This window comes from Sarcophilus harrisii, chromosome 2 (assembly GCF_902635505.1).
Source record: "Sarcophilus harrisii chromosome 2, mSarHar1.11, whole genome shotgun sequence".
NCBI lineage: Eukaryota > Metazoa > Chordata > Mammalia > Dasyuromorphia > Dasyuridae > Sarcophilus > Sarcophilus harrisii.
The window spans coordinates 492818453-492890541 of record NC_045427.1 but is presented as its reverse complement, the minus strand read 5'-3'; the positions used below and the strand labels follow the sequence as shown (position 1 = coordinate 492890541).

The 72089-nt window shown below is 34.6% G+C and overlaps 2 gene segments (V, D, J or C); both read right to left on the bottom strand.

Annotated features, from left to right (window-relative positions):
- Positions 1-20339: 20339 nt before the first annotated feature.
- LOC116421018 lies at positions 20340-41189 on the bottom strand. The segment is given in 5 exon segments: positions 20340-20461; positions 24364-24386; positions 37592-37706; positions 40709-41023; positions 41144-41189. Coding segments are annotated over 5 exon segments (621 nt in total).
- Positions 36955-38056, bottom strand: LOC116421806. The segment is given in 2 exon segments: positions 36955-37706; positions 37802-38056. Coding segments are annotated over 2 exon segments (411 nt in total).
- Positions 41190-72089: the final 30900 nt, after the last annotated feature.

Here is a 72089-nt window from a genome sequence, read left to right as displayed (position 1 = left end):
AGAAAACACCATCCTTTTTTCTTGGTTGCTTGCAGCTAGGTACAACAGTGGAGTGCTAGACTCTAAATCTGAAAAAAACTTCAGGATGACACTGCCTCAGACATACACTGGCTCTGCTTGACTCTGGATAAATCATTTAAATCTGTCTCAGTTTTCTCATCAATAAAGTGAGGACGTTGACTCTATATTATCCATTCTAATTCTAAATATATAATCCTGTAAACCAACGGGTGTAAAAGGAGTTCTCTGACCATAAATATGAGTTTAAAATAATAGTCAGGCAGAAGATAATCTCACCTAAGCATTTAAAGAGAATTCCCAGTTCAGCAATCTCTTCATTTCCCACTCATCTGGCCTCTTCCATTATGTTCCTGAGTCAGTAACTTCTACATCCTTCATTACTTCAGCTTCCTTTTTTATGCTTTTTCCCCATTAGAATGCAAGCCACTTGAAGGCAAGAATTGTCTTTCCTTTTGCTAGTGACACTAATACTACCACATAGTGGTGCTTAATAAATTCTTATTTTATAGTTTTCTTTAATGAATGGCTTTTGTTTTTAACCAATGTGTCCTAAAGTGGAATAAACACATTTGAGAAGCTTAGATGCTATGGGCATGACATCTCACCTCTGGGATTCCTTTCAAGTAATCCAAATGTCAAGGAGACCCGAGTGTTACATTCTTATCAAACTGAATTATTGGTAATAACACTTATTCAATATGATTTGATTCAATTAAAAAAGAATTTTAAGGCTCTAGATATGATGTTAGGTGCTAAGAATAAAGATGCCTCCAAGAAGCTTACAATTCCACTAAGGGAAAACACATTATCTTCACATAGTTGAATACAAAATATAAATATAGTAAATACCTAAATATTAGGAAGGACAAAAACTAGATACTAATGGGAAAGGAAATGTATATTATAGATATATAATATACAGACACAAACATATTACATATATATATACACATAATCTATATATTATATATATAACATACATATGTATATGTATGTGTATATATGTAGATAGATATATTGAGAAAGACAGACACACAAAGAAAGACAGAAAAAGAGACAGAGAGAAAGAGACAAAGAGAGAGACAAAAAAGACAGAAATAGAGAGAGACAGACAGACAGACAGAGGGAGGGAGGGAGGGAAAAAGGAGGCAGGGAGGGAAAAGAAGAGGGAGAAAGAGAATAGTTTTGTTTTAGAGCTACAATCCAGGTTCATTTGAAAAAAAATTGGGAATTTTTAAGGCCAAAATGAGGAAAAAGAGCATTTCAGGAATGTGGGACAATCAAAGCAAAGGCAAAAGGACACAGGACTGAATATTATGTACATGGGAATCAATATTAAATAAGCCAGTTTATCTGTAATGGGGAGTAATTGAGGAGGAGTAATGAAAAATCATTCAGGAAATACATGTTAGACCAGATTGTGAAGAGCTTCAAATGTCTGACAGAGAAGTTTGTATTTTATCCTTATAGTAATAGGGAGTTACTGAAGCTTCTTGAACAAGGCAGTGGCAAGATTAGAACTATACTTTAGGAATATCTGTTCAGCATCTTTGTGGAGACTTGATTGAAGAGGGAAGGGGTGGGAAGTAAGGAATCCAATTAGGAGGCAATGAATGAGGACCTGAAAAATGAGGACTGAGTCAGTGAAATCAAAGGGAAAGACATGACTGATGATGGTAAATGACTTGAAATGGGAGAGGGATGAGGAGGAACAAAGAATTGCTGATGACTTTGAGGCTTCGTGTATAGATGATGAGACATGGTAGTAGGCTGGACAAAAATAAGGAAGTTAGAAGTATTGATTTGAGGGTCCTGAGAGGTATAGGAGAAGAGATAGTAAATTGTATTTTGGACATATTTAGTTTCAGATTCTTAGGACACATACAGGTATAGATATCAAGTTGACAGTTGGTGATGAAGAGTTAGAGTAGGGAGAAAAATGAGGACTGGAGAGGTAGTTAGGGGAGTCATTTGTTTAGAGATACTAATAACACGTATGGGGATTGATGAAAGGGCAAGATACTGAGAAGGAATGATCAGATACTGCCAAAGGGCATCTTTGTAGGTTATGGCTATAATACATTTCTTAGCATCTGTACTTTTCAGAAACATTCTCTTCCTTCAAAGTCAGTCAGACTTTGTCTCCTCTGTGAAGTTTTCCTTGATGCTCTGACTAAAATTGTTTTCTTTATGATATAATGAAGAATATAAAGGGAAAGGAGGGGAGTGGGGATGTCCACTGAGCCCCATCCTAATGGTACATTCAGAGTACTTCTGATGTAATTACCCATAAAAGACCCTGGAAGAGACAGGAGAGGCTGTTTTAGGATAGTCATGATGATGTACTATGGAAATGCCTTGTAAGAACTTTATAGTATGCATAAATACTTCTCTAATCAGTGGTGATAGGCCAGCCACAGGGTGAGAAGGAGCCTTCTTGATGGTTTGACCGCATTCCTCATCTCTTGGTTTTATGCCTTATCTTCATGTGATTCCTTTCTTGCTGACAGAGTTTGAATAAGAGACAATGCCATGAGAGAGGTCTCAGACCCAGATGCTTGTGGTCCATGAATAGGTCTTGGTTCTTTGCCTTGGTATTTCCTCTTTCATTTTAACTTCCTCTAAAAAGGAAGTTAAAAGTACAAACTTGTCAGTTTCAAAAGGACAAGAGAGTGAGTGGGCCACCTGAGAACCAGGAGTCCAGGAGTTGGGTCCATTTCAGGTTTGTAGCCAAATCAACATCAATGCCCTGAGTGAGGATTTGACCTAGTCGTGTGGAAAATGGGATGAAAATGCCCTGAAAAGCAGTGCCATATTTGGACATGAAGCTGTTGGGACCAATGTTATGTAGAAACACTATTAAGTACTAGCACACTCTCCCCAGAGACCATGGGTAATATAAAGGAGAATATGACTCCTGGGTGTATGTAGGATATTTGTGCTTTTTTCTTGCTTTATATTCAAAGTAAATATCCCTTTGTAAAAACTAATTGATGTTAATTGTCTAAATGGAACTAGAATTGTTAATTGTAGCTAGCAGTCAGGGGAAAACACTGAAATGAGGATAGAATCAATATCATTACAGAAGAGATATACCAAACCCTTTCTGGTACTACTAGAAATAAATGTGAAGATGTAGCTTGGAAGACTGTGAGAGAGAGAGCCTGGAATATATTTGCCTCACTTAGTATGGTAGACTTGGTAATCAGGAGGACCTAGATTCAAATCTTAGCTTGGGTACTTAGCAATAACATGAACATGGCCAATTCACTTAGCTCCACGTGTAAAAAATGAGGGAATTGGAGATGACTTAGAAGGTTCTTTCTACTTTGGATGATCTGATTTTTCCTATATTTCCTCAGAAAAATTTGCCAGGAATTTTATCTTACTCCATTCTAACATGTAGTATACCTATCTGTGTGTCTAGTGTGATTGTTGTAAACCCTTTGAATAGGATATGAATGTTTCTAGAATAGATGTTGTGACTTTTGGTTTTTACTTTTGTATTCCTAACTAGCTGACAATAATAGAGCTTTGCTGATTAGAACAGCATGAGTTACAAATAGGAAGAGGGCATTCCTCTGCCAGAAGAAGACAATAATGAGTCCGCCAAATAGGAGACATGAAGAGGGTCAGGGCAGATAACTTCTCTTTAAGGTCTTTGCATGTTTCTTGGATGTCACATTCTGCTTTCACTACTGAAGACTGGCCTCTAGAGAGAGTGCCTGAAACTCATATAGAGTGCTAGTGATGTGACCTCAAATCTGCCTTTTAAACACATATTAGTAATATGACTTTGAAAATCACTTAATCTCTGTCTGTCTCAGTTTTCTCATCTATAAAATGAGGAGCATAACAGTAACTTTCTCGCAGCATTGTTGTAAGGATCAAATGAGATAATGTTTGTAAAGAGCTTACTGTAGTGCCTTGTACTTAGTAAGCACTTAATAAATATTTGTTCCCTTTCCCTTCTCTTTCTATTCTTTCCTATTATTATTATTTTTTATTTAATTAATTTATATATTTTAGTATATATTGCTTTAGAATCATGTTGTGAGAGAAAAAGGATAAGATAATTGACAGGAAAAGATAATGATATATGTTGGAGGGGATGTGAGAAAACTGGGACACTAATTCATTGTTGGTGTTGTGAAATGACTCAACCATTCTGCAGAGCAATCTAGAATTATACCCAAAGGATTATAAAATGTGCATATTCTTTGACCCAGGAGTGGCATTCCTGGGTCTGTATCCCAAGAAAATAAAAGAAGAGTAAAAGACCCACATGTGCAAAAATGTTGGTAGCAGCTTTTTTGTTGTAATAACAAATTGGAAAATGAGTAGATGTCCATAAATTAGGGAATGACTGAATTAACTGTGATATATAAAGACTATGGAATATTATTGTTCTATAAAAAATGATGAACAAGTTGATTTTAGAAAGCACTGGAAAGATTTGCATGAATTGATGCTGAGCTAATCAAGCAGAACCAGGAATATATTGTACACAATAACAAGAATGTGCAATGATCAACTATAAAGGATTTGGTTCTTAGTGGTTCAGTGGTCCAAAACAATCTCAATGGATTTTGGACCAAAAATTCCATCTGCATCCAGAAAAAGAACTTTGAAAATTGAATATAAATCAACATATTATTTGGTTTCACCCCTGATCTTATTGGGAATGTGTCCAGCTTCTCTCCATTACAAAAAATGCTTGCTGTAGGTTTTAGATAGTTAGCACTTATTATTTTAAGCTCCCTTTATCCCTGTGCTCTCTAGCGTTTTTAATAGGAATGGGTGCTATATTTTGTCAAAAGCTTTTTCTGCATCAGTTGAGATTATCACATGATTTCTGTTTGTTTTCTTATTGATATGATTGATTAGTTAATAGTTTTCCTGAGACTGAGCCAGTTCTGCATTCCTGGTATAAATCCCACTTGGTCATAGTGTATTATCCTGTTGATAAGTTACTGTAATCTCTTTGCTAATATTTTATTTAAAATTTTTGCATCAATATTTCTTAGGGAGATTGGTCTGTAATTTTCTTTCTCTTTTTTGGTTCTTCCTGGTTTAGGCATCATTACCATATTTATGTCATAGAAGGAATTTGGCAGGACTTCTTTATCTATTTTTCTAAATAGCTTACATAGTACTGGAATTATTTTTTCTTTAAATGTTTGCTGGAATTCAATTGTGAATCTGTCTGGCTCTGGAGATTTTTTTTAGGGAGTTTATTAATGGCTTATTCAATTTCTTTTTCTATAATAGGACTATTTGAGTAATTTATTTCCTCTTCTGTTAATATGGGCAATTTATATTTTTGTAAATATTCATCCACTTTTGTGAGATTATCAGATCTGCCACCATACAGTTGGGCAAATTAGTTCCTAACTATTGCTTTATTTTCTTTGTAATTGGTCATAAATTCACCCTTTTCATCTTTGATGCTAGTGATTTGGTTTTTTCTTTCCTTTTTCTAATAAAATTAAAGATTTAACTATTTCATTGAGTTTTTTATTATAAAACCAACTCTTAATTTTATTAGTTAGTCCTATAGTTTTTTTAGTTTCAATTTTATTAATCTCTCCTTTGAATTTCAGAATTTCTAATTTGGTATTTAATTGGGAGGGTTTAATTTTTTTTTCTACCTTTTTTAGTTGCATGCCCTGTTTACTAATCTCCTCTTTCTCTATTTTACTCATGTAATTATTTAGAGATATAAAACTTCCCCTAAGAACTGCTTTGGCTGCATCACATAGTATTTTGTTACATTATTGTTATACTCTTGGATGACATGGATTGCTTCTGTGATTTGTTGTTTGACCCATTCATTTTTTAGAATTAGATTAATTTCCAATTGGTTTTTAACCTATCTTCTCCTGGCTCTTTATTGAATATAATTTTTATTGCATTGTGATCTGAAAAGGAAGCATTTACTATTTCTGCCTTTCTGCATTTGATTGTGAGGTTTTTATGCCCTTATACATGCTCAGTTTTTATGTAGGTGCCATGTACTACCAAGAAAAGGGTGCATTCTTTTCTGTCTCTACTGAATTTTCTCCAGAGGTTTATCATATCTAGGTTTTCTAGGATCCTATTAACATTCCTACTTTCTTTTTTTATTTTGTGGTTCAATTTGTCTGATTCTGAGAGGGGAAGATTGTAATCCCCCACTAATATAGTTTTGTTTTCTATTTCTTCCTGTAACTGGCTTAAAATCTTTTCTAAGAATTTGTATGCTCCACTATTTGGTACATATACATTTAATGTTGTTATTTCATTGTTTATGTTACCCTTTATCAAGATACACTTTCTTTTCTTATTTCTTTTAATTAGATAGATATTTTACTTTTGCTTTATCTGAGATCAGAATTGCTATCTCTGCCTCTTTTTTTTTTAACTTCAGCTGAAGCATAATAAATTCTGTTCCAGCCTTTTACCTTTACCTTATGTGTTTCTCTGGGACAATTGTGTTTCTTGTAAACAATATATTGTAGGATTCTATTTTTTAATACCTTCTGATATTTGCTTCCTTTTTATGAGTTCATCCCATTCACATTCACAGCTATGATTACCAGCTCTGAATTTCCCTGCATTCTATTTTCTCCCCTTTTTGTATCTCCTTCCACCCTGTTTTTAGTAGTACCTCCATCCACTACCTTGTTTTCTATCATCCTCCCCACTTCTCTTACCTTTTTTCCCTAGTGTTTCTGCCATTCCTTCCATCAAGCCCTTCCTTTTTCTTTCCTTTCTTCTACTTTTTAAAAATAAGGTTAGATTAAAAAGTCTATACACAATTGAATGATTAAAATATTCCCTCTTACAGTCAAAACTGATGAGAGCAAGCTTCAGACAATGCTCTTCCCCATCCTTCTTTGATGGATTGTAATGGGTCTTTTGTGCCTCTTCATGTGATTTAATTTGTTCCATTATACCTCCTCTTTCCTCTTTTTTAAGTACAGATTTTTCCCCATTCCTAAATGTCTTTTTCTTTGATATCATCATGTCAGAATCCATTCACAACCACACCTTCCATCCATGAGATGGGCATCTATCCCTCTCTCTGTCCCAGTAACAGATACAAGTTTTCAAGATTTACAGATGTCATTTTCCCATCTACGGAGGTAAACAGTTTAACTTTTAAATAATATATATTTTCCCGTTTACCTTTCTATGCATCTTTTTATGTCCTGTGTTTGTATATTAAACTTTCTGTTTAGTTTTATTTTGTTTTCAATAGAAATGATTGAAAATCTCTTACTTCATTGAAGATTCATCATCTCCCCTGAAAGATGATGTTCAGTCTTGCTGGATAGTTAATTCTTGATTATAACCCCAAGTTGTTTGCCTTCCAGAATATGATATTCCAGGTCCTTTATTATAGAAGCTGCTAGATACTGGGTAATCCTGATTATTGCTCCTTAATATTTGAATTGTTTTTTTTCTGGCAGCTTGCAATATTTTTTCGTTGAGATTTTGAAGTTTTGCAACAGTGTTCCTTGGGGTTTTCCTTGTGGGGTCTCTTTCTGAAGGTGATCAGTGGATTCTTTCAACGAGTATTTCCCACTCTGTTTCTAGAATATGGGACAGTTTTCCTTAATGATCTCTTGAAGAATGCTATCCAGGCTCTTTTTTTGGTCATGGCCTTCAGATAGGCCAAAATTTTTTAAATTGTCTTTTCTGGATCTATATTCCTGGATGGCTGTTTTCCTAATGAGGTATTTCACATTTTCTTCCATTCTTTTTAGTTTGTTTGACTAATTCTTCATGTCTCATAGAGTAACTAGCTTCCATTTGCCCCATTCTTGTTTTTAATGTATAATTTTCTTCAGTTAGCTTTTGTATCTCTTTTTCCCCAATTGGTTAATTCTACTTTTGAAGGTGTTGTTTTCTTCATTGAATTTTTTTTAAGGAATTGCCTTTCTTTTTCAAGCTGTTGATTCTTTCTTGCATACCTCTCTCTTTTTTTCTCATTTTTTCTTCTATCTCTCTTATTTGCTTTTTAAAGTCTTTTATGAGCACTTTCAAGAAGCATCTTTGTGTTTGAGACCAATTCGAATCATTCTTTGAGATTTCCTTTGTGGACATTTTGTCCTCATCTGAGTTGGTGTTTTGATCTTCTCTGCCACATTAGTAGCTTTTTTGGTCAGAGTTCTTTTCTGTTTCTTGCTCATTTTTTTTTCCTTTTCTTTTGGTACATCTTATTTCTTTCCTTTTTTTCTTACTTTAATGGTCTAGCTTTGCTCCTGGGATAGAGTCCTATCCCAAGCTTCCTGCACAGCTCAGATTCTTGGTTTTGAGTACAGAGATTCCTTGTTTTTGCAGGGGTTACTTTATCTGTGCTTTCCAAGAAACAGCCTGGTTTCCCAGAATTTGCCTTTTGAGCTGAGGCTGGAAATTGTTTCACTGATCTACTCCTTTACTGAGAGCCAAGATTGAGGTCTCAGTTGTTGATTTGTTGTAATTAAGATCCTCTCACTGGCTTTCCAAGCTGGGATGAATACCCTTTTCACCCAATGAGACTGACCTTTCTTGAAGTTTTTCCAATTTATTTTGAACTGAAAAGTGGTTCATTCTGTCAGACTCTGTTTGGAGGCTTGATTTCACGTGGTTTTCATGGGAAACCAGGAAAGCTCCAACAGCTTTCTGGCTTCACTTTGCTATCTTGTTCTACCCTCAGAACTCTTCCTATTATTTTTTTTTAAGAAATTGTTTTTTGGTCTTTTAGATATTATAGTCCCTGAACTCAACTCATTACCAAACCTATAGCCCTGCAGGATCTAGTAAGGCCCAGAAAGTTACTGATTCCCAATTAGAAACACTTTGATTAAAGGAAAGAAGCTATGATTCTTGAATGCAAGTAAGTATGGTCATTCTTTATTTCATTTTTTAAAAAAACAATTATTTTATATGCAGAGAGGTGGCACTATGTATTAAACTCCAAGAAGACCTGGAGTTCAAATCTTGCCTCAGACACTTCCTAACTATCTGGCTCTCTGTCTCAGAATCTGTTAAGATATCTTCACACTCATCTCCAGTAGTACCAAAGAGGTTTTAATGTGTCTCTCTTGTAATGATCTTGGCTCTGTCCTCATTTCAGTGTTACCCCCAGCTACAATTAACTAGTACTTCAGATCCATTTAGATAATTAACATCAATTAGTTTTTACAAAAGGATATTTGCTTTGAATATATAGCAAGAAAAAAGTACAAATACCATACATACACCCAGTAGTCACATTCTCTTTTATGTTGCCATGATCTCTGGGGAGAGTATTCTAGTATTCTTTTTTTTTCTTTTTACCTAATTATAAAATGGATTATTGGGTTATTGTTGGTATTATTGTGAGGATGCAGCAAAATGACATTTAAAGGGATAAAAACACTATAAATATAGCTATTGGTTTATTTTATTTTTATATAACATTGATTTTTAACATATCCTTTTCTACTCTTCTACCAAGTAATCTTTCCCTCAATCAGGAAAGATTGAATAATAAAGAGAATAAAAGCAATAATACATGAACTGTCTTATATGTACAATCTTCCATACCCATATTTTCCTACTTTTATAATGAAGATAGAAAAATGTATTTTCTCAACTGCTCTTGGGCCCAGGCTTGATCATTATAAGTATATAAAGTTCAATGTAAAGATTTTTTTTCTACTTTCTGTTTACATTGTTTTAGTTATTGCTTGTTTCATTTTGCAGCCATATCTAATGATTTAATAATAATTTATAAAAACAAATAATAATCTAATAATTTGTATCTAATCTCTAATCAGTCACTTGCTTTCCCAAACTTGTCTTTCCTTTGGTTCAGCAATATTTCTCACTACACTTTTCTTCAATCAATGGGCATCTACTTTGTTTCCAATTTTTTTGTCAGTACAAAATGTTCTAAGAATATTTTCTTTCATATAGGACTTCCTATTTTTGATCTGCTTTGGACATGTCTTGCATTGCTATCTCTGATTCAAAGGATAAATGTAATTTAGACCCTTTAAGAAAACCTCCCAACAATTATGGTTTGAGTTTAAATATCTTTTTGAGTTTCCTTCTTCCCTCTAAAAAGCCCCAAGCTTTTGATCCATTCATCTATCTTCCTGCCTGTTCTACCCCCGAGTCTCTAGATGATTGTCTGCTCTTTTGGGGGGCTATCATTGCTAAGGCAGTTTTAAATGGTTCTTGTCCATAGCAGTCTAGGGAATGACAAGTTGGCAGCTTTCTCTTATATATTTTAATATATAATAATATATAATGTTCCTTTGCTTTGAAGCCCAGGGCTCTTTGTGTCTGACAGGACCCATGAAGAAGCACTGGTGCTATTTCAGAAGAATAAAACAGCATTTCCATGCCATTAATTCATACTCCAATTCATAGAGACTAAAGCTGACCAACAGACACATTTATGATAGTATCACTCTGACACAACAGATATAACTCAGTTATTGTATGAGGTCCTTTTTTAGTTAAGAGATTTCATATTGGATGATGCTTGTTGGATGGCCCCAGTGGTTCTTTATAGAGAGCTCTCATCTAGATAATTGCTCTTGCTTTAAATTTATCATTTTGTTAGATTCCCTAAAATAGACTATCTATAAAATTCTCTTTCAGCTTTTGATGCTAATGTATCCAAAAAAGGATCCCCTATTTCAAGTGTCTCCCCAATTCGCTCCCTGATTCTTTCTCCTTTCAGTGACTAAGTGATTTTCTAAGGTACAGGTCTGATCATGTCATCCCTTCCCCTTATATTCAATTAATCTTTCTCGTTGTTCAGTCATTTCAGTCATATCCAACTCTTCATGATTCGATTTGGGGTTTTCCTGGCAAAGATACTGGAATGGTTTGCCATTTCTTTCTCCAGATCATTTTTATAGATAAGGAAACTGAAGTAAATAGGGCTAAGTGACTTGCCCAGGTCACATAGCTAGTAAGTGTCTAAGATCAGATTTAAACTCACAAAATGAGTTTTAACTCTGAGCCCAGTATTCTACTCATTGAACCACCCAGCTGCCTCTTCATTTAATTCCAGTGGCTCCCTATTACATCTCAGATAATATATGAAGTTCTTTGTATTTGAAGTGCCTCACAACAGGGTTTCTTTCTATCTTTTCAATATTTAACCTACATGTTCCTCCTTATATACTTCATTCCAGCTCTACTGACTTGCAGTTCTTCAAACAATACTACATTTATTGACACTGTTTCCTGACTCCTAAAGGGCCTGAGTTTACATTTATCTTTTGAATCAGAAATAGCAGTGCAAGACATGTCCCCCATGCCTGGAATTCTCTCTTCTCTGCCTTCTGCCTATGTCTTCAGGTTTCAAGTAAAATCTCATCTTCTCCAGAAGCCTTTCCTGATCCCCCTTGATACTAGTGCTTTCTCTCTATTGGTTATCTCCAGTTATCTCACATATATAGTTTACTGTGTTTATTTGCATGTTGTCCCTCTCATCAGACAGTGAGATCCTTTAGAACAAGGATTGTCTTTTGCTTTTCTTTGTATCCCTAGCACTTAGAACAGTGCCAGGCTCATTATTATTGCTCATTCATGTCTGACTCTACATGTTTTTTGGGCAAAGACACTGCTTTAGTTTCCTATTTCTGTTTCCAGTGGTATTGTTTGGTTTATTGGTTATTGTTTTAGTTGTGTCCTATTCTTTATGATTCTATTATTGACAAAGGAAATTGTCATTTCCTTCTCCAGCTCATTTTTACAGATGAGGAAACTGAGGCAAACAGAGTTAAGTGACACCCAAAATCACACAGCTAGCACATATCTAAGGTCAGATTTCAACTCAGAAAGATGAGGCTTCCTAGTTGCAGGTCCAGCATTCTATTCACTGTGGCCCCTAGTTAAATTGAGGTAGGCAGAGGTTAAAATACTTGTCCAACATCATATAGCTAATAGGTATCTGAGGCTAAATCTGAACTTGGGTCTTCCCTGACTCTAAATCTAGTGTTCCATCCGATGCAACATTTAGCTGCCCTCTGATATGGAGGCAGGAAACCTGGAGAGGAAAGAGTCTAGGGAAGGTTGATAAATCCCAAGAATCAACCCAATACAAAGATTTGGAGGAGCCTGCTGTGTTTGTAAGTGTCTTCTGCCAAACCAAACTCTTTGGACCCAACCACCACAAGCAGTGAACATTCAGCTTCTTTTAGCTTTACTAAATGTCTTTATCTATTAAATGATCATTGTTAGGTTAGCCAGGGGACTGTGGGAGTGTTTTTCCTAGAATACTGTCAACAGTTTTCTTTTCACACTCCATCACTGTGGCCACCTAAAGCCTCATCTTCCCTATCTACTTCCACTTTGGGGCTTAATTATGGCTCTTCTCTGAGTCGCTTTAATAGGGGTGCAGCTGAGGGGAAATGAATCATGTTGAGCTTTGGGGTTTTTGTACAGTTTTTTATGTGAATTAAATCATTGTGGACTTGCTGAGGCCACAGAAATACATCCCTGAGTCTTTCAGCCGTGAGGACAAGATAGTGAAGTTGACAGATTTGGCTTCTTTGTGGAAGGTCAGAGAATATCGACCTTTATATTTTACATCACTGGATAGAGAATTCTGATGAAGGATGTAAATAACCTCCCCATTGGGAGATTGTTTGTACCAGTAAATGTCATAATTTTTTGCACCAATAGTATACACACACTGCAGGGTCACAGCTCCTATCTCTTGAATGGAAACTGCTGGTGGGCTCTGAGTGATTATTTGGGCTGTGCTCCATCCTGTGTAAGAAAAGAAAGAACAGGGCTTCATCGCTTTGAATTGTCTCATGGAGGATGATTAAACCAGGATTGGTTTAGGACACTGGAAATGAGCAGAAGGAGCCATAATCCCTGCTTTTCCAGCTGCTTAGTGATCCAAAGCTTCTGACCCACCCAAACAGTTATCTCCCTCCCTGGTTGCTGGATCCTTGTGAGGTGACTTGGTTCCCATGTTTTAGTCCTTACCCAGAAAGATAAAGGCTGTGAGAGGCCAGAGGAGACTGGGGAGCAGCATACCGGCAGCTGTCCTCCTGTAGGACTCTCCTGGTCTTCTCTGAAGCTTGGGGTTAAACTGTGCTGCACGATGTGACAAGTTCTGATGCAGACTTACTGGAGATGAATGATGTGGCTGGCCCAGAACAGGATATGTGTGGTTTCTGTGGGAGACAGATTGTCAACTGTTCATGTTCCACTATTGCAAGGCTTTTCTAGTGCTGACTTTGATCTTTGCTGCTCTCCATTCCCATTCTGGAAAAAATTAATTACCTTACAGATGCCAGGTTAGCGTACAAATGTTTTCTGGGACAGAAAGAGACTGGGTCTTTGTCCAGGAAGAAGGGGGATAGTGATGTGGTTGTGGCTGTGCTGCCTTTTCACATCAAATTGGCTGTAAATTTCTTCTGAATTTTCAATTACTTAATCCTGATTTATGTCATTCAAAGAATGGATTGTTTTTGCAGACTCCTGCCTGTCTATTATAAGCTGGTCTTATTGTTTGACAAGCTTTGGACCATTGGGAAGATACCCTCACAGAATAAAGCCTCTGTTTCTTAAGAGATTGCGTGGTTCTCCTTTTGAGGAAGACAATAGAAGAAGACATAACAGAATCTCAACCTCAGAGTGATGATTGATTTTCTCATTGTTTCTTTCTATTGAATCTTCCTCATCATCATAAAACATCTTCAAAAGTTATTGCCTAGCCTTTGGCGCATAGGTGGGATTCTCAGTGAGCAGAACAAAAGATGGTATGGCAACTGCTCTTTGTGAATGAGTATCCCTGTCAGACTGCTTGTTATTAAATCAGGAAACTCCCAAATTTATAAGTCATATTCATTCAAAGCATCATCAGAGAAGTCCCCAGGCACATCTCCTGGTAGCACCTGGGTGAACTTCCCTTTGAGGAAAATTCTCAGTCCAATTACACTTCCTAAGATGACTTGGACTAGCCTCCTCACCATCTCTCTAAACAAAGTAGTAACTAGACTTTGGTAATTATTAATTCCAATTGATTTTTTAAAAAAATTACAAACACTTATTTACAAACTCAAAAATATTTAGCAAATGTTTGTTTTCTTTAGCTTTCTTCAGTTTTCACCCAATAATTTTATTTTCCTCTCATCTGTGTATGTTGGAAGTATCAGGTAGATATTACATGGCTTGTGATTTAGTTGAAACAGAGAATTCTTGCCCTTTTGACAAGGATGAATTTGCTTACTTTGGCTGGGCATGTTGAGGAAAATGAAAAGGTCAGGTTTTTTAATTCTCATTTTTAACAGCTCATGGAGATCTTAATCCTCTGATTAAGAACTCTGGCCTGCCATTCACCCTCTTCTTATAACTTTTACATACATACAGTCAAATATTATGGTTAGCCTTTCATTCAACATTTGCAATCAGAAGATGAGGCAGATGAACATGGATACAATTAAAATAATTCATTTGATTTCAAAAATTATAAATTTATGATGAATTAAATATGGTGTGTTTTTGTGTATATGTTATCTAGGTAGCTGATTTCAAGTTCAATTTAATTCAACAAACATTTAAAAGCCACTCCCCTTGTTAAGTAGTGGTGGACATCAAATATTTAGATAAGATGTTTTTTCTCTGTTCTGATAGAGTTTAGAGGCAAGCAATTGGATATATATAGCTCATATACAAACTGTTGTAATACAGACTAGAAAGCTTGTGTAAGATTTTCTTGAACAGATATCATTGAGTCAGAATTTAAAGGACAAGCAGGAATTCATTAGGTGAAATAAATGAGAAGAAGGGAAAAGGTAACAGTATAGTGAGAGGTACCAAGGAGAATGAGGGTTAGGAGAAGGAAATAGGAGTGTAGAATAAATGGACGACATTGCTTTGAGACAAATTTTAAAACACCATATAGTGGCAAATTATGCTAGCCTTTTAGTACCATGAAAAGGAGTTAAAATTTTACTTGATAGGCAAAAGGAAATAACTGAATGATTTTAAGCAGGACTGACAACACCACCAGATAATCAAAATTGTTTGGACATCAGTGTGAAGGAGGGAGGAAAAAGTGGAGATTCAAGGCACTTGGAAGCTATTGCACTACTCCAAAAAGCATGTAACTAGAGATATTTTAAGGCTGTACCTAGAGAAGTAGGAGAGATATTAAAGAAGCAGAATTGGTAGAACTATTTTAGGTTAAGGATAACTAGACAATACAATAGATAGAGTGCCAGTTTTGGAATCAGGAGGACCTAAGTTCAAATCCAGATTCATATTCTTACTAGCTGAGTGACCCTGAACAAGTCACTTCACACTTTTTGCCTCAGTTTCTTCATCTGGAAAAATGACTTGGAGAGGGAAATGGCAAACCACTCTGGCATCCTCACTAAGGAAACTCCAAATGGGATTGTGAAGAATTGGATGCAACTAATGGACAAAAAAATTAGGGTTAAGTTTTATTTTTTCCAGAGACGGGGTAAGAGTGTGTGGAGAGGAAGTTTGGGGAGTAAGGAGTCATATTTCTGTTCTTTCTGTAACTTAAAAGTAAATGCCCCTTTCTAAAACCTAATTGATTTTAGGTGGTTAAATGCAGCTAAAGTGATGGTCATTTAGTGATGATTATTAACATTAAAGAAAAATATAACAGTCAGAGGCTTGAGCTATCAACTTGTAGAAGAAAACCTCATACATCTCAGGATACACTTATAACCATGCAACAGCCTGTCTCTGGCCAGAGTTTACTAAATAGATTGATCAATCAATAGATCAAAGAAAGAAAAACTGACAGATGCCTAGATAGATACGATAGATAGATGAAGGGATGGATGAAAGATAGATAGATAGATAGATAGATAGATAGATAGATAGACTAACAGACATGGATAAGTGATTTACCTGAATTCATACAGAAACTGAGTGATAGAACAAGGATGTCAACCTAAGTTTTTTGTGTAAACTTGTATAAATTTGTGTACTAGCTCCAGTATTCTTTCCACTGTGCCATGGATCCTCTGATTAAAAATTCTGGCCTGCATTCACCCTCTTCTCATAGCTTTTACATACATGCAGTCAAATATTATTTTGATTTTATTCTTTCATTCATTGGTTCAGCTTTCTTTATTCACTTATATTCTCTCTCTTTCACATACATATACACACACACACACATACACACACACACACATGCATATCTATCTGTCATCCATCGGAGACTGGATGTCCCCATGTTGTTCAGGCTGGGAGTACAGAGACTACTCATGGACAAATACTGATGGCAAAGAAGGTTTAACCTGTTCTATTTTTCTGACCTCCTCAGATACCCTGATGTCTTTCTGTGCTGAGTAGCTCACTGTATTAATGTTGGAATTAGGTCAGACATTTGAATAATTTTAGTTGTATGCAATTCAAACCTCCCAAACTCAAACTCCCAGACTCACCTTCACCAGAAACAGGAACTACAGAAGTATGTCATACACATACACACCTTATTTTGAATTTATTAAGATATTTTTGATTGTTTTAGATAATTTCATGTGTTTGTTGAGGGGCTTGGGTGAATGGATATACATTTGCATTTAATAGTCATAGGATACTCGAGAGTAGAAATAAATATTTTTGTTTTTCTCTTGTGTATTTCCTTAGGCACTGCTAAAAGGAACTATAATTTGTAGTGGTAAAGGAATATCCATACTAATGGAATCGCAGATAATGGTTTTAAAATGTACACATAATCAAGGTAGCATAGTATAGTGAATAAAAGTTGGCTTCAGTTCCATTAAAACATGAGTTTACTTTCCTCCTCTAAAAATCTAAACTTTAATGTTTAGGTTGAGGGACAGTATGAAAATGAAGGCTTTAAAAATAATGGGGCTCTGGAAATTATTCTCAGAGATACATTAATCAGAGACACAGGTCAGGTTAGAGATAATGGTCTAATGAAAATGTGGAAAAACTTCATCTTCTTGGGCAAGGTTTAAGTTGAAGAGCTGTAATCAGTGTGAGATTTTAAGTTGATAGATTTGATCTGATGAGAAAAAAGAACTGTTTATATATGGAAGCATATATAACCAGTTGGGCCTGGAAGAAGATGAAATTTTTGCTTCTATTGGTTTAGGTATATTGTGTCTATTTCCATTAATTTATTAATTAATTTAAGACTTGTCTACTTTGCAGAATGTTGGATGCTAATGTTTCTACATCATCTGAATGGAATAAGTTTAGGAAATAATTGAAAGGTTCCCAAAATCTATATGACTTCCTTATTTCAAGAGAAATACTTTGGCATGAGATAATAAGTTTGAATTTTTGGTGAATTTTTTACAGTACTAGAGCCATCTTAAAATTTGGAGCATCTTTTGTTTCTCTTTGTGGATAAAGAGTTCTAGAAAAATGTTTCCTTATCGTTGCCGAGAGTCCCATGAAAGGAACTATGTATCTAGAGCTCACATAGTTTGTGTTCAGGGTGTTGATGTCAGGGAATATAGTGCCACCCTAGCATTCAAGTAGGTGGTTAAATCTCTAGGTGGATAAGACATGACAAGCAAAAAATTGTGCTGGTTTTTCTTATACAACGTTTTCCAGACTCTTCATTTCTCAGTTCTTAACTACGAGAATAAGGAACCTTTCCTGTGTCAGTGTGAGGTATATAAAAAGCATAACAAATCATCATAAAGGATTTTTCCTCTGGATGCTCAGGGACTTTGTTTCATTTGGTAGCTGATTAGACTTGTTTAGAAAAAGAATGGGAGAATGAGGAGACTCGTGAGATATGCACATTCTCACAAATGCAATGGTTTATTTTTTTTGTTCCTGTCATGCTACTGAAACTCTCCCTAAGCATCATAAATGCTTCAGCAGCTTACAAACATGTCTGATCTTGACTGGAGCATTTCTAAGAATAAAGAGGAAATATTTCCCTCCTGGCAGAGAGCTTCCAAACCAGTAAGCCTCCCTGTGAGGATATCATGAAAAAAGCCAAACTCACAGGTTAATAGCATCCACAGGCTGGTTAATGGGCTCTCAGGAGGTTCTTAATGCCTTCTGCCTTCAGCAAGAGCCTCTGAACAGTCTGCAAGACCTGAATGAGGTATAGCATCACTCTGGGCATGTAGCATCTGGGACGACTGATTCCAAAAGACGTTTACCAAGCCAGAGACTAAATCAGTATAAGTAATGTATTGACTTAAGTGTAAAGGTTTGTTGGAAACATTGTCCTCTTTTGGCCAAAATTAAAATGCCATATATATGATCACTACTTTTCAGATTATTTTTCCAATTAAATAAATTATATCTTAAGTTATCAATAGTGGGAAAGCCTCTAGTGAACTTGATGGATTTGAGTCCTCTGGTGTCAATAATTTACATCCTCAGGTGCTGCCAGAGTTGACAGATATGTTTGTTAAGTCACTGTCAGTAATATTTGATAGAAAATGGAAAAGGGGAAAGTTACCAAAATGCTGGAGAAAGGCAAATATTCTTCATTTTTAAAAGAAAGATATTTTATTTTTTTCTACTTACATATAAAATAAAATTTAGTATTCTTTTTTTAATTTGAGTTCCAAATTCTCTCCTTCCTTTCCTACTCTCACCCCTCACTGGAAAGGCAAGAAACTTAATATAGATTATACACATAAAGTCATGGAAAACATGTTTTTAAATTAGTTATGTTGTGAAAGAAAACACAGATCAAAAAACCCCAAGAAAGATAAAGTTTAAAAAAGTATGTTTCAATCTGCATTTAGACTCTATGCAATTCTGTCTCTGGAGGTGGATCATCATCAGTCTGTCAAAATTATCTTAGATCACTATATTGATGAGAATGGCTGAATCATTCACAGATAAAATGATCATACAGTATTGTTGCTATTGTGTGCAATGTTTTCCTGGTTCTGCTCACTTTACTTTGCTTATACTTCTTATAAGCCTTTCCAGATTTTTCTGAAAGCATCTTGCTCATGAATCCTTATAACATAATAGTATTACATTACAATCATACACTACAAATTGTTCAGTCATTCCTTAATTGATGGACATCCCCTCAATTTCCAATTCTTTGCCACCATAAAAAGATACCCTATAAATATTTTGGTAAATTTTGTAAATTTACATTATTTGTTATTCTTTGATCTCTTTGGGATATAGACTTAGTTGTAGTACTGATGGGTTAAAGGGTATGTGCAGTTTTATAGCCCTTTGAGCAAAATTTCAAATTACTTTTCAGAATGGTTGGATTGGTTCACAGCTTCACTAGTAGTGTAATAGTTTTGTAACATTTATCATTTTCCCCTCCTATCATTTTAGCAACTGATAGGTATGAGATGATATTTCAAAGAAATTTTAATTTATTACAAACTAAATCTGAGTCAGCAGCAGGGATGTGCTGGTAGATATTTTACAAATGGCTCTTAGAAAAGGAAGTTCAACATACTTTTAAATTTAATTATTTAATCTGTATTATTAATGTATTCCTCATTATTTTCTTAAGTTTCTATATTTGTCTATCTAGAATACTAAATCAAATCCTGATTTATAATTTGTCAATTCTCAAGATGTAAATGCTCATACTAAAAATTTAATAATCTGCTCTTCAAGCTTGTTCCAATATACTCCTGTTCAGCACTATAAGGTGGAAGTAAAAATGTCACATGATATTGGAATGTATTGCAATGTAGTTTTTTAGGAATGAAAAACTGATAGTTCCTCTTTAATCTATCTTATTCAGACTCTATCTGTAGCATTTTATTAAATTCTATGTGTTAGAGTAAGAAGGACATTGATAAACTTAAATGTACATTGAGGAGGACAACCAGGATGATAAAAGACCTTGAGAAATTACATTCAGTTATCATTTGAAGAAAGTGTGAAATATTCAGCCTGGACAAGAGAAAACTCAATGGTGATATAATGTCTGATTTCAATTATTTAAAAAGCTTTATAAAGAAATTAGACTTTTCTATTTGACCCCAAGGGCAGAATGAAGAACATCAGGTAGAATTTGTTGCTGTTTCTCAGAAGTGTCTGACTCTTCATGACTCATTTTGGGATTTTCTTGTCAGAGATACTTGAGTGATTCAAACCCTCAAGAAGAGTTATTTGTTTCTCTGTTTGGTTCACTGAATGAATTTCCATAAGTGTCTCCTAAAAAACCAATATTCTAATTACACTCTGTACAAGTCACTTGTTAGGAGAGAGAGAGAGAGAGAGAGAGAGAGAGAGAGAGAGAGAGAGAGAGAGATAGATATTAGAAATGCTATTAAACTGAAAAAAATATAGACATTAATCAGGGACATTTTTCTCACCAAAGAGTAACAGGACCCCAATTACTGAAGCAAGAGAAAAGATTATGACTTGTCCACTAATGGGGAAATGGATGTCAGTAATTCCTTCCTTAGATCCACTTCTCTTCCAGGATACAGAAAGCAGATACTACTCTTGTTGCTCCTAATTTTAAACAAACATTCTTCTTTTTGGTTCTACGGTTGTATTTTTAATCTGTGAAATCAGCCTCCTTCTGGGTCTTCACTTTGGAGAAAAGAAGAGAAAAAGCAGAAGTGAGGCAGAGAAATCATCACATTAAAACCATAGGTGATAAATTTTTGTATTGTGAAATATTGCTCTCTTATGGTGGAGTGTAGGAATGACTTTGAAATATTAGTCAGAATACTTGTTCCCACCCTCAAATATCTAGTCTCTTTTCCAATTAAGCAGGGAGGTTACTGGGGCTAATAACAAAAGCCCCACCATTGATACCCTCTTTTCTAAATGTCATATAAGGCCTTAGATCTCATTTTGTTGCAAGAGTATGCACTTTCTAGTCTTTTTCTTTTTTATTTTATTTTATTTTATTTTTTATTTATTTAATAGCCTTTTATTTACAGGATATATACATAGGTAACTTTACAGCATTAACAATTGCCAAACCTCTTGTTCCAATTTTTCACCTCTTACCCCCCCCTCACCCCCTCCCCTAGATGGCAGGATGACCAGTAGATGTTAAATATATTAAAATATAAATTAGATACACAATAAGTATACATGACCAAAACGTTATTTTGCTGTACAAAAAGAATCAGACTCTGAAATATTGTACAATTAGCTTGTGAAGGCAATCAAAAATGCAGGTGTGCATAAATATAGGGATTGGGAATTCAATGTAATGGTTTTTAGTCATCTCCCAGAGTTCTTTTTCTGGGCATAGCTAGTTCAGTTCATTACTGCTCCATTAGAAATGATTTGGTTGATCTCGTTGCTGAGGGATGGCCTGGTCCATCAGAACTGGTCATCATATAGTATTGTTGTTGAAGTATATAATGATCTCCTGGTCCTGCTCATTTCACTCAGCATCAGTTCGTGTAAGTCTCTCCAGGCCTTTCTAGTCTTTTTCTTGAAAGAAGATTCTCAAATATAGTTCTCTTTCCCTCATATTGGTTTGGTGATTGCCTTCATTTATATTTCATCATCTCTTTTTTCTTCAAATTTGCTATCATTTTCTGCCTATTTTGTGTCTTTTGAGCGTGAGCTCTGGAACCCTTTTTCTTCCTTAAATATCTTTTCCCCCCATACACCCTCTCCTATATCCATGGAAGGCAATTATAGGGCATACTACTCATATCTATTTGGATTCTCTAACACAGTGACTATGTGTTCTTATCCTGATGTTACATACAATTGCTAACATATGGAACAAGAAGTGTGCAAATGAAAGAAAAGGGAGAAGAAGGAACTTAAGAATATAAAACAGTGTTATTGGAGAATATAGCATGAAGAGACCAATGAAGGCCAGAAGAAAGGACGTAAGCAGGTGAAATTAGGAAGAGAAGAACTTGAACCAAGATTGAGAACTCATCTACTTACTTATTATTTTGTCTCATTTATCAATAATCTTTTTTTTAAATATCTGCTTCCATGAGTTCTCTTGGCCCATTCTGTGCTATCATAGATATAAATAATTAATATAAGAAAAAACTTAGATATTATGTAATGCAAAACCTTTCTTTTATAAATAAGGGAACAGTTCCCTTCCAGAAATGTGAAGTGACTGTTTCCTTATTTATAAAAGAAATGATTTCTTGCTTATGGCAGGAGAAGATGCTATAATGAGGTAAAGAGATTTGTAGTTTGGATAAAACTATAATTCAGAAGGCAAAATCTAATGTTTATGATACCCAAAAAGGCCAGAAATAATATCAAGCCCATATCCTCTTTTTTCCCTTAATCAACCAATAAATCAATAAGTATTTATAACTTTTTGAGTTTTCCAGAATGGTTGGATCAATTCACAATTCCACCATCAATGTATTAATATCCCATTTTTCCACATCCTCTCCAACATTTCTTATTTTTCCTTCAGTCATTTTAGTGAATCTGATGAATGTAAAGTAGAATCTGTTATTAATTAGAATTCCTCTGATCCATAATGATTTAAAATTTTTAAATAATGATTTTTATTTCTTCATAGGAAAACTACCTGTTCATATCCTTTGACTACTTATCAACTGGGGAATGATTCATATTTTCAGTTCTCTATGTAGCTGAAATGAAGCCTTTATTTTAAAAACTGTTCAAATTGTCCTCCTAATTTTCTGTTTTCCTTCGAATCTCAGTCACGTTAGTTTTATTTGTACAAAATCTTTTTAACTTAATGTAATAAAATTATCCATTTTACATGTCATAATGCTATCTCTATTTTTTCATTATTTGTTCTCCTATACATGAGTCAGATAGGTCATAGTTCTATGTTCTTCTAATTTGCTTATGATATTTCCCTTTACATCTAGGAAATGTATGCATTTTTATTTTATCTTGGTAAATGGTGTAAGGTATTAGTCTATACCCACTTTCTATCAGACTGCCTTTTCCCAACAATTTTTTACCAAATAGTGAATTATTATTCCACAAGTTTAAATCTTTACATTTATCAAACACAGAGTTACCATAATTATTTACTGTTGTTTTTTGTATATCTATTATGTTCCACTTGTTCCATCTTACTTTCAGTATCTTTTCCTTCTTTAGGTGCCTTGGAAAGCAATTCTATCAGAGCTATTGTAAAGAAAAATAAGAACAGATTCAAGGAACTAGTGGTCTGGAATTCAAGCCAAAAGAGGAACAGAAAGACAGAAAGTGAGAGATAGTACATTTCCATCACTTAACTTTGATTTACCTCATTCGTTTAACTATAAAATAGGGGTAATGATATCTCTTAGTTTTCAGGTTTGTAGGGTCAATTGAAATAGAACTTATAAAATACTTAGCACCATGATTAGAACATAGTATGTGCTCTATAAATGCTTGTTCATTATTCCCTGACATTTTCTTTCTTTGGTCTTGAATTGATTCTTGAATGGATTCTCTCCTCTCTCTTTTCATTACCACTAATGTCATTTGAATATCCATGATCATTCTGCAGCTCTACTACAAGAGCTTTCTTCATTGGTTGCTATGTCCAAAATGACATCACTATTCTGGGGTCAAAGTACAGTGTGTCCATCTGTAGTTGATCAGACCAATATGAGCTCAGAAGGGCAGGGAGGCCACCCACAAATAGTCCACATGAACATTTAGAGTGGAAATATTGTTAATTTTGTGTATTTCATGTTTCTTTTGAGCTATTGCAATTCTATTTGCTCATAGAACACGAGCACCTTCTTTGGGGTAGTTCTGTACCAAAGTCTTTCATGACATGTAATGAATTCCAGAGTTCTTCAGAAAGAGTGCCCTTCTATCACTTCTAAAACAGTATTTTAGGCAAACACATGTTTGGGATTTGAATGATGTGGCCAATCTATTGGAGTTGCATCATTTGTAGTAGAGAGTGGGAAAATGGTATGGGTGATGTCTTTAGATGAACACATAAATCAGATTTAAGTGAGGCTGATTTAAGTGAGAAGTCTGGTCTCACTCTTTCTTCCACAGTCATCATCAAGGCAAAATCAAGACAATTGATGATGGTTTAGGATGCAGTGGATGACCTTGTAGTATTTGATGTCTAACCAAAGTCTAAGCACTCCACAATACCTGCTTCGGCCACCTTCATGGCCACTTGAACAAATGCTGCAATAATTTTCTTTTAAGTCTTTCAATCTTATTGTCAGTCCAAGCTGGATACATAACTACTAGAATCTTATTTTAGCTTTTGTTATTATTGTTCGGTCATTTTACTTGTGTCTTACTTTTCTTGATTGAATTTGGGGTTTTCTTGGCAAAAATACTAGAATAATTTGCCATTTCTTTCTCCATCTCATTTTACAGAAGAGAAAAGTGACTAGCTCACAGTCACATAGCTAGTAAGTGTCTGAGACCAGATTTGAATTAAGGAAGATGAGTCTTTCTGACTCCAGGACTAGTACTCTATCCATTCACCACCTGGATGCTCCAAATTAGGATAACTTTAAGGAAACCCATATGAAAGAGATATCATATACTGTTAACTAGGTTGGATTTATACCATAAATGTAGGCAGCCATGTCTAAAAATGCATATTTCTCTCGGTACCTTGCAAATTCTCTGTCAAAAGGTAGATGAAATATTTCAACATAGACCTTCTGTAAGTATGATTGATCATTGCATTGATCAGAATTCTTAAGTCTTTCAAAGTTGTTTTTTCTTTACAACATTTCTTTGCTTGTATAAATTATTCTTTTGCTTCTGCTTATATCATTCTGCATCAGTTTGTATTAATCAAGATTTCTTGAAGTTTTTTCTTTATTTCTTACAGAACAATAGTCCATTATATCAATATACCAGGATTTATTCAGACATCCTCGAATGTTTAAGAAGCATTCTAAGCCATCCTCTTAGAAAGGACTTTTTTTCTCCTTTTATTTCTCCTTTATGATAATTTTCCTTTTAGAATTCAAAGTTTGTTTTGTTTGCAGCTATTCTCTCCTTGGTATTATCTTCCCTTTTAACAACTCCCAGGCCCATTCTTCCTTGTTTCACTGCTCAGTTTGATGTATTTGTACATCAAACTGTGGGTCTTCAACCCTCTTTTTTATTTCCAAAAATAATTCATGCGATTTTCACTCACCCATGTTTTCTTCCATATTTATAGCTTTTTAGTATTATATATCCAATTATGAGAAACAGCAGGTCCCATTCTCTTTTTCCTATATTTTATATGTGTACTCATTTTTCTTTCTCTTCTCTTTCCCTTCTTAAAGCCCTCATAACAGAAATGATCCATCCTCAGGTATTCTTTCTTATTTAACTCCCTCAATGCCCTTTGAAGATATTATGGTTTTGAAGAGACCCTTATTTCATCTTCCCCTATTAAAATTTCAGAACCACACTATCACACAGTAGCTTCCAAGTTCTCAAATAAATTTATGTTTCTAGCTGTCTCTGGACTCTTATGTTTCTATTTCAAAGTTCCTATTCAGCTTTGGCATTTTTATCAGAAGTCTTTGAAAATATGCTCCTACAGTAAAAGTCTATTTTATAAATCCTCTAGTATTATATTCTGTTTTTCAGAGTGAATTTTTTTTTGCTTCAAACCTATAGCTTTTACTTTTAAAAATATCGTATTCTAAGATGGTCTTTCATTTGTAGATCTTGCATGATCCTGACATAATTCTTTGATACATGAAAATTTTCCTAGATGTTTGCATATATTTTTTGATGTGGGAATTTTGGATTTTGATTGGAATGTTCTGTTTTTTTCTTTTGGATGTTCCTTTAAGAAGATGATTGATGGACTTTTAAATTTTTTATTTTCCTCTCTGGTTCTAATAGATCTGAGAATGTTTTATTTATGATTTTTTTTTGGAATGTAACAATTGATTTTTATCATGTTTTCAGGGGCTCCAATGACTCTTAAAATATCTCTCCTTTAAAAAGGTCGGTTTTATATCTTTTATACTTTTAAAAAATATCTTTTGTATAAGTATTCATATCCTTATGGAAAATCCTTCTCCATTGTTCCCCTTCCCCCCATAGTTTTTCTGCAAGCAGTTAAATATTTGATTGCTCTTTCTTTTGGGGAATCTCTAGATTGGCAATTATTTTTCACACTGGTTGGTTAGTGGTTTTTTGTTGTTGCTATTGTTCTTGTTACGAATCTTTTCAGATTTAGTTCCTAAATTAGGGCTTTGTGATAGGACCACACTGTGTTCCCTGCTGTGCTTTTGGGTGGGATGTCTGCTTTACTTGGGCAGGCTTCTGCCTTGACTTCAACTTCCTGGAATCAGGCCCCCTGGACCTTTAAAGTTCAAAATGGTCAGTCTTAAAGATTCACTCGTGTCTCAGAATGGTGTTAAGGATTTTAGAACCTTTGGGTCTGGGCTGCTCCTGCCCTGAGTTCTGAAGCATCTTGCTCATTGCTACCTGCTGCTGTCTCTCTCAGACACTTCTAGGATCTCTACTTCAATGCTTTCTGACCAACCTGCATCTTTCCTGGGGGAACTTTCCATTTTTGTTGTCTTCCTACCCAGAGCCTTGCAGATCATACATATCCTGAGTTATTTCTTGTAACACAGAAAGGCTAATCTGTGCTAGCTCCCATTTTGTTTTCTGGCCCTCTTTCCTGTTGTCCACAGGCTTCTTGTTGACCTCTCTTGAAGTTTTGAGATGGATGAAGTCACTTACCACAGTTTTTCTTTAGATTTCTTAATCAACTGATGGAATTAAAGTTATTTATAGTTACATGAAAAAAAATGCTCTAAATCACTATTGATTAGAGAAATGCAAATTAAATACCTTGCAGATTGACTAAGATAACAGGAAAATATATTGATAAATGTTAGAAGAGATGTGGGAAAACTGGGACCAATGCCTACTTGGTGGAGTTGTGAACTGGTCCAGGCATTCTGGAGAGCAATTTGGAACTCTGCCCAAACTGTGCATACCCTTTGACCCAGTATTGTTTCTAGTGGGTCTGTCTCCCAAGGAAATTATAAAGAAGGGAAAAGGACCTACATGTGCAAAAATGTTTGAAGCAGCTCTTTTTGTGATAGCAAAGAACTGGAAAACAAGTAGATGTCCATCAATTGGGGAATGACTGCATAAGTTGTGGTATATGAAGGCAATGGAATATTATTGTTCTATAAAAAATGATGAAGAAGCTGATTTTAGAAAGGCCTAAAAAGATTTACATGAACTGATGCTGAGAGAAACAAGCAGAACCAGGAATACATTGTACACAATAACAGCAAGAATGTGCAGTGATCAACTATGAAAGACTTGTGGTGAAAGACTTGTGGTTTAGTGATTCAAAGCATCACTTTGTTCTTTATTCTTATTTACAGTTTATTCTGTCCAATAAACTTTGGACAGAAAATGTCGTCTGCATCCAGAAAAAGAACTATAGAGACGGAATGTAAATCAACCCATGCTATGTTCACTTCTTTTTTCTTTTTAATCTCTCTCATGGTTTTTCCCTTTTGCTCTAATTTTTCTCTCCCACCATGATTTCTAAAGCAATGTATATTAAAAATAAATAAATTAAAATTTTTTCTTAATCATTTTTGTTCTGATATAAACTTCAAAATATTTCTGTAGTAGACATATAGGAATTATAATGATCTGCCCTCAATTTGGACAGCTATCTTGACTGCTGACTACCTACTGACCCTCCTTTAAATGATGGCAAACACCTTTTTCCTGTAGCCTTCAGATCAGTGCCTAAATGCCAGTTAGGGGAGAAGTCTGATTCTCCAGGCAGGTAGGTGAGAAGCAGTGGTGGGTCAGGGACTGTGCTGCCCCTTCTAATCAAAGTTTCAGTCACTTTCCCTCAAATTTTTACTTAACTGACTCTTTTTCATGTCATCAAGACACAGTTTCTGTAGGCACATGTCTGTCTTCCGTAAAGTGTTCATGACTTTTTGGCAAAGTGCTTGACATTATGAAAGTATGTTCACAGATGAGAACTCTGATTTGTGAGCCTTTGATGGATTCCCCTTTGAAGAAATATAATGGAAGACAGAACTTAAGTGAGATCCTCATTTTCAGAGCATTGATGGATTCTCTTACTACCTCTCTGTTGTCTTTGCAGTTGTCATTAGTCATCAAACTTTCACACATGACTAAGTCTCTCACAACCCAGAACAGATATAAGGCACAGTGTCTTCCCTCAAGGAATGCAATTGCCACAGGACTCTTTTGTGAATCAGTAAATTCCTCAAACTCATAGGCAGATTTCATTCAAAGATTCTCTAAGGACATCCCTCAAATCATCTATAACCTGAACCTTATAGCTCCTAGATGGACTTCCAAGAGGCTTCCTTTAGCTCAGAGTTACACCTGGTTTGGCTTTCTTAAATTGTAAACAACTATTATTCCTTATCTCTCAAGACCTGATTTAAAAATGTTGAGTGGATGATCATTTTCTCTGTCATTTTCTCTAGCTTTCTTTGAAGAGTCTTGATTTCCCTCTTGAATATGTATGTTAGTAATATAGTCAGGACATCCAAATAATGTCTAGAGATTTAGTCAGGATGGAAATTTCCTTCCTTTTTGACAAAATAAAATTTGCTTCAGGTACACAGTTGATTTTGAAAAGGCCAGTTTCTCATCCTCACCAAAACCAAAACTCTGCCTGTGAGTTGCCTCAATCAAAGCTTTGGAAACAGGAGAAGAGATAGATAAATTTATATGCAGTTCTAGTTACTCATTTAAATTTCTGATCTTTTGGTACATAAGTGTATGTTTTCAAGGAAGATGATCAGATATATGTTCACAAAGCATAATAATGGAGTATTCAGGGAAGGTTTATTTAAAGAAATGGCATCTGAATTTGCCTTCGATGGATGCATATAAATAGATTGGTTGGAGGAGAGAATTCTAATAACAGGGAACACCTTGATCAAAAGTTTGGAAGCAAGATAGTATGAGACAGGTGTGATGAATGCCAAGAAGTACAATGTAACTGAAATAAAGTCTTACTGAAGACAAAAATAGTAGAAAATAAGGTTGATAAAACATAGTGATAACAGCTTGAGAAGAACTTTTAATTTAATACAAAAGAATTCAAACTTTATACAAACGACAAAGAAGAATCTAGAGCTGAAAATATTAGTAGAAATATAGGAGACAGAAAATAAGGTGCCAATATAGAACAGAGAACAGAGACAATGACTGAAAGCACTGGAAGTCAAGGGAAGTTACAAGTCAGCAATATAACTCAAAGGGCTGAGTAATGGGAAGAGCATAGATGAAGAGAAACAAACCCTACATTCTCTGAAATTGGTCCCAATCTAAAGACAGTACTGTAAGTCATAGAGATAGTGTTAGTATTGGGAATGTTATGCACACTGAGCACATTATTACTTTCTCTTGGTTCGGGGGGGGGGGGAGTAATGTGTGTTTCAATTAATCCATATTTTCTGCCTTGTGAGAAAGTATTCTTGAAAGAGGTCTTAAGGAAAGTTAAATACTGAACTCTGAATATCTGCCTGAAAACATTGTACCAAAGAATTAAAAGGTCCTAAAAATGTACCTAGGACCTTTATGTTAAGAGAGAAGCTTCAATAGAAGGCATTGAATTGAGGCATGTAGTTGAGATTGAGGTGTAATAGAGAGAATGCAGGACTTGGAGTCAGGAAAATCTAAATTCAAATTGCATCCCAGACAGTTATTAGCTGTACAAATCACTTACCCACTATGAGTCTCAGTTCCCTTATCTGTAATGTGGAGATATCACTTAATAGAACTGTTGTGAAGCTCATATAAAATAATTTATATACAGCATATTGCAAACCCCCTCAAAATGCTATATAAATGATAGTTATAATTACAAAATTTCATTTGGATTTCTGGAAAATTTTTCATAGTAATGAAGGGCCATTTTGAAATATGTAGTATCTTTTTTTTGGCCTCCTATTTTCTGTAGAAAGTTCTTCCCACCAATTACAAAGGCTCCCATGACAGATGATATAACTGGAGCTCCAGATGCAGGGTTTCTATATAGAAAGAAGATTCTCTACACATATAATGCCTCCCCAGCACAAAAAACAACCAAGCCTCTGAGATTAGATGATATGACAAGCAGGGAATTATCCTGTTTTTTCTCATGTACTCAATCAATTAAGTTTTTCAAACTTTGCACTTCTCTATCCTTAACTAAGATGAACAAGACAAGAGGAATTTTCCTAGGTTCCTACCTATATAAATATGATACAGATAAATATTTATATAAAAGCTGAATTAGCTGCAGATCATTTTAAAAGGTTTTTCCCTCTTGAAAAATAAGGAAATGATGACTGCTCCACTTAGCAGATGCATAGGCTTATTCAGAAAGAAAACAATTTTGTAAAATGCACATTCCCATAAATGAAATGACTTATTGTTCCATCCCTGCCAGATTACTGAAGTTTTCTCATTCTCATGTGCTGGCCCTCTCATGAGCATGAGTAAAGAGAAAGCACTCTTCATCCCCTAATGGAGTTAACCAAAATTTTGAGACTCCCATTAAAGAGATAATTAAACATGCTATAAGTTGACAATGTCCACAGTGTAACCCATGGGGTTTGTAAAAAGTTCTTCATCTCTCTTTACTTCAGCAAGGGATGCTGAAACCATTCAGAGTAAGGTACAATGGCATTCTAGGTAGGAAGTAACACCTGTTGCAATAGAGTCAACAAGACATCTTCTTAGCCAGAGATTAAACCTGTTTCCCTTATATATGCAACCTACTGACCTAGTTGGAGAGGTTTCTTGCAAGCATTGGCTTTTTGGCTAAACATTAAAATTATGGATAAATGTTCATTTTAGTTTTTCTTCAATTAAATTTGATCTAATACTTCTACCATTATTCCTAATTTTTTTCTTTAAGTTGCTGATAATAACCTAGTTATTCTTGATTAATTCAAGCTACCTATCCTAGGTGATCTATGTTCTTGGATATTGAAGGAATTGGCAGATATGTTTGTTAAGTCATTATCAATAAAATACCTATGTCATGTATCATAGTAATAGTAGTAATAGCAAAAGCAGCAACATTAATAATGCTAGTAGTAACAGCAACAGTAGTAGTAGCAACTAGCACTTAAAATTTTGCAAAATATTTTATAAATATTATTTCATTATATCTTGTTGAGAATCTCTCAACCAAGAGGAATAGGGCCTCTCAAAAAAGATATAGTCTGATATCTATATCAAAGATAAAAAAAGCAAAATGAAAGTAAAGAAATATATCAGAATGCTAAGGAAGACTTTCACTGAAAGCAACTTCATTCTAGGATTCAGATTTGATTTTTATAACTTTTCAGTCCCACTTAGAAAACTAGTCAATCAAGTACAACTTAGAATGGTAAAGAGATATAACTTTCATAATTGAAGAAGGAGTAGAGAAAGAAGGAAATCAGATAATGGAGAAAAGAGGAGAACATAGAATGCAAGGGACTGGATTTATTCGTAGATTAGGAAAACATTCTCTATTAAAGGGCAGGAGACAAGGGGGAAGAGATATTTACAATTATGAAATATGTTCTTTGAGAGAGGTCTGCATGGTCTCTAATCAAAGAAATGTGAGTAGTTATAACAAGAGTGGATGAGACCATGCACTTTACCATATCCTTGCACAGATTGTGATGTTAAATTTTTCCTTCAACAGTAGATGTGAACTTTCTAATATTAGGCCACCAGGTGATTGAATAATTAGTTTGATGTTGCAAAATAATTGTGCTTTCTTTTTGTCTCTACAATCCTTACAACAATCCTAGGAGGTCCTCAGAGACTATTATTATTTTAATTCTGCACATGAGGATACTGAGATTAAGTGACATCCATATAGTCACACAGATTATAAGTGTCTGAAGCAGAACTCAAAATTCTAATTCTAAGGTCCAACACTCTATCCACTGTTCCAACTAGATGCCTGGAAAACAGTAATTGTACTTGAGGACTAGTGCTCTCCCATTTAATTTCTAAAGGGAAGAAACAGTAACTTCTATCCTTAGGGAAATTCTAAAATGTGTCTTTAAAGAAATATTTAGCAATAGAAGAAGTGATTACAAAAAGTTTGTATAGTTTCAACTAGAACTGCCATGCCAAACTAATCTTATTTCCTTTTTAAACAATTTTACTAATTTGGTAGATTAGGGAAATGTTGCAGATAAAGTTTACCTAGACTTTATTAAAGCATTTGGCAAAGTATCTCTAACAATTCTCGTGGGAAGCAAAGAGAAATCTGAACAAAACAATGATTCTAGAGAAGGATTTAGAAATAGTTGAAAGGCCATATTCTGAGTAATCATTAATAGCTCAGTGTCACCTTGGTGAGGAGTGTACAGAAGTATTTCAGGAATGTGAACTTGGCCACTTGTGGTTGATTTTTTCTTATTAAATATAATAAAGATATAGATTTCATTTTTAAAATTTCAGAAACTATGCATAGACCAGTATCTTATACTAGTTACCAAATTACAGTCAAAATAGATACATGACCTAGAAAAAGAACAATTTTACAACAAGAACACAGGAAATATGTCTTATTAGACTTATGGGTAAATGGCCCATGGGTAATGGGTAAAAGCAAAGTTAGACTACTGAAGTAAAAAAAGAGAAAGAAAGAAAATGAGCAAGAAACAGAAAACAATCAATCAAAAAAACTAAAAAGAATGAAAAAAATATAAGAAAATGTAAACTACCTCATTGGAAAAACAGCTCACCTGAAAAATAGATCCAGGAGAAACAGTTAAAAATTATTTTAAAAATATGGCCTGAAGGCCATGACCCCCCAAAAAGGAGCCTGGATAGCATTTTTCAAGAGCTCATCAAGAAAACTGTCCTAACATACTAGAACCAGAGCGGGAAATAGTCACTGAAAGAATTCATCAAACACTTCAAGAAAGAGATCCCATAAGAAAAATCCCAAGGAGCAATGTTACAAAACCCCAGAATTATGATCTTAAGGAAAAAAATACTGCAAGCTGCCAGACAAAAATAATTCAAATATCAAGGAGCAACAGTTAGGATTACCCAGGATTTTGCAGTTTCTACAAGAAAGGAAAGAAAGAAACCAAATTACCAACATCAAAAGAAAAAAAAAATTACCACTCATCAAAAATGAAAAGAGTGAATTTACCACCAATGACAAAGAAATTAAAGCAGTAATTAAGAACTATTTTGCCCAATTGTATGTGAGCAAGTCTGACTAACCTAATTGAAATAGATGAATATTTACAACAGTATAAATTATCCAGATTAACAGAAAAGGAAAGAAATTACTTAAATACTCCCATTATAGAAAAGGAAATTAAGCAAGCCATTAATGAGCTTCCTAAGAAAAAATCACCAAGACCAGATAGATTCACAAGTGAATTCCAGCAAACATTTAAAGAACAATTAATTCCACTACTATGTAAGCTATTTGGAAAAATAGGTGAAGAAGTCCTGCCAAATTCCTTCTATGGTATAAATATTGTCCTGATATCTAAACTAGGAAGAACCAAAACAGAGAAAAAAAATTACAGATCAATCTGCCTAAGGAATATTGATGCAAAAATTTAAAATAAAATGTTAACAAAGAGATTACATTATCTTATCAGCAGAATAATACACCATGATGAAGTGTGATTTATACTAAGAATGCAGAATTAGTTCAATATAGGAAAACTATTATCTTAATCAATCATATCAATAACAAAAGAAACAGAAATTATATAATAATCTCAGTGCAGAAAAAGCTTTTGACAAAATACAGCACCTATTGCTATTAAAAACACTAGAGAGCATAGGGATCAAAGGAGCTTTCTTTTAATAATAAGGAGTATCTATATAAAATAAACAGCAACATTAATTGTAATGGAGAAAAGATGGACACATTCCCTGTAAGATCAGAGGTGAAGCAAGAATGCCCATTATCCCCACTGTTATTCAACCACATTGCACTAGAAATGTTGGCTTTAGCAATGAGAAAAGGAAAAGAAATTTTAAAAATTAGAATAGGCAATGAAGAGATAAAACTATCACTCTTTGCAGATAAAATGATGATATACTCAGAGAATCTTAGAAAATCACCCAAAACCTACTAGAAACAATTCACAGCTTTATATTATATAAAATAATATAGCTAGAAAAATAATAACAAAATTCATCTGGAAGAAAAAAAGGTCAAAAATATCAAAGGAATTAATGAAAAAAATACAAAGGGTGATAGCCTAAGTATCAGATCTAAAACTATATTATAAAACAGCAGTCATCAAAACCATTTGAGTGGATCAGTGGAATAAGTTAGATGCACATGACACAATAATCAATGATTACAGTAAAAAAGTATTTGATAAACTCCCAAGCCCCAGCTTCTGGGATAAGAAGTCACTATTTGTCAAAAATTGTTAGGAAAATGGGAAAATAATGTCAGAAACTTGGCATACACCCATATCTCACACCCCATACCAAAATAAGGTCAATATGGGTACATGATTTGGGTGTAAAAGATGATACCATAAGTGAATTAGGAGAGTTAGGAATAGTTTACCTATCAGATCATTGGAAAAGAGAGGAATTTATGACCAAAGAAGAACTAGAGAATATTATGAAATTGAAAATGGATAACTTTGATTACATTAAATTAAAAAGGTTTTGTACAAACAAAACTAATACAAACAAGATAAAAAGGAAGTACAAAGCTGGGAAAATTTTTTGCTGCCAATTTTTCTGATAAAGGCCTTATTTTTAAAACATGTTAAAAACTATTTATAAGAATACACTTCATTCCCCAATTGATAAATGTTTAAAGGATATGAACAGATAATTCTCAGATGATGAAATTAAAACCATCTACATTTATATAAAAATGCTCAAAATCACTATTGATTAGAGAAATGCAAATTAAACAACTCCGAGATACTACCTCACACCTCTCAGACTGACTAAGATGACAGGAAAAGATAATGGCAAATATTGGAGGGGATATGGAAAAACTGGGACATAAATACATTGTTGGTAGAATTGTGAAATGATCTAACCATTCTGGAGAACAATTTGGAATTATGCCCAAAGGGCTATCCAATTATGCATATCCTTTGACCCAGAAGTACCACTACTGGGTCTGTATCCTAAGGAAATTATAAAGAAGCCATATGTGCAAAAATGTTTATAGCATCTATTTTTGTGGGGTGGAAAAGAATTGGAAAATGATGCCCATGAACTGGGGAATGGCTGAATAAGTTAAAATATATGGAAGTAATGGAATAAAATCAGCTTGAAAAAGCTGATTTTAGAAAGGCCTGGAAAGATTTACACAAACTAATGCTTGGGGGGGAAGAAGCAGAACCAGGAATGCATTGTACACAGTAACAGCAAGATTGTTTCATGATCAACTTTGAAAGACTTGGTTCTTCTCAGTAGTTCAGTGATCCAAGGCAATTCCACTAAACTTTGGATAGAAAGTGCCATCTGCCTCCAAAAAGAGAATTGTGGAGATTGAGAGTAAATCAATACATGCTATGTTAACTTTTTTTCTGTTTTTTTCTTTGCCATGGGTTTTCCCTTTGTTTTGATTTTTCTCTCCCAACATGATTCATAAAGAAATGTTTATTTAAAAAGTTAATATACATGTTAAAAATAAAATAAAATACATATATGAGTACAAAACAAGAATGACTTTAAGCAAATAAATTATTTGACTATTCTAAATACCCAAGTAATCATAAAAGACATATGAAAAAAGACATTAACTGTAACCAGAAAAAGAACTGATAAATAGGTGTATGTATAGAATAATTTTACACATGTAATATTCCTATTTGTTTCTAATGCTAACCATCTCTAGGGCAGGGGGAAGGGAAGGAAAAAAAAAGAAATTTACATGTTAATTTTGTTGTATATTTGAAAGGAATAGCAAGTTGTACATAGAGGATTTACAGTTTCATGTGCAGTCATCTTTATTATTGCTCTATCTTATAGGAATGTTTGTTTTATTCCATAAATTAAAAATAAAATTTAAAAAATATATGTGTATATAGATGTGTGTGTTTGTGTATGTGTATATAAATGTGCATATGCATATATGCATACAAATATACACACATTTATATTTCGTGATCATCAGATGTAGGGATAACAGAAATTTGGGACTCAATAACCTGTATTATAGTCATGAGAAAAAAGGGTCTTGGCAGAATAGAGCTGGGCTCAGAAAACTTTGGCCTGAAAGTCAAAACTCACATATGTCTCTTTTTTTGCAAGGTGAAGTAAGACTAGTTTTAACATTTTAAAATAACTTTATTTCACTTTTTTAAAGGTAAAAGCCATTTTTAATTGCTGGGCCACACTAAAACAGGTGACAGATAAAATTGGCTTATAGTTTGCTTATGCCTGGACTAGAACATTTTACTCAATCTGATAAGATAAAATCCAATACATTTTTATACTAAAGTTCAAAAATTTAACTTCATTTCTGTGTGTTATACTAAGGTGATTAGTAAACTGAAGTAAATTCAGAAGAAGATAACAAAATAATGAAGAGCTTTGAGTTTATATTATAAAAAAGTTAGTTATTTTTAGCTTGAAGAGAAGAATCAGTGGGGACTTGATATCAGATTTCAAATTATTTATTTAGATAGAGATCTGTTTTGTTTGTTTGTTTGGTTGGTTAGCCAAATGAAAGAATGAAGATGACTAGGAAATATTTCCAATATTGATCAATGTAAGATCCATGAGAGAAAAAAATTTCTAACAATTAGAATTCTTCAAAAGTGGAATGAGATGCCCAGGAAAGGTGGGAGTTCCCTATTACTGAGTTCTTTAAGCAAAGGCCAAAAGATCACTAATTAATTTTATGTGTTATGATAGAAAATTCTTTGGGAAAGAACCCAGTATGGGTTAGACTAGATAACTACTTCAGATCTTTCCTAAATTCTAAAATTTTGTGATGCTGTGATTTCTGCCTCACTCATTTCCCCCTCACTCCCATCCTCCCACAATCCTTTTCCAAATGCTTTTATGTGCTCTCCTCTTCTATTAGAATTTAAGATCATGGAGAGCAAGGGCTGTCATTGTTTTTGCTTATATCTGTGCCCCTGCTTCCTGGCATAGTGCCTAACACATAGTAATTGCCTACATATTGCCTCTTCTAATAGACTAGGAGTTTAAGTTCCTTCTGTTATTGCTCTATTCATAATTAATAACTTCTTTCCATGATAATTGCAACTTCAAATTCAAGTTCTTCCCTTTATGGAAGAAACACCGTAAACTTCTTATAAATAATTCCTAAATAAGAATATCCAAGACCAGAGAAAAAGAAATCCCCATGATTGAGAGCAGAAAATGAGGCTTAGGATATTCCACAGACATCTAGTTTCAACGAGGGCTTGTAGGACAGTAGAATTTACCCCTTTATTCAAGATGTGTCCCCAAAGCTTGTATTTTTGGAGTAGAGAATAAAACTCTAGTCAATGGTAGTCAGTCACAGGATGTCTCCTGTATTTCACAGAATTTGTGTTCAGCTCCCTCTATAGTCTTCATCACTGTGCCACTGAGAACACAATAGTAGACAGCAGAATCTCCCATCTGGACTGAGGCTTTCTCCAGGTAGAATAAAGATTTTTCCTTAATCTTTCTGGCCCCAAATCCATTCTTGTCTTCCTCCTGGTCTTTCCCTGATGTCTCTCTCAGAAGGAGCTTCAGATTTCCTTTGGGATACTGGACATACCAAAAGAGATAAGGTGCCCCACTGGTCTGATAAGAGCAGTTCAGTGTGAGTGATGTTCCCTCAGAGAGAGTAATGGGTCCTTCTGTCTGAGTCACTGAATCTCCATAAGTGCCCCCTGAAAAACAATGAAAATCATTTATTTAATTAGAAGTTAAAGATCTTATTAAGTTGATAATATATGTTGAAAGTGATCAAAGTCATAGTTCTCACCAAAAAGTAACAGAATTCTAATCACCAAGATAGGAATAGAGATCATGGCTGGTCCAGTGGTTGGGAAGCAGATGCAGAGAAATAGCACTTCCCTCCCTGATCCTTCTCTTCCAAATTCTTTTCTACCAGCATACAGAAGGCAGACTTTATTCTCGATGTTTCTAATTTTAGGAAAATATCCTTCTTTTTGATTTTGAGATTGAATAGATAGACTCTTACTTTATCTCCCTCTCAGTCCTCAACGTTTAGAGAAAAATAAAGAAAGAAGAAAAGACAGAATTGATAAACAGACTTCCTCACACTATATTAACACGTGACTTTTCTAACTTAAGAAACATTGCCCTCTTGTGATTCAGTGCAGGAATAGGTTGGAAATTCTTTTGACTATCTGATACTGCTCAACTACCTGACCTTAATTCCAAGCAGACATTGCCACAGATATTGGGGGTGAAGACAAAGATTTCACCACTGCCCAAATTCTCTATGAACTTTGCCAGATCTTATAAAGTCTGAGATTTTGCCAGAGCATGTACTTTGGTTTCTCACATGTTATTCTGCTTTGTTAATTTAGTCATCTCTTTCTTTCTAAGCGGCCTACTGATTTTTGTTTCCTGAATTTTGTTATCTTATTATTTCCATCTTCCTCAAATTTGCTGTCACTTTCTGCCTCTCTTTTTCTTTTCCTTGAATGTCAGGCCATTGTTTCATTCTTAAACTTATTTCTACTTTATTGTTTTACACACGTCTGTGAAGGCAGAATTATACAAGTCCATATGGATTCTTTACCACAATAACTAGGAAGTCTTGTCCTACCCTCCCCTACAATGACTGAGAGGTGGACTGTGAGATATGGAAATAGAACAAAATGAAGAAGTCAAGAACTTGAAAGTGCAGAACAATGAATATTTCAAAATGAGGGAGGCAAAGGAAGGTCAGCAGAAGGACATAGTCAGTATGAATAGGAAAGGAAGAAGCTGTGTGGTAATTGGCTACTGACCTATTTAATTCCCATTCCAGTATCATTTCCCCATTTTATTTAGTTTCATTCCTTCCTTTAGAATTGTTAATTCACTTATGATATCATTTTGAAATTCTACTTGATGGTTTTGCCAAGCTATGATTTTGTTTGATATCTTGTTTGTTGATGTAGAGATATTCTCTTCGGGATTTATGTCTTGGCACTTCATGATTCCATAATATTTCTTTAATGATGAAATTTTTTATTTGTTTATTATTTTCTAGTCTAAGTTCCTGAATAAGGTTTAAAGATCTGTCTACTTCTTGAACAACTACCAGTATTATAAGCAAGTACTTATATTTGCCAGGAAATATATGTTTTGATTCAGATTACCTTGGATCCTACCACTATTTTCTCTAAGTATTGAATGATATGTTCTTCCAAGTTCCCATGGTGATTCAGGCCTGAGAGCTGCAAATTTATTACCCGTTCTTAAGCAGGTTGATCTGGGCACAGTTTGATCAACTACTATCCTAGTCTGATCTTTGTAGGTTCCCACCAGCATTTCCAGTTCTAAGTCAACTAATTTAAGCTCATTCTGTTCTTATTGTATCTAATGATAATAATATGAAATTATAGTTATTGTGGGAAGAAATAAATAAATTTCAAATTCAAATGTCCCTTCTGAACTTCTGTATTACAGTTGATGACATTATCAGTGACTTCCAGTCAATCAGGCTCAAAGTCTATTTCACTCTCAATTCCTTATTCTCTCTCACTTATTCTATCCAATTTATTGCCAAGTCCTGCTGATTCTAACTTCATAATATCTCTTGCATATGCCCTCCTCTGACATTGTCCCTGTTATATACTTTTTTATAGTCCCTTATTACCTCATGTCTGGACTATTGCAACAGTCAGCTGATTGCTCTCCTTGCTTTGTCTTTTCTCTCTCCAATCTGTCCTTTACTTTGTCATAGAGATCATTCTAAAATACAGATCTCCCTCCTATTCAATAACTTTCAGTGGCTCCCTATCATCTCTGGGATCAAATATAAAATCCTCTGTTGGGCATTCAAAACCCTTCATAACCTAACCCCCTCCTATCTCTCCAGTTTCTTACTTCCCCTTTCCTCCTTTGTGGTCTGATGATCCTGGCCTCTTTGAAGTTCTTTGCACAAGACTCTACTAATTCCAGACTACCCATTTTCTTTTCTTTCTCTTTCTTTTTTTCTTTTCTTTCTTTTTTTTCCTGAGGCAATTGGGGTTAAGTGACTTGCCCAGGGCACAGGTAGGAAGTGTTAAGTGTCTGAGGTCACATTTGAACTCAGGTCCTCCTGACTTAAGGGCTGGTGATCTATCCACTGTCCCACCTACCCTCCTCCAGACTACCTATTTTCAATGGCTGTATTTCATGCCTGCAATATTCTCCTTCCTCATCTCTACCTCTTTATGTTTCTACTTCTTATGCTTCCTTCAAATCCCAGCTAAAATTCTATCTTCTACAAAAAATCTTTCCAGATCCTCTTTATTGCCAGTGTCTTCCATCTATTAATTATCTCCAGTTTATGCTGCACATAGTTTGTTTGTACATAGTCATTTTCATCTCTCTCCCATAAGACTCTAAGTTCCTGGAAAGAAGAAAAAAATACTGTCTTTCGTTTTTCTTTTTATCCCCAGAGCTTAGCATAGTACCCAGTACCAAGCAGAGATGTTAATAAATGCTTATTGACTGAAAGAGCTATCACACCTGAGAGTAGGAACTGTCCCAGAAAGAGACTTTTCTTCTCCACTTTCCAACCACAATCACACTCAGGCTTATGAAAGTAAAGTTGAAAGCTTTCTCCAGGGATGTCCTTGTCTAGGAGGAACAGAATAAAACGCCTCTAGCTGGGCTACTTGGACTCAGAATCATTCCTGTGCCCCTCTAGGTTTGTGTTCAGCCCCGCCTACAGTCTTTGTCACTGTGTCACTCACGACACAGTAGTACACAGCAGAATCTCCTACTTGGACCGAGGTTTTCTCCAGGTGGAAGGAAGACTTTTCTGTATTCTTTTTAGTCCAGAATCCATTGTTGTCTTTCTCCTGCTCTTTTCCTGATGCCTCACTCACAAAAAGCTTCAGAGCTTCATTGGGATACTGAATATACCAGAGAAGATAAGGAGGTACACTGGTCTTATAAGAGCAGTTCAGTGTAAGTGGCGATCTCTCAAGAAGGGTGATATGTCCTTCTGTCTGGATCACTGAATCTCCATAAGTATCCCCTGAAAAACAAACACTTTAGTTACATTCACCATATAAATCATTAAATTCAATAATTAACATGAGTTTAAAGATCCAGTGAAATCAACAAGTGTCAAGGCTGCTGCTGCCATTGTTCTCACCAAAGAGTAAGAGAATCCCAATCACTGAGATGGGAGCAGAGATCATGGCTGATCCAGTGGTAAAGAAGCAGATCCCAAAGAAACTGCACTTCGTTCCTTGCAAATGGTCCTTCTCTCTCAAGTCTTTTTCTACGAGGAGAAGGCAGATTCAATGACCAGTGTTCCTAATCTTAAGTAAATTTAATTCCCCCTACTTTTTTCTTTGGTCATAAGGTTGATTTTATAATCTCTGAACTCATTCCCTATCTAGGGTCCTCACAGTTTGACCTAAAATGAAGACAGAGGAAGAATTTGTGAGTAGAAATCATCACAATAAATTGACATGTGATGTTTCTGTATTGAAAAATACTGCCCTCTTGTGGTCAAATACATAAATCAAACAAATATTATTGAGTACCTGCCCATGTCTTCAGTCTACAATAAGTTTCATTTTCAGTGGGGTAGGGCATGGATTGGGATTCAAGACAAACTCATCTCTACTTTTCCTGTTTTTCTAAGTAATATGTCAGTGTGTAATATAGGTCTGATATCTTGCAAGAATTTGCCCTCTAGCCTTTCTCTTAAGTGGTTTTCATGGATCTTTCTCAAATTAACTCTCCATCCAAATAGCTTGTGGATTATGCTTTCTGACATTTTTCTTTTTTTGTTTACTTTTTACTTTCTCTCTCTCTCTCTCTCTCTCTCTCTCTCTCTGGCAGCTAAGTGACTCAGTGGATAGAGAGCTGGACCTAGAGTCAGAAACGCTCCTCTTCCTAAGTTCAAATATGGCCTCAGATAATTACTGGCTGTAAATTCTGGGCAAGCCACTTAACTGTTTTTGCCTCAGTTTTCTCATATACAAAATGAGCTGGAGGAGGAAATGGCAAACAACTCCAATATCTTTGCCAAGAAAACCATAAATAAGATCACAAACAGTACCACATCACTGAAAAACAACAAACAAAAAAACAACAAAATGACTGAACAAGAATAATAAAAAGTCTCTCTCTTCCTCAATATGGCTCTCTATCATCTTCTGCCTTTCTGTTTTTCTGTTTTTTAGATAAATGAAGCATCAATTAATAGCTTATGATATGCCAAACACAATACTAAGAATGGGGTATATAAAAATAAGTAAACCAGATAGTCCTAGTCCTGAAGGAACTTACCTTCTAATGGAGAAGACAACACATAAAGGAGAGATGAGGAGCTGGAAATGTCTGGAGTGAATCAAATGATAAAGTATGGCTAGGACCCCTTGTGAAATGTGGTCTTTTTATAATCTCAATGTCTTGATTACTATTCAGTTCATGAAACTGGTTATATTTTCATCCTATTCTTACTCTTTTTTTCCTCTGCAAGACAAAAACAAAAAATAACCCTAAGTCCTACTGGATTCTCTAGTACAATGAATAGAAGGCTTTGGTCTGCTATGCCATATAATAATTGGTAGTATGTGAACTCTATGGGAAAGATGGAAAAGGAAGGACTTTCCAATTGCTTGTCAAGAATATTGGAAACTGCAGAAAAGGAAAAAGCAAGAGAAGGCCAAAAGAATAATGTAGTTAACATGAATGCAAAGGAAGGAAGCTGAATGGGAATAATTCAGGACCTTATCACCTTTTCTTACCTGAACTATTTATTGCAATAACTTTCTGATTGGTCTTGTCTGAAGGTTCCAGGTATTCCAATCCTTTCTTCACACAGCAACAAAGTGTTTTCCCTAAAGATTATATCTATGACTATATTACCTTCTGACTCAGTAAACTACTGGTTCCCTTCTACCTATAGGATTAAAACAAACTCCTTTGCCATTTAAATCTCTTGACAGTCTGGTTGCATACTATCTTTCTAGCCATATTAAATATCATTCCCCTTTACCCACTCCATGTTCCAGCTATATTGCCATATAAATTATATGCTGACCATTGAATATTTGCATATAACATATATTGACATGACATTTGATCTCTCTTCTCTGTGCCTTTACATACATTATTCCCCATACTTGGAATGCTCTCCCACAATTCTTTTATTTCTTAGAATCTACGGTATAGGTAGAAATGTTACAGAGATTATATAGAAATTAATGTATAGTTTCCTTCAAAAATCAACACAATGACCTTAATCTCACTAGATTTGTCTCAAAGAAGGAATATCATACATTTTTAGTTTGATATAGAAACTTCCTCAGGGAAGTAGAACTGGAAAAGGAAAAAGGAGAACAGAAGTAAAAGGGGAAAGGGATAAGAAAGAGGGAGGGGCTGAAAAAAGGGGGGAGGGGCAGATCAAGGGAGGTGACAGCAGAAGCAAAACACTGGTAAGGAGAGAAAGGAGGAAGAGAGAGAGAAAAATATAACTTGAAAAAATAGGAGGGCAGCAAAAAGTTATCAAACTGTGCATACCCTTTGATCCAGCAGTATTTTTACTGGGCTTATACCCCAAGGAGACACTAAAGAAGGGAAAGGGACCTGTATGTGCCAAAATGTTTGTGTCAGCCCTGTTTGTAGTGGCCAGAAACTGGAAAATGAATGGATGCCCTTCAATTGGAGAATGGTTAGGTAAATTGTGGTATATGAATGTTATAGAATATTATTGTTCTGTAAGAAATGACCAGCAGGATGAATACAGAGAGGCTTGGAGAGACTTACATGAACTGGTGCTAAGTGAAATGAGCAGAACCAAGAAATCATTATATACTTCAACAATGATACTGTATGAAGATGTAATCTGATGGAAGTGGGTTTCTTTGACAAAGAGACCTAATTCAGATTCAATTGATCAATGATGGACAGAAGCAGCTACACCCAAAGAAAAAACACTGGGAAATGAATGTAAACTGTTTGCATTTTTGTTTTTCTTCCCAGGTTATTTTTACCTTCTGAATCCAATTCTCCCTGTGCAACAAGAAAACTGTTTGGATCTGCACACATACATTTTATCTAGGATATACTTCGAAATATTCAACATGTATAGGACTGCTTGCCATCTAGGGGAGGGAGGAAAAAATCGGAACAGAAGTGAGTGCAAGGGGTAATGTAAAAAAATTACCCTGGCATGGGTTCTGTCAATAAAAAGTTATTATAATAAAAAAAAGAAAAGAAAAAATAGGAGGGCAGGAAATACAGAATTAGTAATTTTAACTGTGAATGTGAATGGCATGAAATCTCCAGTGAAATGGAAGCAGATAGCAGACTGGATTAAAAGCCAGAATCCTACAACATATTGTTTATAAGAAACACATTTAAAGCAAAGAAATTCATATAGAGTAAAGGTAAAAGGCTGGAGCAGAATCTATTATGCTTTAAATAAAATTTTAAAAAATCAAGGGTAGTGATCTTGATTTCAGATCAACCAGCAATAAAAAATAGATCTAATTAAAGGAGGTAAGGAAGAAAACTTACATGTTATTAAAGGCCATAGAAAATGAAGTAATATCAATACAAAACTATATGCATTAAGTGGTATAGTATGCAGATTCCTAGAGGAAAATTTCAAAGAGTTGCAAGAAGAAATAGATAGTAAAATTATACTAGTGAAGGATCTCAATATCACAGAACTAGATAAATCAAATCACTAAATAAACAAGAAAGAAGTTAAGGAGGCAAACAGAATTTTAGGAAAGTTAGGTATGATAGATCTTTGGAGAAAGTTGAATGGGGACAGAAAGTGATATACTATTTTTCTTAGTGTTATATGGAACCTATACAAAATTGACCATGTATTAGAGCATAAAATCCCCAATATCAAAGGCAGAAAGGCAGAAATAGTAAATGCATCTTTTTTAGATCATGATGCAATAAAAATTATATATAATGGAGGTTCAGGGAAAAATAGACCAAAAATTAAATGGAAGCTAAATAATCTAATCCTGAAGAATGAGTGAATGAAACAACAAATCATAGAAACAATTGATAATTTTATCCAAGAGAATGACAATAATAAAACAACATACCAAAATTCATGGGATGCAACCAAAGCATTTCTAAGGGCAAATTTTATATCTCCAAATGTCTCCTTGAATAAACTAGAGAAAGAGAACATCAATGAATTGGGCATGCAACTAGAAAAGTCAGAAAAAAGGACAAATTAAAAATTAATTAAATAATAAATTTGAAAATAGAAGGGGGAAATTAATAAAATGAATATAAGAAAACAATTGAACTAATAAATAAAATTAAGAATTGTTTTTTATGAAAACACCAACAAAACACATAAACCTTTAGTTAATTTGATTAGAAAAAAGAAAAGAAGATAAAACTGCCATTATCAAAAATGAAAAGGATTAATTTACCACCAAAGAAGAGGAAATTAAAACAATAACAAGGAATTATTTTGTCCAACTATATGTCAACAAATCTCAAAATCTAAGTGAAATGGATGAAAACTTACAAAGATATAAATTGCCCAGATTAACAGAGGAGGAAATAAATTACTTAAACAGTCCTATTTTAGAAAAATAAATTGAACAAGCTATAAATGAAGTCCCTAAGGAAAAAAATCTCCAGGGCCAGATGGATTTACAAGTGAATTCTACCAAACATTTAAAGAACAATTACAATTAATTCCAACACTATGCAAATTAGTTAGAAAAATAGGGAAAGAAGGAGTCTTATCAAATTCCTTTTATGACATACATATAGTGCTGGTACTTAAACCAAGTAGGGTGAAAACAGAAAGAAAATTATGGACCAATCTCCCTAATGAATATTGACGCAAAAATCTAAAATAAAATATTAGCAAAGAAATTACAGCAAATAATAATCAGGATAAACACCATGACCAAGCAGGATTTATATCAGGAATGAAAAGCTGGTTCATTATTAGAAAAACTGTTAGTATAATTGACTATATCAATAACCAAGCTATCAGAAATCATATGATTATTTCAATAGATGCAGAAAAAGCATTTGACAAAATCCAATATCCATTTCTATTAAAAGTACTAGAGAACATAGTAATAAATGGAATTTTCCTTAAAATAATCAGTAGTATCTATCCAAAACCATCAGCAAGCATCATATATAATGCATATAAACTAGAAGCATTCTCAGTAAGATCAGGATGAAACAAGGTTTTCCACTATCATCATTCTATTCAATATTGTATTAGAAATGTTAGCTCTAGCAATAAGAGAAGAAAAAATGATTTAAGTAGGTAATGAGGAAACAAAATTATTACACTTTGCAGATGATATAATGGTATACTTAGAGAATCCTAGAAAATCAACTAAAAGCTACTAGAAACAATGAACAACTTTAGCAAAGTTGCAAGATACAAAGTAAAACCACATAAATTATCAGCATTTCTATATGTCACCAATAAAGAGAAATTTCATTTAAAATAACTTTAGATAATATAAAATATTTGGCAATCTACCTGCCAAGACATAGCCAGGAACTATATGAACACAATTACAAAATACTTTCTACACATATTGTTATATATAAATAATTGGAAGAATAACAAGTGCTCAAGCTAATGTAGTAAAAGTATAATGTAATAAAAATGACAATCCTACCTATACTAACCATTTATTCTGTTCTGTATCAACCAAACTGCCAAGAAGTTACTTTACAGAGCTAGAAAAAATGATAACAAATTAAGTTGGAGGAACAAAAGGGCTAGAATTTCAAGGGAATTAAAGAAAAAAAAATGGAAATAAAGGTGGCCTAGGTGTACCAAACTTACTATATTATAAAGCAGCAGTCATCAAAACCATTTGGAACTGGCCAAGAAATAGAGTGTTGGATCAATAAAACAGGTTAGGCTTATAAGACACAAGAATAAATGACTATAGTAATCTAGTGTTTAATAAACCCAAAACTCCAGTTTCTGGGATAAGAACTCACTATTTGACAAAAATTCCTGGGAAAATTGAAAAATAGGATGGGAGAAACTAAGCATTGACCAACACCTAACACCCTATACCAAAATAAGGTTGAAATGAGTTCATGATTTAGGCATAAAGAATGATTAATTCTAAGCAAATTAGAACCAAGAACAGTCTACCTCTCAAATCTATGGATAAGGAAGGAATTTGTGTCCAAAGAAAAATGAGCACAGTATGAAATGCAAAATGGATAACTTTGATTATATTAAATTTAAAAAGTTTTATACAAACAAAACCAATGAAGAGAAGATTAGAAGGGAAGCAGAAAACTGGGAAAAATTTTTATATCCAAGGGTTCTGATAAAGGCCTCATTTCTAAAATATATAGAGAATTGACTCAAATTTATAAGAAAACAATTAATTTTTCAATTTCCAAAAAAAATTCCAATTTTCCAATTAATAAATGGTCAAAGAATATGAAAGCACAATTTTCAAATGAAGAGAGGACTTTTGTCATAACGATGAACTATCAAGACAAGTTTTCCATTTAGCTACATTGCTATAGCATATTTTATCTATTCTTTTCTGATGTGGATGACTAAATTAATCCTTTTCTCATTGTCATAGATTTCTCCTGGGAAGCTTTGTAGTCTCCCAAAGCTTTATACAATTAACACAATGTCATCTATAAACAAGCACATTTGCAGAACTTTGCTATCTATCGGGAATCCTCTGGTTCAGATTCTATATGTGACATCTCCCATGATACAGGCAAATATCTTAGTTAAGTATACATTTCCCCATTTGGTACCTTGTTTGATGTCACTTCTCAGTGAAAAACCAAACAAAGCCATCTCTATAGTTATACATGTGATAGAATCATTTATGATTTTAATATATTCATACGGGAAACCTCAAAGATGTCAAAGCTTCATTTTGCTCTGCCAAGTCAAATCATTTGTTTAAAAACCAATAAAAACAGACACAGCAGGGTCTCATATTTTTCCTAGTTCTCAGTCAATTTTGTAACTGGATAGACTTAGATCACTATATAAAATTATGTTCAAAAGGTATTCTACTGCCTCCTCATGTTATTAATGAGGATATCTTCAATACATTCATAGACTATTTTCATAAAATATTTATTGAGATGAAGAAATAAATCATTTGGTTTTTGCTTGTATTTTCTCAGTTGCCATTAATAAACAGGAATACTAATATAATAAATAAACAAATTACAAATACTTTTCACAACATTTTATATTATTTCAGATTTTTCTCCTCTTTAAGATGACTTGAAAGTGATCCCTGAGAAATTTTTAATTTGGATTACTTCCAGAACAGCTTTCTTGTCCAAAAATGTCCAAATTCTTCTTTGTTTCCTTGTTTAAGACAATAGGACTTAGAGCTGAAAGGGACTTTAGAAATCATACAGGCCAATTGTCCTTATTCCATAGATGGGGATATTGAAACCAAGAGGGATTTAGATAACTTGCCCAGAGAATAAAACCATAGTATGTAGCATAATTATGATCTTTTAATTTCTAGGAAGCTAAATGGTATATTGGATAGAGCATAGAACTTTAAGAATTAAAAAGATGTGAAATAAAATTCTCTTTCAGACTCTATTGAACTGTTTGATTATAAGCAAGTTATATAAAGTCTTTCAACCTCAGTTTCTTCATCTTCAAAATGAGTATGGTAATAGTACTTTGCTCCTAATGTTTTCCTAAGGATCAAGTCAGAAAGCTTATGTGAAAATCAATATAAATACTTGCTATGTTCTGTCTCAAAACCCAGTGCTTTTTTGTTTTGTCTTGTTTTGTTTTGAGTGAATGCATGGCTTCATGTAGTTAAGTGTCACTGCAAATATTTTACACATTGCAAAAATATGATGGTAGAGACCACTAAGAAGATGGCGGCAGAGTGAGAGGTGACAATAAAATTGAACTTGTCAATATCCTCCTCAGAAAGAATTTAAAATGTCCCCAGAAGTAAACAGAAGCTTACAAAAGATTAGTTTTTAGGGGAAAAAACACTCCAAGAAAAATATGAACAAAAGAATTTTCCATATAATAGAAAAATAACTATTTATTTATTGATTGCTGGTGCAATTGGGCTTATGTGACTTCCCCAGGGTCACACAGCTAGGAAGTGTTAAGTGTCTGAGGCCAGATTTGGACTCAGGTCCTCCTGAATTCAGGGCTGGTGCTCTAACCACTGCACCACCTAGATGCCCCCATTTTTTTTTCTTTTTTGCTGAGGCAATTGGAGTTAAGTGACTTGCCCAGGCTCACACAGCTAGGAAGTATTAAATGTCTGAGGCCATTATCCACTGCACCATCTAGCTGCCCTGAAAAATAGCAATTTAAATGAATGAGACAGCAAGATTAGGAAAAATATATAGGAAAAATAATTTTACATTAGTTTGACTAATTTTTTTGAGGATAAAGCAAACAGTAAGTCAGATTTGTGCCTATAAAACAAATAAGAATATAGAATTTGAGTTTCCATTATAAAGATGTCTTACAATTAATCAGTATTTTATAAATGTGATTTAGTCACTATTTCAATGTCACAGGAGAATAGCAAAACAACAACGCTATTTGGAACCACTGGTTACAGTGTGCCTGGGGTTGACCTCTCTGGTTTTATTTCACATAATTTCGAAGAAGCAGGACTTGAACCAAAAGCTATACTGACTCTAAGGCTGATTCACTCTCCTCTATGTCATGCTGCCTCTTAGATCTCGAAAGGGTCTTAAAATGAGTCTGAAAAATGTCAGAAGCAGGTAAGGTAATAGGGAGCATTGAGAAGTTTTGAGTGAAGCAATACCATAGTCTGATCTGGAATCTAGAAGAGATATGAGATCAAAAAACTGAAGTGTAGGGCTATTGACTCAAAGTCATATGATGATCTTTGGATGCTGGGAATAGATCCTCCTATGCTCTGGTAAGCCCCACAATAGTATTCTATATTGAGTCTGAAGTAAAAGTTTCAGGGACAAAAAAACTTCTCAGACATTTCCCTGGGAGCTTCTCTGATTTCTGCCCACCTGCTACTAGGCTAAACCTCTTAGACAAGTACTCAGTCCCCTATAGAAGCCCTTCTGGTAGACATGATGGCCAAAGCCCCAGCTACAGAATTTGTAGTTATAATAACTTTGAACAGCAGCTACCTGAGGACCACTGTGTACTAGCTACACAGAAATCCGTAGCTGAGTCTTGAGTCTGGATTGCTGTAATATGGAGGGAGCTGTTATGAGCTTGAGTGTTGAGTGTTTCCATAAATTTCCCTTCTATCTTCATAGACATTCTATCTTCATCTGACAGCAATGCAGCCAGCAACTCCAGGCTTTTGCCCCAATACAGCTTATCCCAAAGAAAGTAAATGGAAACTCTGTTGGAATAATTGTAGGAGATGGTCACATTTTCCCCTCTTGAATGGTCATGAACCAAGGGTTCCATTTCACTTTCACTTGGCTACTCACCCCTAATCAGAAAGACAATGAAAAATGTAGTAGATTATGTCAATGAAAAACTTTTTTTTTTTCTTTTCAGTATCCAGAAGGAACTCACAGGCAGTGTCTGTGTTTCTCTGGCTCAGTCTTTAGGAAAAATGTCCCTTGGAATTCCTTTTTCCCAATTATAGGAATTCCTTTTTCCAAACTATAGGAATACCAAACTTACAGCTGAACTGAAGCCATAAGTCCACTAATGAGAATTCTAGGACATTATCTATTCTTTCTCCCTCCTGGGTTCCCTGAATGCAGATCTCTAGGTACAGACACAAACTAGATTTCCTCAAGCATAGGAAATCATTCTCTCTGGATGTTTCTGCTTAGTGAGGTTTCTCAGTCAGGTTCACAGTCAGTCATTAGTACTGCATAAACAAAAAAATCATTATTTCCCTCCCATTCATTGATTTAAAACCATTATTTTCAGAAAAGAGGATTGTGAAAATGGAAACATTGCCCCCTTTTGGCAAACCAGACTGAAAAAATACATCGTGCTTCAAAATAGAATTCTCCCTTATTTTTCATTACTTTTTGGTTTTTAAATTTGTAAGCAAATAATAATAGAATGTGGAACTAGCATGCAGAACCATACTTTAAGTGCTGAATGTAAAGTTATTGTAATATACATGTTCAAATTCAACGTCTGACAATTATTAGTTGTTCAACCAGAGGTGAGTCATTTACTCTCTCTTATGCTTGGTTTTCTAATCTTTAAAATGAGGATAATAAATGTTATGGATTCACAGGGTTGTTTGAGTCCCAAGAGAAATAATGCATGTTAACAGTTTGAAAAGCTTAAAGAAACATTTTTGTTGTTATTGTTCAATCACATTGGACTCTTTATGATGCCATTTAGGGTTTTAAGATACCAGAATGGTTTGCCATTTCCTTCTCCAGCTCTTTTTTTCAAATGAGAAAACTGAGGGAAAATAGGGTTAAGGGACTTATCCAGGGTTATACAGCTAGTAAGTGTCTGATTTGAATTCAGGTCCTCCCAAATTCAGACCTTATATTCTATCCAATCTACCACCCAACTGCCATAAAAAGTCATAGAGATGTCATTTTTTCCTGTGGTACATGAAAGAAAGGGGCTATTTTTGGTCCCAATTTCATAGTTTCAGTGTCAAGTATAGTGCGTTGTGCACATGTGAAGAATTTATGATTTCTTCAGCATAAAACCTTCACAAGTGAAGTCTTCCTCTACCAATACATTTGCAACCCATTTCTAACTGAATTAATAAGTCCTAGGGGATTGTCTGATATATGTGGGTGATTAAGTGACTTATCTTGGGTAGTAAAACTAGAAAGTATCAGAGGCATCATTTGAAACTAGTTCTTCCTAACTCCAACCCCAGCATTCTACCTACCATGTTATACTGCTTCTTGGGCCTAATACATAGTAGATATTTAATGTGTTTCTTGTATTTAATTATTTAATTGGATAGATAATGATAGGCCTAATCATTTTTAAGCTTCTTAGTAATTATGCAAAAACAAGAGGAAATTCAGTAAATTAAAATCCAGTTTTAATTACTATCACATTTGCAAACATTTCTAAGGTTAAGTGGGAAACTAACGTGAAAAGGGACATTTCACCACCAAGTGTAGTCATGTGCAGAAATTGGGCTAAAAAGATGCATTTCAGGCAAATCAACTAGCAATAGAAAAAATGGGTAGAGCTGAGGAGAAAATTTCAAGGTTCCAAAATAGTGAAGAGGCAGAAAGCTTTAAGTCTTAAGATAAACAGCTTAGATTATCAGAAAAGGGAAAAAAATACCATAGAGGTAGAGCACAAGGAGTGGTGATTTTTTAATGCTCATGATCACCAAGTCTGAAGATAGGAATCCCAGAGATGGACAAAAGTTATGTAAGGATAGGTGTCAACCACTTGTTCTGGGACCTGGTTTTTTGCATTTGGAGTTGAGGGTTAGGAAAATAGATTCTGCATGTTTTAGGTATCAAATAGGCTGCCATTTCCATCCACTATCTATGATTAGAACTGAGCAAAAGTCAAAGTCAAAAATTGGCAGAAGGCAGTCTCATCAGAAAGCAAAAGAGAGTAAAGAATAGGTCTGGATCCCTGTACTTGATACACAGGTTCAAAATTGCTGCATAAGACCTTGAAGAAAGAAATATTTCAACAGGTGGTGATATGGAGGCAGTGTGTTCTAGGTATGAAGAATATATATATATACACATACATATATATGTATATAGATAGATAGATAGATAGACAAAAGACAAGATAATAAATTACATGGTCTGCCTACAATTTAAAAAATAAGGAGAAGGAAGGTAAGTTGGAATGAGATTTTGGAGAATCTTGAATATCAGATTCAGAAATTTATATTTTATTCAACAAGCAGTGGGGCCTCACTAAAGTAAGTGTATAAAAAGAACTATGAACAAGGGACATTATTCTAGCAATAGTGTGAAAGTTAGATTTGGGAGTGGAAGACTGAAGAGAGGGAGGCCATTTATAAGGTTATTATAGCTCAGGAAAAGATAATGAGGGTCTAGCTGTGGTAATGTGTCCCAAGATTTCAAGCAATATATATTAAGCTTAACATTAAGTTAATATTTCTTCTATATTTTTATTAAATAAATATCTTAACATATTTTAATTAAGTAATATTTAAACCATGTTTTGCTCATACAAAAAAACATTCAAGATGTAGACGTGTTTCACTGTCAACCACTAAATCTGTGATCATATGAATAGGAATTTATTTGATGTCTATGGGGCAGCTAAGTGGTAAAGCAGATAAAATGCCAGGCTGGAGTCGGGAAGACTCATTTGTGAGTTCAAATACAGCCTCAGACAGTTACTAGTTATGTGACCCTGGGCAATTCATTTAAGTCTGTTTACATCAGTTTCCTCATTTGTAAAATGAGCTGGGGAAGGAAATAACAAACCACTCATATTTTTGCCAAGAAAACCCCAAGTGACGTCACAAAGAGTCAGGCAGAACTAAAATGAATAAACAACAAAAAATCCTATCTATGAGACATTCTTCCTTTGGATACCTCTTGTTAGAATGTTTTTCTTTGCATTGAAAATACAGTTAACCTTTTATCCCATTCTTCCTAGTTCTACCCTCCAGGGTAGAATTAGTATAATTCCTCTTGCACATAAAAGTCCTTCCAATATTTGAATGCAACTACATATTTCTCCACAAGTCTTCTAGTTAAACATCCAGAGCTCTTTCAAGTGATCTTTATATGACATAGTCCTCAGTCAATGCATCATCTGGTCACCTGCCTTTAGACATACTCAGGTTTATCTTAAAATATGGTGCCCAGAACTCAAAACAGAAGTCCAAGAAAGGTTTGCCTAGGGCAAATTGCAAAGAGATGATCAAAATGTTCATTCAGGATTTGTTTCTCTCCTGAGGCAACTTAAATACTCATTATTTGCTCCATATTACACTGTTATCTCATTGAAGTTAAAATAGTTTAAATCCAAATCTTCTTCATAAAATGCTTTTTTTCACATCATTTCCCCCAGTCTATTGATTTTTTAAAAAACAAAATATTATACTTCATATTTATACAGATTCTATGTCATCTATTTCTAACATGTTGAAATATTTTTGCATGTTGAATCTATTATACAACATGCCGGTTATCCTTCCTATATTTTTGTATCATCACTAAATTTGATAAGTATTGTCTTAGGTCTTGGGGATGACCACAAGAAAAACAATTGTGCACCTGAGACTATAGGGGGACACAGTTGCTAATATCTATTAGTTATCACATTGCCATTTAGGATGCAACCTTGGCACTGGTATTAGAAGGCATGGAAATAGAAATTGGCCCCTGGGTATGTGAAGTTGCTGTGTGAAGGAAGGGACCTATTCTAGTAATTATTCATGAAATCTGACTCAGGGAGAGAAAATGTGAGAGAATGTCTTGAAACAGAACTGCTATGATTATATCAAAGTCAGTGCTTGTAACTAGAGAACTATTAATGGAGCTGTGATTTAATACAACTATTTTGGAAAGTAACTTGGAACTATGCTAAAAAATGAATAAATATATTTTGATCCACAGATGATGCACTGTTATGCATTTACCTCAAGGAGGTCAGAAACAAAAAATCCTTTATTGATCAAATTCTCATAGCAGCACCTGTGGTAATAGTAAAGAACTAGAAACAAAGTAGATGCCCAGGAACTAGAAGATGGCTAGACAAAGTATGGTACCCAAAGATAACGGAATATTACTGCTTCCCATATGAAATGACAAACACAGAGAAGCATAGAAAGATTTACAGTGGGCAAAATAGGCAGAACCATGTTATTGCACAAGAGAACTTATAATTATGCAAATGGAGACAACGGCGACAAGAATAACATTGAACACTGTAATTTTAATGACCAAGTTTGGCCCCAAAAGAGAGATGAGAAAATGCATTTGCCTTTATTCTTTGCAGAGGTAGAGGATTATGAGTTTTGAGGATTACATATGTCATCATGCTTGGCTAGAGTGATGGATAGATTTATATAAAGCTTTCCCCCTAGCTTTCTTTTCTATTCTTTCTTGCAAGAGGTGATTTACTGTATAGTGGAGCATGAAGGTGCATTCAGAAATGAACACAGCTATATTACAATATTTCTCTTTTCCAAAAGAACAGATAATATATGAAAATGCTACAGTATTGTTTATCAACAACATATACTCACGGGAAGAAGTCCATGTATATAACTGAAGGAGGGAAACATAATTAGAAGAGGTTCATTGGAGAGAGAAATAGAATATTGTGGTAGGAGTATCCTGAAGACTATTATGAAGACTATTTTTATATTTCCTTCTGGAATATCTAACAGAATTGTTGAAAGTAAATCTCTCATGGACATATACTTCTTTTGTATATGTTATGAGTCTTGTGAACTTGAGATCTTTTAACTTGTCAATGCTTCATCTTGGCAAATCATACATAACAGTTCATACTCTCAAAGGTCCTTCTGTAAAAAGAGGAGTGAAAATTCATTGAGCATACAAAAAATAAAAATATAGGTCAATCATTTTTGAGAAACTTTAATAAAAACTAAACATGCAAACAATTGTTTTTTTTTTTAAATAAAAATCCTTTTAGTCAGATAACCTAATTTGCATGAGGAAATTATCTTTAATGGTTTGTAACAATAACTCATACTATATTAAATGTTCAATGGAATGGAGCAGAGCTAAAGTACATAAGAGAGAGAGTCCAGACATGCATAGAAGATTGTGGAATGAAGTGAAAGTTGCAAATTCCTGGTTATGTACCTCTGAAAAGACAGATAATAGCAATAAAGAAACTATTATTCTGATTTTTCACAAATTTCCATACATTCACATGTGTTTTTCCTACATTCATACAAATTATTAGCACATTAAATATTCTATCTGCCTTGTTCCATTTATTTTATGTCATACAAAGTTATAAGAAAACAAATATAACTTTTTTTTTTAAGTTGGTTACATTATCTGCAGCCAGAGGGGACTGTGGGGATTGAGTATGGATCACAATATAGTATTTTTACTTTTTTGTTGTTGTTTGCTTGAATTTTGTTTTCTTTCTCATTTTTCCTTTTAGATCTGATTTTTCTTATACAGCATGATAATTGTGGAAATATGTATAAAAGAATTTCACATTTAACAAATATTCGATTACTTGCTTTCTAGGGGAGAAAGTAGGGAGAAGGAAGGGAGAAAAAATTGGGAATACAAGATTTTGCAAGGCTGAATGTTGAAAACTATCTATGCATATGTTTTGAAAATGAAAAATCTTTTAAAAATAAAATAAAGATGTATGAAAAAAGTTGGTTACATTATAAATATATTTAAAGTCCAAATCCTTTATTGTCTCTTTCAAAGTCTTGTCTCCTTCACTTGGGGCTTGGCTAGTTTTTCTGTAGGCCTTCTCTCTTGGTTCGAAAAGTTTGAGCTCCCGCCTGCCTTCTCTGCCCTCTGAATCTCCCCGAATCCAAGGCTTTGTGCTTGAGCCTCCAGCCTCCACAAGGTGGATGATATATAAAATAAATCCCCATAAATCCTCAGCATGTTTATACATCACCAACAAAATCCAACAGCAAGAGATACAAAGAGAAATTCCATTCAGAATAACTGTCGACAGCATAAAATATTTGGGAATCTATCTACCAAAGGAAAGTCAGGAATTATATGAGCTAAATTACAAAAAACTTTCCACACAAATAAAGTCAGACTTAAACAACTGGAAAAATATCAAGTGCTCCTGGATAGGTCGAGCAAATATAATAAAGATGACAATATTCCTTAAACTAATCTATCTATTTAGTGCTATACCAATCAGACTTCCAAGAAAATATTTTAATGATCTAGAAAAAATAACAACAATATTCATATGGAATAATAAAAGGTCAAGAATCTCAAAAGAATTAATGAAAAAAATATCAAATGAAGGTGGCCTAGCTGTACCTGATCTAAAACTATACTATAAAGCAGCAGTCACCAAAACCATTTGGTATTGGCTAAGAAATAGATTAGTTGATCAGTGGAACAGGTTAGGTTCACAAGACAGAATAATCAACTATAGCAATTTAGTGTTTGACAAACCCAAAGATCCTCACTTTTGGGATAAGAATTCATTATTTGACAAAAACTGCTGGGATAACTGGAAATTAGTATGGCAGAAATTAGGCATGGACCCACACTTAACACCGTATACCAAGATAAGATCAAAATGGGTCCATGATTTAGACATAAAGAACGAGATTATAAACAAATTGGAGGGACATAGGATAGTTTATCTCTCAGACTTGTGGAAGAGGAAGAAATTTGTGACTAAAGACGAACTAGAGACCATTATTGATTACAAAATAGAAAATTTTGATTACATCAAATTAAAAAGCTTCTGTACAAACAAAACTAATGTAAACAAGATTAGAAGGGAAGCAACAAACTGGGAAAACATCTTCACAGTTAAAGGTTCTGATAAAGGCCTCATTTCCAAAATATATAGAGAGCTGACTCTAATTTATAAGAAACCAAGCCATTCTCCAATTGATAAATGGTCAAAGGATATGAACAGACAATTTTCAGATGATGAAATTGAAATCATTACCACTCATATGAAAGTGTTCCAAATCATTATTAATCAGAGAAATGCAAATTAAGACAACTCTGAGATACCACTACACACCTGTCAGATTGGCTAAGATGACAGGAAAAAATAATGATGAGTGTTGGAGGGGATGTGGGAAAACTGGGACACTGATACATTGTTGGTGGAGTTGTGAACGAATCCAACCATTCTGGAGAGCAATCTGGAATTATGCCCAAAAAGTTATCAAACTGTGCATACCCTTTGATCCAGCAGTGTTTCTACTGGGTTTATACCCCAAGGAGATACTAAAGAAGGGAAAGGGACCAGTATGTGCCAAAATGTTTGTGGCAGCCCTGTTTGTAGTGGCTAGAAGCTGGAAACTGAGTGGATGCCCATCAATTGGAGAATGGTTGGGTAAATTGTGGTATATGAATGTTATGGAATATTATTGTTCTGTAAGAAATGACCAGCAGGATGAATACAGAGAGGCTTGGAGGGAATTACGTGAACTGATGCTAAGTGAAATGAGCAGGACCAAGAGATCATTATATACGTCAACAACGATACTGTATGAAGATGTAATCTGATGGAAGTGGATTTCTTTGACAAAGAGACCTAATTCAGTTTCAATTGATCAATGATGGACAGAAGCAGCTACACCCAAAGAAAAAAACACTGGGAAATGAATGTAAACTGTTTGCATTTTTGTTTTTCTTCCCGGGTTATTTTTACCTTCTGAATCCAATTCTCCCTGTGCAACAAGAAAACTGTTTGGATCTGCACACATACATTGTATCTAGGATATACTAGCTCACATTCAACATATATAGGACTGCTTGCCATCTAGGGGAGGGGGTGAAGGGTGGGAGGGAAAAATCGGAACAAAAGTGAGTGCAAGGGATAATGTTGTAAAAAAAATTACCCTGGCATGGATTCTGTCAATAAAAAGTTACTATAAAAAAAAAAACCCAAAGGTGGACGATGGAATGAATCTATCTCAGCCTCAGAGAGCTTCTAGTGTGCTTGTCCTTCCTGGCCCTGAGAGCTTCTCCCTTTATGCCCCATATTGAGTACAAACCAATCATTATTTCACTAGGAAACCATTATTTGTTGTAGGACTAAATCAATGCTAAACTAGATTTAACCACTGTCTCCTCAATTCCACTTAGTACCTTGTTTCAAATTTTGACCCATAACATCTCCTTGTAGGATTAAATCAATCATACTGAACCAGGCTAAATTAAATAACTATTTCTCTATCAATTCCACTGATTTAGCACCTTGTAAGAATCCTTTGTTTTAAGTTCAGAGTTCTGGCCCATAACAAAAAGTATTGAAGAAAAGTGGGTAATTGACAGGTATCAAAGATTGTACAGAGGTCAAGAAGCATAAGGATCAAGTAGGGTTCATTAAATATAGTGATTAAAGATTTAGAGAAAGTAATTCCTATTGAATGAAAAGAGTGAAAGGAGAGAAAGTATAGAAATTGATTGAAGATGATTGTCTCAAGTAATTAAACCACAAAAAAATGGATAGATAGATAGATGTTGAAGAATAGAAGGCTGGATGAAAGATAAAAAGTTACTTTGGTAAATAAAATAATGAATGGCTTAGGAAAGTGTAAAAATATTGCTTTGCTGCATTGGGTTCTCAGTTGAGATTATAGAACATAAATTTGTAGAGGATACTGTCTGGTTTGTGGGTTTTCTACAGCTCTATTCAATAGTATATGAAAAAGAGTGAAGACAGCAGATGGTGGGAGTAATCTAAAACTGAGACTTGGCAATGCATGAATGAAAATAGGATGGACACAGATGAGAAACTCAAGGGTAGAGGATAGTGTAGAGTTATACTGGTTCACCAGGGAATCAAGTTATTGAAGGGAAGAAGCCAGTAGCCAGTGAAGGATAATGGTCTGGAAAAGAACTGAGGGACAGAGGGATTGGTGCTGATAATAAGAATAAAGAGTTTATAAATAAATAGAGAATAAATAAATAAGATAGATAAATAAATAGACAATTAAAATAGTAAACCTTTCATAGGGCACTGGGAAATATAGATGACTAAAAGATTATGATAAAAGAAAGGAATTTCTGAGTACATGAACATATAGATGTAATTCTTATAGATAGTTATAAAAGAAGAGCATAATCATCTCTGTGTGTAGCTGAGGGGAAGGATATGGAAAAGTAGGTCATGGGAAATGAATAAATTAAGGAATCATCAAGGTTAAGTTGCAGGCTGTTTGAGGGCACATTAGTATTCATGTTAAAGTCCTCCAGAATGAGGACATCTAGTAGAGAACATCTGTCCAATTCTCTCATTTTGCATATAAAAAATCTTAAGATAAGAAGGGTTTAAATGATTTGCCTATGGTCACATGCATAGCAAGTAGCAGAATTTGAAGCCTCCAAATCCAAGATTCTTTCCACTATTCCATATTCTCCCTATATTTCTTCCCTACAAGGCATATCCTTTTGAAAAGCAGTTTACTTTTATCACAGGTGTGCCCATAGCATGTAATACAGAAGGAGTTCCATTTGAATGGTTTATGTAGAGGCATCAGGTGTTTGAAGAGCACTGTGTCAGAGGCACAAAAGTATCTGGCTGAGTCTCTGGGTTGAGTCTCTGTGATGAGCAGAGAGCTGTGTTGCTTTTTTTCATCAAACTGAGCAGTTAATTTCCCCTGATTCTTCACTTCTTTCCCCTTAACTAACTTCATCAATAAGATAAGACCTTTCCCAGGATCCTGTCTATACCAGAATAGTGTGGCCAAAGTGGTCGAGGTACTGCAGTTCATGATGAAATCTTTTCCTTCCTGGATGCTCATAGACTGAGGACTCTGATTCAGCTGTTGAGTGCTCACCCCTATTAAGAAAAAAAAAATAATGGAAATACAAAGTGTTATTTTTACAAATGCTGAATAATTAATTCTATCTTTCTTTGCCACTATGTATGCTGAGCCTCCCTCATCAACATCGATATTGCCCAATATTTTCCAAGCTCCTAGAGATTCCCAGGTGACATAACAAAAATACTTATAGACCACACATTTACTATAATTCAAATATCTCACTTTCCTTTAGAACTATTATTTTCTTAAATGCTTTCATTTGAGTCTCACTATTCCTCCATGTATTATTATACCCATTTTACAGAGGGAACAAACAAGGCATAGAAATATTAAGTGTGTTGACCAAGATTAAAGAATACTTTGGTGATGGAATCAAGAATCCCAATTTTTTCCATTAAATCACACCTTGTGGCTGAATGAGGATATCTACCCAGACTCACAGGCCAGCTGTCGCCATAGAACGACTAACAATGTTCCCAATAGCATCTTCATTGGTTGACCTTGTATCAGTGATAGGTGTAACTGGAAGGCTTCTGTCACTAAAGAGTGTCACCTTCGCTATTTTCTGTTAGAATGGGTTGTGTCCAAGGCCAATCAGAAGCCAGATCTGTTTTCTTCGAGTCTATGAAAGCTGTGGTAAACATAAAAAGCATCTTGTTACAAACACTGCACTCTAGTGTCCAGATGTAGAAATGCTTGCGTCATTCTTTTTGCCTTTTCTTAGCTCCAACCTTCCCCCCAGATCTATTATTTAAGGGTCAAAAATCAATCAACAAGCATTTATAGATACATTCTACTTGTGAGATCCTGTGCGATACACCAGAGAAACAAAAAAAAAAGCAGAGGGGATGTTAGAGCCTAAAAATCTTAACCAAGGATGCATATATTGCCTTTTGGGCAATCAGTGGTTTGGTAATAGCAAGTGCCAATTGTTTTAGTACTTGAGATTGGACTTAAACAGAGCCAAGTTACTTGATTCATCAAAGACCACCTGGGCCTTTCTTATTTTAATTTTTAACTTATTTTAGGACATCGACTCCCTGCTAACTATTGTTGTTGGGAGAAAGGAGAGGGAATAATCATTTATATATTACCTACTACATGCTAAGTACTAAACAAAATGCTTTACAAATACTACTTTATTTGATTTTTGCAACTACCCTGTGAGACAAGTAAGTGCTAGTATTATCCTCATTTTACAATTGACTAAATTAAAGTAAAGAGTGCATAAGTGACTTCTTAGGAAGTGTCTGAGGAAAGACTTGAACTCAGATCTTTCGGACTCCAAGCCCCGAGCACTCTGTCCACTGAGCCACCCGCGTGTCTCATATGGAGGTATCTTGCTGCACCATTTCTAGTACAGTCTTCATTCTCTTTGACAGAACACAGAGTGACACCCTGGGTAGGGACTTAAGCTAAACCTCCACATAGTTATCACACAGAAAGGACACGTTGAACCTGGGTGTAACAGAGCGATGCTGCACTAGGGTGGACATTCTAATGTTAAAAGTTTTTTAAAGTCCATTTTTTAAAAGTTTACATTAAAATCACTTGATAAAAGTGACATGCTTAAACTGGAGAAGAGACGATATCATGGAAACAACGTAATAACCCTCAAATATTTGCATAATTGTCACAAGGAGGAGAACTCAGACTCATTCTGCTTGACTCCCAAGGGGGAAATTAGGAGCAACAGATTAAGCATGCAGAAGGATAGATTTAGGTTTCATGTAAGGAAAATTTCCATAATGATTAGAACAATCCTTGAGTGTAATGGGCTGCATCAAAAAGCAGTGAGTAACCCCTTATTAGGAGTCTACGATTAGAGACTGAATTGTAAAAGGGATTCTTTGTTGGAGTAGATTCATCTGAGTCAGGTTCAGATTCTTGGATTCTGTGATTCTGCAATATCTCTGAATCTGAGAATCTTCAAGACTCATGCTGGCTTTTATTTTCCCAAACACCTATGATATAAACAGAACTTCTATATCTTCCATCATTAGGAATAAAGTGGAAATAAAGAATAGATGGATAATCAAAATTTATAAATGATGTTCTGGAATCAATTTTTATCCATTACTGTCTTATTCTCTCCTATTATTCTGGAGAATTGATGACATTGAATGAAACTGCTGGATTTGAGTTGTAATTCATTCCATGTTTCTCGTCTACTACTTGTAGGAATTACATGTATCAAGAAGCATTTCTTGGGGCTGTTGTGATTATCCCTAAAATCTGGATGTGAAAACATCTGGGAAGATGATTCATTTTTCTTTATTCTTCTGGCTGAGTTCTGAAACTCTCTCTCAAATTCTTTTTTCATATAATCACATTAGGGAGGTATCTTTGAACCTATTTTGAAAAGATGAGGAAGGTCAATGTAATGACTTTCCTTTTCTTAAAGTATGTAAAAAAAATAAGTTTGAAATTTTCATTGATTCATAATTGAGATGAACAATTTAAACAGTCATGGTGGTTTTATATCTGTTGTCACAGCCTCTGCACACAAACTGATATAAGACCGTTGGAAGTTCAAATTAATTCAAATGAAACCTTGAGAATGAAGGAAGGACAGTGTTATCATTCTAAATGCCCATCCCTACTCCCTCCAGTTCTTATAGAAAATACGTTATTAGATGAATACTGCACAGTATGGTGGAAAGGGAACTAGAATTGTATCAGAGAAGGTGTTTGATTTATTCATTTAAAAATGGAAAAAAATTTTGAAAGAGAATAATAGATTGGATTTCTTGCTTCTGTGCTTATTGGGTATATTACTTTAAACCAGTTACTTAACCTTTCTTAGGGTCAAAGTTTTCATCTGTAAAATAGAATGTGAATTGTTATTAGAAGTAATGGGAATGAACTATAAAAGATTTAGTTTTCTGTATGCATGTTGATTATTATGTTGATTTGTATACTATAATAAAGGACAATAAAACCATATATTTAGTAAGAAGAAAAATGATGATTTCTGAGCAAAAAGTCATGTAAAAATTATTTCTATTTAGAAAATAACAGTTTACCATAGGTGAGTGCTGGATATTTCCAATGAACATAACAAGGAATATATTCAAATGGTCAATATAGTCCATTCCTTCCAACATTAATCATTACATTAATGTACAAAGAGAATTTTCCAAGGGAAATAAGTATAACCAATTGAGTTAGCATTCTAAAATATGATCAACATTTTAAATTTGAACTCTTCATGCAAGGGGATAATAATAACTTATATTTTATAGCACCCTAGGGTTTTCAAGGCACTGTCTTCATAACAAAATATCCTTATTTTACCGAAAAATACAGCAAAAGCTAAGTCACTTGTTTGTGATGACAGAACCAATAAATGTTCTAACAGAGATTTAGAACCAAGTGTCCTCAGTCCAAGTTTAGAAGGTTTTGTTCTTGCTGATATAAGATAATATGAGATATTGTGTACTTAATGATTTCTAAATTATTGTGATATTAGCCTAAACAAAAGCACAATAAGAACATTTTTGTCATTCCTGTGATAAAATGAAAAGAATGATTCATGGGAATGGAGGCATTGTTTTGAAAGAAAAGTTTTGATTCTCAGGTTTACTGGCAATAAGGAAATAGTTAGACAATGATAGAAACTACTAAGCATTTTTTTATTTGGGAACTTCCTTGATCTCCGTGTCATCATATAATGGACAAACTAAGAAATCTTGCCTTATTTTATCAAGAATCTGTTGTGTTTAACTTATGTAAGAAACTGGGAAAATTGATTCAGAGGTCTAAAGTAACCCAGTGATCTATCTCTAGGATTGGGTTGGACCCTGGTAGGAGCTACTGTGATGGTTAAATTATCTGCCCATTGGGAAACTATGGTGAATCACATATTCTCAAGAATTCTAGTCTGCTTTTGTTGTGTAAGATATTGCATTCAGTCCAAGAAAGGAGCCTTAAGGATTATGGTCCAGGATGATGCCTAAGTGTGGGGCTTCATATTCAAACTTATAATACTGTTTAGGAACTGGGTTAAACTGTGAACATAATTTCTCCCTTCCTTCCCCAAAGAATAATGCAGTACAAGGAGAATTATGACCCTAAGGAATTGGGAAAAATGTAAAGTATGTTCTTGCTAGGTCTTATAAGTAAATATTCCTTTGTAAAAACTAATCTTCTATCAAGTTGTTAAATAGAACTGAGGTACAAATCACTGAGCTAAAGCACTAAATCACAAATCACTAAAAAAGGAAGTGACATAATCAGTGGGGGCTTGAGCCAATAATAGGAGAATGCAGAATTCCCCCAAATTTCTCAAAGGAGTATGTGTAAACTGTAACATACATGGCACTTAAGGGATGGATCAGAACATAACTGCATTTCATATGGAGGGTCACTTGGGATAAAAGTGAGTCCTTCATGTTTTCAGGAACCTGTGGAGAAATTTTCTGCTCATGACTTTAAATTTGAAACCCTAGTTTGCAAGATCTAAAGAAATTATCAAAAGAAAAATTATTAGAACAAATATACAGTTGAACTTTCTTTCTGGTGCATGTTTTTCCAATCATGTAATTTGGTTTTAATACTGACACTTGCTATATTTGTTGAATTCTATAACTTTTTATATTGAGTATAATATGAGGAAAACAGGTTTATATCACTAAAATACAACTGCTTAGTAGAAATATACATTGTTAAAGATAATGATGAATATTGGAAGGGATGTAAGAAAACTGAGACACTAATGCATTGTTGGTGGAGTTGTGAAATGATCCAACCATTCTAGAGAGCAATTTGGAATTATGTCAAAGGGGCTATAAAATAGTGCATATCCTTTGACTCAGTAGACTCTATAGCCAAAAGAGAATATAAAAAAGGGAAATAGACACATATGTGCAAAAATGTTTATAGTAGCCCTTTTTGTAGTGATTAGAAAGTGGAAATCAAGTAGATGCCCTTAATTTGGGAAATGGCTGAAAAAAATTATATGAATGTAATGGAATAATTATTATTCTGTAAGAAATGATGATGAGAAGACTTATTTCAGAAAGGTCTGAAAAGATTTACATGAACTGAGGTTGAGAGAAGTGAACAGAACTAAGAGAATATTGTACACAGTAACAAGATTATGTGATGATCAACTGTGATGGACTTGGCTTTTTTCAACAATGAGGTGATTGAGACAATTCTAATATACTGGATTATTAGATGAAAAGTGCCATTCACATCCAGAGACAACAATGGGGACTGAATGTGAATCAAAGAATAGTATTTTGTGGTGGTGAGTTTTTTTTCCTTTCTTGTATTTTTTTCCCTTTTGATCTGATATATTTTGTGTGCAGTCTGACAAATTATGGAAATATGTTCAGAAGAATTACACATGTTTAACCTATATTGGATTGCTTGCTGTGATGGGGAGAGGGAGGAGAGGGAGAAAATTTTGAAACACAAGGTTTTGCAAAGTTGAATGTTGCAAAGTTGCATATATTTGGAAAAACAAAATATTATTTAAAAAAAGAAATGTTCATTGTCCTTCTTGCAGACATAAACTGCTTACCTTATTGTGAGAGCAATATACCCTATAGTTTTCTGGGAGAAAAGTTTACTTGTGTCTAGAATCTGCAAATAGTTAACTTTCTTTGCTGCTACTCAAACTAAGCTTACGACTTTACTTGTCTCATCTGGGGAATTTGCAGTTCTATTTGAATTTTCTTTGCAATAGCAGGCCTTCATTAGGAGAACTTTGAGTACTAGTTGGAATAAAGACCTAGAGAAAATTTATTTGAACCTCTTATAAGATTACCTTTGGCACAAGGACCTTTAGAAAATTTACATGTGACCTATGTAGAAAGGGACACTTAAAACTATTGTCCAGACACCAATTAGAAAGCTTGTTGAAATGAGAGAATCAAGGCTTTCTACCCGAGGTAATGTTCTCATCTAAGAAAAGTGGATTAGTTAGTAGTTTAGCATTTATTAATTGCATACTATATGTCAGGAGTTGTGCTTGCATTGGGTGACGTCTAGGGAAACCCAGAACCTAAATCCCTGGGGGGAGGAGCTCCATAAGGTTTTCAAAGCTCAATGCAGACATATGAGATAGAAGTTCATTTTTCTTTGTCTTCATTTTAATTTTTTCTAAAAAAAAAACACCAAGAAAGGTTATCTGCTGAGTACTAAGTAAGCAGTAATCCCTTATAACATTGTGAAATGTTCTTTAGGAAATCTGCAAAACTGTGAATTTAGCAATAATTGTGATTTATGTCTCTTCATGTGGAACTATATATTATCATGTAACATTAACTATTTTGAGACTCCATTATGGATCTGGGGAAGTGAGCAAAAACACAGTATTTATGCCTCCTCAGAAGTTCCAGAGGACTGTTTTCAATTGAGAACATAGTGTTCAAAATGCACCCCTATTTATTTTCTGGACATTGTAATTCTTTTTAAATGAGGGAGGGAAGAGTGTTATGAAGATTTGAAACGTTACTTAATATGGAGCCATCCATATGGGACACAATAGAACCTTGTTCTGGGAGATAGGAGAACTAGAAGACACATGGATATTCTGATGTGGCAATTGAGAGAGGCTTCTTTCCTTTGGCTGCTTATCTGGAGCTGTCTACATCTTTAGCTTTTCCATCTTCTGCACCTGACCAAAGGCAATCTCTCTCTTTTATGTTGTTGGCTTATGGAGGTGAAGGACTCATTCACTCACATCAGTGGACACCATGAATTAAGGGATAAGGATCTGAGGGCTGTCTTCTTCCTCTCTGCCATTAGTTCACAAGGCCTAGAGACACAGTTTGGGATTGGGGTGGGTTTAATTTGTTCTTTTCAGTTCTAGTTGCAGAGAGTGAAGTCCTCAATGCAGCAATTTGAGTCATAGGCATTTTGGATAGGTATGGCAGCCATCCCAGAAGGAGGAAAGCCATTAGGAATAATGATCCTGGATTTGATCCAACTGAGGTTTTGGACTTAAACTTGGAGAGATTACTATGAAGTAGGAACTGACTTTAGCTGCAAGTTTAATCAACCTCTCCTCCTCAGAGATTAAAATGGCATAAAAAGATCATACCCTAAATTATTTTTATGTTTACTCATTATGCCTTTGAAGTCAATATTCTTTTGTAAAAATTGATAAACTATTAAATCTAGTGTAGACACAATGATAGCAAATGTATTTAAAACAATATCAATATTCTTTTTGTACAGCAAAATGTTTGGACATGTATACTTATATTGTATTTAATTTATACTTTAACATATTTAACATGTCAATCTGCCATCTGGGGAAGGGAACGGGGGGAAGGAGGGGAAAAATTTGGAACAAAAGATTTGGCAATTGTCAATGCTGTAAAATTACCCATGCATATAACTTGTAAATAAAAAAGCTATAATTAAAATATATATATATCATAGAATAGTTAAAAGAGCTAGGATATCATTTCTGGACAAAAAAAGAGTTAGGGGGTTTATAGACATTGCTATCAAAAACCTGATGACCTATTCCATGGAGAGGGATTGGACTTTTGACTGCCTCTCCCAAAAGAACACAGCCAATGGGGACTTGAGGGAATGAGAGAGACAAAAAGACCCTTACAGTTCCCTTGGAAAATGGGAGAAGTTAGGGGAGGGAGCATTGGGAGGCCAGAGAAAGCCATGTTTACACACGAGCAGTTTCACAAGTCTAATCCCTCTCCTATGGGAAAGGCCTTCAAATATTTGCCAACACTATGATCTTTTCATCTTTCCAGGAATAATACCTTTAAATCCTTTAACTACTCTTTCTATGACATGGTTTCGAATCCCCTCACCACCATGCTCTGTATTTCAATTTCTCGATGTCCCTCTCAAAATATAATTCCCAGAAGTTCAGTGACACTTTCTCAAAATTATGTTTAAAAGAAAAGTGGGGTAAATGGATAAATCTAGAACCTTGGATTTCAAAAATAGTCTATATTACAAGGGTAGGAATGGATCATTTATATCTATGTTTCTATAGTCCTTTCTCCTAGAACTTCCCAAAGTAGGAGTTTTTACAGCTACCCATTTCAGCACTCTCCTTTGTCAAATCAACAAGCATTTATTATATATTTACTATGTGTTTGGCACTATGTTAAATAATTGCTGAGAGTACTATCAGACAAATACACTATCAAGGAGCTCACATTCTAATGGGATAGAAAATATGCAAGTAAAGGTAACTTGGGTTTCAAGCCTAGATCATTTGCATAAGGCTCTCCTCACTGATGGAGAAAATGATGACTCAATAATTACATATTTAATATATTTAAGGCATATGCAAAGTAACTGGAAGCTAATCTCATTAAGAAAGCACTCACAGTGGAGGGCACTAGTGAAGTAAATACACTTTTGAGATAAAATAGCAAATGTGCCTGCCCTGATGCTGGGATTTAGCACAGCCTGCAGGTGCCTGGGGATCACTGTGCCTCCACAGCACAGAAGTAGGTAGCTGAGTCTCCGGGCTGAGGGGCTGAGATACTCAGGGAACTGTGACGTTTCTTAGTGTTAAGTGTAGTTTTAAATCTTCCTTGCTGTTTTTCATCCCCATCCGAAAATATTATAAATAGCACTGTGGGACTTTTCCCAACATAATGTCGGTACCATTGTAGATTGTTTATAGAGCTTGTGTAAGTGCAGTTCAAAATGGTGCTTTCTCCTTCCTGGAGGTTCAGGGATGCAGGACTCTGTTCCACCTGTTGGCCACGACCCCCTGTTCGGAAAGACAGTGTTAAGTATGGGATATTGGGCAACAGAGCATCACGCTCCAGAATTCACATTTTCTTTCTGCAATCAATGATCAAGTGAAATAATATTTATGAATCACTAAGCATATTATCTGAAATCTAGTAGGTTCTTAATAAATGCTTCTTCCATTCCCCTCTCCTACTCTCCTAATCGCCACAGGGAAGCTTAAATGAGGTATGCTTAGTTCTTATTTTTCTCTATAAGAATTTTGGGGAATGTTCCCTGGACCGCCCTCCTCCCATTCCCATGCCAGGAAACTCCAACTCACAGTCCAGTTGAAGCCACAAGATCAGTAATGAGGATACCAGAAGTTCCATTTTTTCTTCTGTCCTAACTCAGGATTCAAATTTAGCATCTAACGTGCTGTCAAATTCTTTCAGTCAAATGAAATGTTTCTATTTTCTAGTTCTTCCACTCCAAGAAATTGCAAAGGGCTTAGAGTGATTGTCCAGCCAATCAGAGGATAACTCCTCTCACTCTAAGTATTGCATCTCAAGTCTTTGAGGAGTAATGGCGCTACTGCCATCTTGTGACCATATTCACCATTTCCTTCCTCAAATATTTTCTGACAAGGTCAGGCCTGAAATGTTCTCCTTGTGCATAGATATTAAATTGTCACACAGTTTATAAAAACCATAACACCAAAACCTTTGTGTCTATTTGAATGTCAATGTATTTGCATTGGAGGAATCTCTTAAAATCCATGTTACCTACTCTTTCTCTTTCTCCAAACCATTTTCCACACACTACCAAACTGATATTTCTGACCCACAGATTTAACTATGTTAGCACTGACTCAAAAATCTGGAGTCATGTCTCTCTACTCCCTCTAGGAAAAAATATAAACTCTTAGCCTGGCAGTTGATCCCCTCCACAATATGGTTCTTATCTAATTTTCTAGTATTCTTTCATATGATTGATTTCCTTTCATGTTTTACCTGTTCCTATCAAGCTGTCATGTTAACTATTCCTCACACACTACATTCCATCTCTAAACTTCATGTCTGATGTGTGAAATACATTTCTTTCTCACCCTTGCATCTTGAAGCTCATCTTCCTTCAAGTCATTGCCTAGGTAACATTTTTCTAAAAGAAATATTTTGGATCATCTTAGTTCTTAATTCCCTTTCCTTCCACAATTACCTTTGTCTTATTTTGTATGTACTTTGTATTTACTTTTCTCTTTCTCCTCCTTACCCTGAAATCTGTCTATTAGTTTTTTTCCAAAAACATTTTTTGATATACATTTAAAATAGTTTTCAACACTCATTTTTGTAACATTTTTCTCCTTCCTTCCCTTCCCTCCCCCCTTTCCCAGGACAGCAAGCAATCTGATAGAGATTAAAAGATAATTATCCTTTTAAATATATTTACATATTTGTTAGGTTGTGCAAGAAAAACAGAACAAAAGAGGAAAATATGAGAAAGAAAAAACAAACATTTTCCTGTCATCTTAGCCAATCTGACATGCATAAAGTGATATCCCAAAGTTGCCTTAATTTGCATTTCTCTAATCAATAGTGATTTAGAGCATTTTTTCACATGACCAGAAATGACTTCAATTTCTCCATCTGAAAATTGTCTGTTCATATTCTATGAGAATTTTATAATTGGGAAATTGTATTCTTATAAATTTGACTCAGTTCTCTATATATTTTAGAAATGAGGTTTTTTATCAGATATACTAGCTGTAGAAACAATTTGCCAACTTTCTGCTTCCCTTCTAATTATGTCTGCAATGGTTTTGTTTGTATAAATTTTTTAAAAATTTAATATAATCAAAATTATCCATTTTGCATTTTGTAATGTTTTCTAGTTCTTCTTCTGCCATAAATTCCTTCCTTCTCCACAGATCTGACAGGTAGATTATCCCTTGCCAATTTGCTTTATGTCTAAATCACGAAGGCATTTTGACCTTTTCTTGTTATAGAGTGTAACTTGCTAATCCATGCCTAATTTTTGCCATACCATTTTCCAATCATTCCAGCAATTTTTGTCAAAGAATGAGTTATCAAACAGTAGATTACTATAATCATTGACTATTGTGTCTTGAGTAGCTAACCTATTCTACTGATCTACTACTCTATTTTTTAACCAATGCCAAATGGTTTGGATAAGTGACATTTTATGATACAGCTTTAAGTCTGGTAAAGCCAAAGTTGGCTGTGCTACTTTCAGCTTAGTTCCTGCAATCATCATTAAGAGTGAATCCAATTTCCTTGCCAATAATATCAGCCATTGACCATATGCTACAAATGGGCAGACAAACCCAAGAAGCCTGTGAAAAGACCCTATAGATCCCTTGTCATATCCACCCTTGCTCTCATAGTCATCATCCTGGGAAGGTGCAGCCTGGCACCTGTTTCTGTAGGTATACCTCAACAAGCACTGAAGGCATAGAAAGAGTTCTCACCACCATGACAATGTCATCATCAAATCATTCAACATCAGAAACAGAATTTGTAGAAATGATGTAAAGAAGATGTATTACTATGTGCTCTGCTGCTAGATCCTAAGAACAATGGCTCCTTTCTAGCTGATTCTTCCTACAAGTGTTGTCTCCTCATTAGAATATAAACTGATTTAGACTAGGGACTAAAGAGCTCACGTAGAATAAGCCCTTAACCTGTGTTTGTGTGACACTAGGTGGTATCATAGTTCACCCAATACTGAGTGAAGTTAGGAAGACTCAGTTAGGAAAACTCATTTTCCTTAGTTCAAATACAGCTTCAGACACTTACTATCTGTGTGACCCCCAACTGGTCATTTAGCTCCATTTGCCTCAGTTTCCTCATCTGGAAAAAGAGCTGCAGAAAGAAATTACAAACCATTATAATATCTTTGCCAAGAAAACTTCAAATTAGATTATAAAGGGTCAGACATGAGTAAATAGCAATAAAAGTAGGACCAAACTGTCTGAAGCCATTGACTTTAAAGGAG